The sequence below is a fragment of the Melitaea cinxia genome, chromosome 13 (genome assembly GCF_905220565.1).
Source record: "Melitaea cinxia chromosome 13, ilMelCinx1.1, whole genome shotgun sequence".
Lineage (NCBI taxonomy): Eukaryota > Metazoa > Arthropoda > Insecta > Lepidoptera > Nymphalidae > Melitaea > Melitaea cinxia.
The window spans coordinates 5151473-5208487 of NC_059406.1; the positions used below are offsets into that span (position 1 = coordinate 5151473).

Here is a 57015-nt window from a genome sequence, read left to right on the forward strand (position 1 = left end):
GCGATTCATAAGACACCGCCGTCGTTGAGTGTTCTCGCAATGTCAAAGTAAAATGCGAATAGGTTGCTTTGCTTGGTAGTACGGTGGTGATATAATATTAAAATATATATTTTTAAGAAAAAGTTTATGCATCTAAATAATGTAAGATTAAGTTAGATATAAGTATAATATTATTAGGAAAATGTTTTATTCGTTAGATAATGGAAGATATCATTATATAAAATAACTTTAACAAAATAGAAAAAAAAATAAAAAAATATATAATAATAATAAAAAATAGGTAAATTTATACATCTAGAATAGATAATAGAATAGTTAAAAAAAAAAAACATTTGTATCATACGTTAGATTATGAACCGGTCGGTGGACTCACGTCTCTATTGGAGACATTTAGTCTAACTTAACCAATGATGATGTTGAGTAACGCTTACCTTGATTTAAAAAAAAATGCATGTTTTAGAAATAAAAAAGGACATGGGTACAAAAGCCCGTGGATGTACTTATATTACTTACATTAAAAAAATACAAATTTACCTAAACTACGAATGCCTTGTACCTACAAGAGCCGGTTCTTTTTGAGTACCGCATTATTATTACGAAGAGATATATAATTTATTCTACTTGAGTCACGGATAGTCACAAAATAGTTTAACGCACCTTAGATGTAAAACTATCTGATAATAACTTTAACATAATACCTCCTTATTTACATAATTACAGTTTCACAACGATAACGCAACATCGACGACCGATATTTTATACTTTTACCCCAGTCTGCGTCAAAACAAGATTTTATTAAATAACGCGTTAGTTCAAACAGATACGCCCACAGCAAACTATAACGTCTCCTACGATGGTTTAAATAAACAGTGTAATTGTAAGGTAAGTTTTAGGATAGAAAAGGAAACAAATGGTAGACGTGTATGTCAAGAAAGCGCCAGTGCGATGTCCGTTGACAGCGTGAAAAACATATCAAGTGACCAGAGTATTGATAAAAAACATCGACGATCAAAACACAAATACCATAGTCGTAGACATAAAAGTAAAAATCACGCTTGTGAATGTAAGGTGAGCATAAAATCTACATCGGATAAACTCGTAACAACTTACAATGACCGTGCGTGCGGTCATGATTCACGCGAGGGGCGCGATACACAAACCAAGCAGAAATCGAAACGAAGCGACGTCAAAACAGAGATATGGATCCCTGTTAAAGAAAAGGCCACAAAATCGAAATCCATAGATTCGCTAAAGAAACGCACGTGTTGCAGCAACTCCGTTTGTACGTGGTCCAGTACATCGAACACTGACAGTCAATGAAATAAAACAACGTCATTTGTATTCATAATTTCTTATAATACATTTATTTATTCCTTATTGTTACACGTATTTACATTTTGATAATAGTACAATAATAAACAAAAACAAAACGAGACTTTCATTTTTTACCTCCAAAATATTACAAGGCGTGTTAATTTAGATGTGCTCTTATCTGTCGTAATTTACCAAACTTTAGACTAGTGTTCGGTAATACTAAAGATCAAAATTATGTACCAGAAAACGTGTCTGACTGAGACTGCAAATAATGAAGATGTTTTGCTACTTGAAGATATTACTTTGGTAAAAAATGACTCTTGCGTAGAGACGTAAGGATCTATTAGCGATCGCAAAATATTTCTATAGGTACAAATATATATGAGTAGATATTTTATGTAAGGTAAGAGTATATGATTTTAAAATTGTTTACCATAGTCATTTTTATAAGAAAAATACATTTATAGGTGGCTCGGATGTCACAACACTTCTACACAATTAAGTTACATCAAGGAACGAATGAATATCGTGCGTTTCCACAGATACCCATGAAATTTTACTATCTACATTTATTATAAGTTTAGATTAAAATAATAAGACGCAAATAATAGTTTTACCAAAATAGGTGCATTGCGACACGCTAATAGACCGTGTTCGGCTCGGATTACTAACCAATTTTTAAGAATTTTATATAAATAAATCATAAAAAAAAACAATGTAACACTTATAACTAGTATTGCATAAGAAAAATGAGTGGAATTTCCTATCGAGTAGCCGTCGAATGAACCGCTATTAAATATAATTGGGTACTGTATGCTTGTTATTGTAACGGTCAAATAATGTTGTCTTTAAATATTTACACATGAAAATTTAATTTTGCTTAGTTTAAAATAATTTAAGAATTACAACAACAAGCATAGAAGAGGACCACAAATATCAAATCGAAATACAAATCACACTTCCCTAATTGAGATTCCATTTGCTTCTTCATTTGTCATGACATATATTTTTTATATTTATTTTATACGTTACAACCTCATTTTATTTTAACAACAATATTGAATCATATAATATGATTTAAAATCAACGACGGTAATCGCTAAGTTTTAGCACACAACCAGGAAGTCGGTTAGACAACTTTACTCCTTATTTTATCTAATCTGAGGAGAGTAGAGAGAAGGAGAATATTAATATTATATATCAGTGTCCGTTGAAATGCATTAAATTAGGGTGGCGCCACATTAGCATCAAAGTATATCTTAAATTTCACATTCTCTGTAACTGCTCACTTCATATCATATCTTTTGGCGATATTAGAGCTATTTCGGTCGAATTTTGAACTATAATTGCTACATTGTCTACACCAGCGCGATTATGGAAAGTTTTTGATCTATTTATAGCATACAGCTTGACACTCAACTTTCGTCGCATATAACATTTATACTCCTCCCTTCTACACTCCATAATCTAAGCACACATGATTACTCTACAACACAGTGCAAATACCGTTTTCAATAAAAACTTTAAATGAAGATTAGCTTAAAATTCAGAGTTATCGTTACATCAGACTATAACCACTAATATCGTAAAGGAATGAATGACTAATGTAAGCGGTTTGTCGTATAACAATAAAAATATACTAGAATCGTTTATTATTTGAACGACATCGGTAAATATTAATACAAAATAGCATTCCGTTTTATGCAGACAAGAAATGCGTTTAAACTTACAGTACAGTCATAAATTACCGATATATTTCACTGTGCATTATAAACGTTCACGTTTACAGTGTGACCGATATATTTCACTATGTGCATTATAAACGTTCACGTTTACAGTGTGATCGAACGCCACATATGATTTAAATAGAGAAAACAATAATATGATACAAAGAAAACTACAAATGTTATTTGACTAGACAGTACCATAGTACATAGTACCGACGTTACGGTCACGTTCTTCATTGAGAAATTTTATATTATTTAGGCCTTACAAAATATAAGAAAGGGCTTTTAGTGCCGATTATCGATCAAAAACAAAACAAAAATAGTGTTCAAATATCAAAAAATCAGTAATTATTTTTATATTATTAAAAATATTCTGTGAGATACAATACCTGTTTTTTTTAAATTCTATTAATATAACCTATTTTTAACAATAATTTTCATTTGCGCAATTTTTATTAATTTTTAAAAATACCGAGGACTATCGGCAGTCGGTTATTAATTATTCACTAAATACTTGGAATATACGTACTAAAAATAATTTAATAAAAATGTTATCACAATGTTACATCAACTTTTCCTATTGTTTATAGGTTTACAGTTTCATGAAAATATATCCTAAATTATTGTTAATACGGAAATTATCAAAAGTTAAAATTTCATTTGTCAATTTATAAAAATTATCACCGCGGCCGAGAATATTGTGCTCTGTAGAGTTTGTGCATAATTTAAAATATATTTTGAGATAGAAAGCCAGACATCTATCCTAGTCCTTATAGATACAGTATATGTTACTGGAAGGCCACTAAAAGCCCCGCGAGAGCAAAAATACACAACTTCAGATAAAAGTCTCTTCTCTAACACATCCATTTTTACTATATTTGCGTTACGATTACTTCTTAAGCTTGAGAGAAGTCTTTATACTTTATCAAAATAATTTAGTACTCACACAAGAGAATAAAATCATCGTATAACAAAATAAGCTTGCCCTTTCACAGCGGCTAATTGTGTAATAATGTTCAATGTAAATTTTCACTGTTTTTACGACTGCATTCACTGAAACAAAAATGTGAAGTAACTTAATAATGAAAATAATACTATTTGAGTAGTACAGTTATCCTGAAAGTAAAATATTATTTTTATTTATTTATTGTAATGTAAGCTGGTCCCATAGCCTATGGAGGGTATATAACACCAAGAGCAGTGCAAGCGAGTTGCTGACTCAATGTGGGACATTCTCCGGAGCTCATGCTATCTTTCTCACCACAGGGACGTGGCACTACTCGAGGCTAGTATTATTTGCTAGTGAATTTATTTTTTTGTAAGGTATAGAAACATTTATTTTCGGTCTGGTGATCGGTCTTTGTGGATATCCTAGTAGTGCCTCGGTGAGCACGTCAAGCCGTCGGTCCCGATCGTAGCCACAGTCGTCTCGTAGGGGCAGTAGGGCGGTACCTGCGCGTGCTGGTGCGCCAGGTCGCGGATGGCGGCGAGGCGCAGGCGCGTGTGCGCGAAGCTGGGCCGCTGCGCCGGGTCGGCGTGCCAGGCGGCGCGCATGAGCTCGTAGGGCCCGGCCGGGCAGCCCTCGGGCGCCTCCATGCGGTAGCCGCGCTCCACGTGCCGCACCACCTCCGCCAGCGGCTGCGCACGACACACGTTACTGCGGTTCGCACACCACACACGCACACACATCGGACCATCGCACGTTACTTACGATTCTCGGATATGGCACTCTCCCGAACGAGTATATTTCCCACAGGAGTATTCCGAAGCTCCACATGTCAGACTTGTTTGAAAATTTCTGAAATAGGCAAATTTACTTAGTTATTACTCGAATTACGTTTAGGCCATAATTATAATATTCATTACCGCCGCACACGACTGTTCTGTACGCGTGTAGGCGTATAAAAACCGATGAATTTGATTCGCAATCTGCGAGGATTTTTGTTTGTATATTTGTTTCTGGTCAAATTTTCTATCCCCTCTCCCCTCCTTAGATCTCTTCAGCGTGCCTGGGAGAGTACGTAAAATAGTCAATTCCGATTGTTATCATAAACACCTAACAGCGATTGTTACGCATAGTAAGTAATATGTTCGCCAATTAGTAGTGGAGCACCCAAATGGATTAAGCAGTGCCGGCAGTGGCCCGTTGTGGACCGAAGGGCCCGCCGCACGGTAGGGCTCACGTCGCTCACGCTACTCACGTTGTACTTGAGCGCCTCGGGCGCGGTCCACTTGATGGGCAGCTTGGCCTGCACGCGCAGCGCGTCGGCCGGGTCGTCGGGCGCGGCGTCCTGGCGCGCCAGGCCGAAGTCCGCCACCTTGGCCGTGCCCTCCGCCGAGATGAGCACGTTGCGCGCCGCCAGGTCGCGGTGCACCACGCGCTGCCGCTCCAGGTACTCCATGCCGCAGCACGCGTCACTGGGCAGGCGGCCGGGTTAGATGACGCTGGCACGGGGGTACGTACCGGCACCTCGGTAGACAATGGTACTGACTAGGCGAAGTTGATCTGGTTGAGCTGCGTGACGTAGTGGCGGCCGCGCGAGCGCAGGTAGTCGAGCAGCGAGCCCTGCGCGCAGTGCTCCGTGATGATGCAGGTGCTGCCGTTGGAGCTGAACACCACGCAGCCCAGCAGGCGCACCAGGTTCTCGTGCTTCAGCGACCTACAAGTTTATAAACAAACATTCGCATCAGGCGACTACTCGCACTATTAACCAGAGCGACTGTTAACAAACAAACATACGACATTATGCTAAGCTTAAGAGAATAGTGATCTAAAATTAACTGAACTGAATAGTATCAAAATAGAAATAATAAGAAGAGTATCGTGTAAGGAAATTTGTTTGTATGTATACAATGAATCCTTTATAATTGGTGCTGTTTCAAGTGAGCTAGAATTTTTCATCACTTACAGAGACTATTTATTCATTAAGACGACATTTGTCTTATTTAGAGAGTCTCATATCCCATAAGGTATTTAAATCAGTACTAATCCGAACTTGGACCCTAAAGGTTGTCTCATTAATTAATTACAATAATTGTCCAATTAATATCTATTTTCCACATATCTGTATTTCATTTATTAAGTGTCACTGCATAAATGAAATGTGAAATATTTATTAACTTACGCCATAACGCTCGCCTCTGCGCGGAATTTGCTAGCGGCCTCTTTGTCCTTCAGAATCTTCACAGCTACCTTTTGCGTGCCATTTAGAATACCCAGCATTACATCACCGAATTCGCCTTTGCCTATGTTTTCTCGAATTTCTAAATCTCGTTCAGCTATTAACCAACCTAAAATAAAATAAGAAAACCTTAATTGTAAATGTAAATTAATGAATATTCATTAAACGTAATTATAATTGTGCTATTATTATATAATTATTTATTACATAGTTAGGTCTTTTTTTTCTTTTGATACGACGTGGTCAGACACTTCACGAATTAACTGCCAGTGTGAACGGGAGGGACGGCAATGCGCTTGCGATACTTCTGGTGTCGCAGACGTCTATAAGCTACGGTAATTGCTCATCTGCTTGTTTACCGACCTAGTTATATATATAAAAATGGCAGCTATAGAGACTGCCAATAAAAGTGAAAACTTAGAACTTTTAGTATTAAAATTTTAAACATAATGTTCGAATTATAATTATGTGCATATAATATTGCACAATACGATAGCTGTATAGCTACAGATATACTGCTGTAAGCATGTCGGTGACGCGAACGCACGGTATTCACCCATCCTAAGCGCTTCTAACGCGCACAGCGCACGGCCGCTGCGGGTGAACCATGAGCATGTCGGTGACGCGAACGCACGGTACTTCACCCATCCTAAGCGCTTCTAAAACGCACAGCGCACGGCCGCTGCGGGTGAACCATGAGCATGTCGGTGACGCGAACCCATAAGATATTTCCCTACCAAAAAGAGCCCAACGCGGCTAAAGAAGTTTTCACTACAAATAATGTACTAGAGTGGAAAGACTCACGCGCGTCGACGAATTTCTGCGCGCCGTCGGTCTGGTCGGCGGGGAGGTTCGGGAAGGGGTGCGAGAAGGGCGCGCCCGCGGAGCCCGGCACGCTGGCCACGCTCGTCACACTCGGCGTGGGCGGGTAGGGCGGCGGCTGCTGTGGAACACTCATTGTTTACCTAGCAGCTACATTGTGATAAACATCACCAATAGGCGTGACCAAAGATTTTGAAAATCTCTTCCGTAACGTGGACACAACTATTTAACATTTAGTATTTAGGAAAAACACCTTTATTTTAGTAATAAGCTTAAGTTAATTAGCGAAATAAAGATTTTAAAAGTATACTTAATAGTGCAGCATAACACAAATTTTGGATTTTTCACTATAGCAATAAAGATCTCTACATGAAATTTTACATACTCTTAATCACACACAAATGTTCATTAAAACAAATTGTTTAGAGTGCTCTAAATTTAAAAATACAACTAATACCTATTGGTATAAAACAGTACCTGTGGTAGAGGCGAAAAAGGTGGTTGAAGCACATTGTTATTATTGGCACCATTTGGAGAGGATTTTGGCAGCCATCTTTCTAATTTTGTACAAAGTCCATCGGCATCTTTTAAGTAGTGCTGCAAAATAAAAATAAAAAAATACATGAATATATTTGTCATCTAATATATAAAATTCTCATGTCGCGGTGTTTGTAGTTAAACTCCTCCGAAACGGCCTGACCGATTCTCATGAAATTTCGTTTGCATATTAGGTAGGTCTGAGAATCGAACAACATCTATTTTACATCCCCCCAAATATTAACCCCTAATTTTTTTTAATTTTTAGATAAAATATTTATTTTTTATGATACAACATAAAAATACATATAACCCTAAATTTTCACCTTCTACCACCAACCCCTATTTTTAAATAGCGTTTAGCGACAAGACAACGTTTGCCGAATGAGCTAGTTTTATACTATATTAATCTTTTCCTTTATAATGCTACGCTAAACCTTACCTGAATTAGATCTGGCATGTTGTCAAAGAACTCTTCGTCATCTATAGTCAGACGTTGATTTTGACTGTCAGGTGCTGTCGCCCATTTTACTCTTTAAATATTTAAAAATAAACATTGTAAAATTAGATTAATATAAACTTAAAAAAAAAACAAAGTTAAGCCTTTTACAATCGAGTCCCAACACACTTGCGTATTATTAAAAAATAAATATTTAATGTTTTTGACGTGACAACAACAATAGTGGGTAATAGTGGGTAGTAGTGGCAGTAGTCACCGGTAGTGCTCGACGCGGCCGCGGAAGCGCACGCACAGCGTGTGGTCGCCGGGGAAGTTGGTGCTCTCGCGCACCAGGAACACTCCGTCCGGCGAGCCCGACAGCAGTGCCTCCGCGCGCTCCCTGGATATCGCACCGTGGTGCCAGCTGAGGGGATTACATACGTTGTATTTATAATATTCAGATTCAAATAGATTATTGTATATAAATAATGACAAAACACTTTATATACTTAAAAACTATCTTAAAGCAAAATTATTATAAGTTGATTTACATCTGAGGGTAGTTTGTGATTAACAATCTTTGTTCACTATCACACAAGACGGCGATCAGCACTCCGTAAATAGCGCTCCATAAAATAAAACTTAAATTTGTATGTCATAGTGACTCTCAGACAAATATCGTGAACAAAAAAGAGGTTCTTAATTCGATTGAAAGTGGTGCGTGTAATGTAGGGACCATTTAAATTTAATTGAGATCTGACAAGTACTTATAATACAATAATTATATTTATAGAGACTAGATTGAAAAATTGAGGATTACAAAAATTTAAAAAAAAATTCCTCAATTAATTTTGTTACAGAATTTAAATCACTATAATCTAATATGTATATAAAATGCTCGTGTCGCGGTGTTTGTAGTTAAACTCCTCCGAAACGGCTTGACCGATTCTCACGAAATTTTGTGTGCGTGTTGGGTAGGTCTGAGAATCGAACATTTATTTTTCATCCCCTTAAATGTTAAGGGTAGTCCACCACTATTTTTTTTTTTTCATTTTTAGATAAATTATTTATTCTTTATTTTATTATGATTTGGCGTTGAAAAATACATACAACCCTAAATTTTCACCCTTCTAAAACCAACCCTATTTTTAAATAGCGTTTAGCGACAAGACAACGTTTGCCGAGTCAGCTAGTAATACATATAAAAAATACGTTATCAAAATCTCTTATTTACTCAAGAATTAAATAAAAACTTATCGTTTTATCTATTGTAACTATAACACAATAGACAAGGACAATAACGATAAAAGTTTATATGCCGTAAATAACAATGGTCAGTTAAGAAACATTATATGTAATTAGGTATTGCTCGGCGCCATCAACAAGGCAATAACAATGTTTATGTGAAAAAAATACAACGCAAATGTGTGTCAAGGTCGACTGAGTTTGCAAACCGGGATTAAATGTATCCAAGTTTTGAATATATTACATTGGACACATATCAATTGATTGGAAGTAATTCAATTTTTCAATTTTCATCTAAATCATGACAAATTATTTTTTTAATTTTAACTTTTAACAAATATAAAAATATTGCACGAAATATCATATCGAAGACATTCGTTACAACTTACATGATACACGATATGATCTTATCTTTTTTAAATATTTAGGATTTTTCTAGAAAGTTTATTTTATTTTAGAATACAGTTCTACTTATACGGGACAGACGCCCGTGATCGTGGCATCTAACATGTCGAGAGTTTCAAAGTAACTAATGGTAAGTCCCGTATTAATAAAGCATTGATAGTGACCGTGAAACTTAATGTGTATAAAAATAAAGTAATTACTCAAAATCATCGTAAACGATCAACGGTACACGAAGTTTGTCCTCATACTTCTCTCGCTCACTACCAGACTCCATTACTTATTGTTAGTGAACTCGAACTACACTAAGGAGACACCTGAGATAAACCATATCTTATAAAAAGTAACACATTTGACGTTCACATCTTCGCGACGAGTTATTAAACTGATTAAAAAAAATAAATTTGTTTATCACAATTCGATAACGTTTTTTTTTTTTTTTTTTATCTGATAATTAATTATTATTTTTTGTGTAATAGTACAGTTTTAGGAACGATCAATCTTATTGAAATACATTGTAAAGCATTTTTTGTACGAATTGAAATTAAATAAAATGCAATATTTTGCTATTAATCATACTATTATATAGGTTTAAGCTAAGAGGAAGAAGTCGTACTGTTTATTTACGATGTCTAAGATATATATATTATAAATTATTCTAGTCTTGCTTTATTTTTACATATTAATTAAGGCATATGGGTATTTTACTGAATACAATAAGTTGTGCGCCTTTGTATTCTATTATTTACTAATACTACTCGTAAGATTAGTTTGTAATACTAGCATCATATTATATGAAGTTATGAAATAAGTCTATTCAAATAAAATGTTGTTTACAAATGTAATTAAAATAAATTTCTAGTGAAATCTTTTTTGGCATTCTTAACATGGGTAGGACTGTATAGATAGGACTGTATTATGTAAATTCAGGTAAACTAATGTTTATAACTAAATCGATAAGAAATGTACTCACGGCCACTGTGTCATGTTAACGAGTCTGTTAGCTGCCGGTGGGTTCTGAGCCGAGGAGTTCACGAGAACGTCACTCGTGCCTTTAGGTACTGCGGATGTAAAACGGAATACTATTAAAATAATTTACATTAATCAAGACATACATAAATATTAATAATTAATAGGTACCTCTATCCTATTAGAATACGTACACAATCATAGTTGATACATATAAATGATTACATTAATACAATATACATTTATTATAAAAAGATGTATCTATTTCAGCTGGTTGTGAACTACATCACAGGCATTAACTTGCCTATTTTAAAACCTGCATATGTATAATTGTTAGTAAATAATAGTTGTATATGTTCAACATATTTATTCTTACTGTTTAATACGCCAAATATTGCACTAAAAAGAAATTAAACTATTAATTTAGAAATTATACAATATATTTTTATCAACTAGTGCAATAAAAAGTCCATATCATTAAAGGTCAGAATACTGTCCTACTGCTCCGCACAGTAGGACAGTACTCAGAATAGCGATAAGAAATTTTATGACGCTAATGAGCAGCCAATTAAGGTCACTTATAAATGTGTTGTAAACATTTAAAAGACCTCCATATTTATAGGAAATCAAGTAAGACGAATAATGAGTATTGCGCAACTTGTTAAGACACAAGGATACAAATAAAAAAGGACTCATGGACGTTATATGAATGTTTTTAACATTAAAATAAATTTATAATAAATAAATAAACATCTTGAATAGACAGACACACACGGTCGTCTGTTCCTAAGATAAGTAACTTAATGCCTGTGTTATACGTAACAACACACTGATATAGCTACATATTTTTTTTATTAGATAAATCTAATATATAAAATTCTCGTGTCATGGTGTTAAAAATTGAACTCTTCCGAAACGGCTCGACCGATTTTAATAAAATTTTGTGGGCATATCGGGTAGGTCTGAGAATCGGCCAACATCTATTTTTCATACCCCTAAGGTATACGGGGGGGGGGGGGATTAAGCGGGTTAATAACATATATGGCAAAGAAAAGTTTGCGGGGTCAGCTAGTATCCATATATAAATATAACACTAAGACCCGGGGTGGCAATCAAAACCACAAGCCCGGAGCAGAAAACAGGGTCATTGCAAATTGCGCCAAAGGTTAGTCAAATAAATATGTATTTCTAAAATTTTAACAGGTAAACAGCTTGGAAACGTCTGTAGCGATAGTAACGTGACGTCACGTCACGGTAATTAGCTCGGTGACTCTTTCGTGCACTTCTATGTACACTTTGAAGGTTTTTTTTTCAAAATTAGTCATCATCAAGTTTTTTAAACAACAATTTTTATTGCTTCAAAAATGCTTTAAAAAATTGCACATTCCCTTCCCTTTTCAATTGTGGAAAAATTGACTTGATTAGTTTTAACAATTATGTTTGCTCGTAATAGAAAAAAAATCGATTTCTATTACATCGACAAATAATACAATGTAGGTAGACAAAAAAATAGTCAAAAAAAGTCAAACCACAAGACAAACGCCACCTTTAGATTAAATAAAAAGGATCATCGAAATCGGTTCACCCAGTAAAAGCTCTAAGGTTACATACATTAAAAAAATAAAGGCGAATTGAGAACCTCCTCCTTTTTTTAAGGTCTTTTAACAATGAACTGATTTTATTTACATTCAGCTACAAATAACTACAATGTATATTAAGAATAATATAACAATTTGAGATGTTACCATTATACAACAACTAATGTCAACTACTGCATAAATTATTTTAATCTTAATTATTGAGCTATCAAAGTAACATAAAAGTATGTATAATTTTTTGTACACCTATATCAACCCAAGGCCATTTCACCTTGCTCCAAGATGCCTGGAAATATCGTTTTTTAACAATATGGCCGCTCTTTGAACGTATGTTATTTTGTTATATTCGTCTTTTTTATGTAAGTATTTATGTTTTTGGTGTACATTAAAAGGTATATTTTAAAGTATGTCACACAATTTCCGCCACCAGATCATGTCTCATACAACAGTTAGTAAAATGACTTGAGCGTTGAATTAGTCACTTGTTAAGTCATCTTTTATACATTTTATCTGCTCTACGAACAAAGCTATGTACACACTACATATGACCATGATGACACTGTTATTGATTTAAGATCAACTCTTACGTGTTTATTTAAATTTATAAACGTAATGATAAAGTGTAGACATGTTTTTTTTTTTTTTTTTTTTAAATAAAGTAATTAATATTTAATTATTATGGATACTAATCTCCTTTTAGACCAGTCCAATATATTTAAGAGTAATTATTAAACTTTGGGATCGTGCATGATTTGGTGGGATCGTGCGTGGTTAATGAATCACGTAAGACTCGATAGATATCACAGCCAGAGGGGGGGGAGGGTATATATATAGGGGCGATAACGATATCTCAATATCGATCGTTTCGTTGGACGCGCGAAACCCAAACCTTTTTTGGCTTAAAAAGCTGTTTAAAACTTTACGTGAGTAATGAACGACCCCTTTTTATATATATATACAGTCTGTCCGTTTTGTTTTCGTGGATGAATGGACTTGTTGTTTTTCAAGTTTTATTTTCCACGTCATACTCTAGTAAACATTTATTCTAATTAATATATATAAGCGTTTCATACTCAACAGCCCTCACAAGCACAAACGTCTAGACTACGACAAACATTTGTATGTCATATTTGTATGAGTCACGAGCGATCGCGTGCAGCAGTTCGTCGCTTAGACATTCCGCTAATCTGTTTTCCAAATATAGATTATCTTCCTTATGTACGGAGAATCAGAGATCTCTCCTAAATCTAAGCTGGAGTGAAGCATAGTTTGATTGCCCAGTTCCTATATTTAAAAAACAATTAATTTTGCTTACGAATGGTTTAATTTCGAAAATGTCGCAAATTTATCGTTTTCGATAACTAACTGTTTGTCAGTAAAACGAATCGTTTTCTAAATGTAGGAATCGTGATTTAGATTATTACGATTCGTTTTAATCACACAGTAAAATTTAACAAACACGACATTTAATATCAAAATTCAACCATCCGTTAGCAAAATGAATCGTTTTCTTAATATAGAAATTATGATTCAAACTCCGTTCGCATATACGAGAACGATTCGTTTTGTTTCCACTTCGAATACGACATATTCGAAGTTTAACCGCCCATTATCAACACGAATCGTTTTCCGAATATAGGAACCGTGTTAAAAATGTGCCTTCTCCTATACGGAGAAAGTGGCCTGTGGCCAGCAGAGGCATGTTTTTTTTTTTTTTTTTTCTTTTATGTCACTAGGTCGGCAAACAAGCGTACGGCTCACCTGATGGTAAGCGATTGCCGTAGCTTATAGACGCCTGCAACACCAGAAGCATCGCAAGCGCGTTGCCGACCCAATCCCCAATCCCCACAGGAACACAATACTGCTTGAAAACAGTATTATTTAGCTGTGATCTTCTGTAAGGTCGAGGTACTACCCCAGTCGGGCTGCTCCATATTTTGAGCAGAAAATTCCTGCCGTGCCCTACCTCATGTTACAGGCGCAATCGTTACAAAGTACGAGTGGCCGACGTATACGCACCGCAGGTCTGCGACGCGTGCATGGCGGCGGGCGCGGGCGCGCGCGCCGACGACGACATCACGTTCTGTGGACAACGCGCACCGTCACCCTCACAGCTCACACACGCAATATCAACTACCGCTTACGACACCGTATGATTATAATATTTTTTTTTTTTACCAATTTGAATTTAAATTCTGTTATTTTTCGTAATAATTATAATTATTATTTATTTAATAATTTATATTTAGCACATTACAAATTACATATGGGAAATTAATAACATTGTAACTTAAAAAAAGTGCAAATGATACAATAATAGTTTGCAATAAAATTCAATATTGTTTACTTTTATAAGAAAGATATATTAACTTATATGTGTATTAATCGCAATGAGTTAGCCTACAATTGGGATCAACTATTTTTTTAAGAAAGAAAAATTGTACTTTTATTTATAATTTGTACTGGCTGCGTGTAAAATAAATAGTCAAAAATAGTACTGTAAGCGTACGTAAACAGTAGGAAGGTATACCTAGTAGTAGATTATAAAAATTTGTAACAAATAACTTTCTGTCGCGAAACTTCAACATGTGACACGAAACAATGATGAAAGAATAAAAACTTACATTATGTGGTGAAACGGAGTTTTGTAAAGCTGTTGGCGAGAGCGGCGCATGAGGACCATTGCTTCCGCTGACTCCTGCGCCGGACTTGAATGTTACAGGAAAATAATTTCAATTACTACCGTAAGTATAATTATTATATAACTTAATACTAGTAAAGTGTAATAGATATATAATAAAAATATAAGACAAGCGGACAATATGACATGAACATCAAGAATTTTGTTGTGTAATGTATGTATATATATATATATATATATATATATATATATATATATATATATATATATATATATATATATATATATATATGTTGCTAAGCGCATAAACTCGACAGCGGCTCGACCAATTCGGCAATTTTTTTTGTATGTTCCTTAAGGCCTACGTAAGGTTTTAATAATAAAAAAATCTGAAAAAATTTAATTTTTGCTATTAACTTTTGACAGAACGAAGTCTATTCGGGCAGCTCAGCTCTATATATATATATACAAACTAGATTTTCTAGAACTAGTAACCACGTGCTCGTTGCCGGACGTTCTTCAACACAATTCTATGTAATTAGATTATAATGTGCAAGACAAGTTTACATGACGTTTACGGTAATAATAAAAAATATGATTTTCATTCAACATTAACTCGCAAACCACAAGTCATGATAAAAATTCATGTAAGTAAGACAATAAAATAACCAAGTGCACAATACAATTCAATATATAAGAAACACCAAGACCGCACCGACAGGTCATTTGAAAGACATCTTACGAGATATACCTATCATGTTTTGACAATAAGTTTACATTTGCGCAAACATTTTAATGTTCGAAATATTTATTCAAGATATTAGACATTCAACACTTCGCGCGAATATTTCTGTGATTACAAGATTTACAAGGAGATAACTTAATGACAAAGTGATCTGTACCTATATAGCCCGAATTACCATCAAGATCGATTTATATATTAAAACGATCGGTTGGAGGTTGAACAGTCGGGTCCCATTTAAAATTGAGAGAGATCCGACGAGTAGTTTTTGAGTTATCCCCAACAATTCGTATTGTAGGTACTTTACATGTCGATGTATATATTGAAGTGGTTTTTTATTGATGAACAAACACAATTATTATTCAATATAGGAACCTGGCTTCAATCAGTACATTTCTTAAGCCAAATTAGCTTATGATACAAAATATAATGTTAATAATAATATAATACAAAATATAATGTTACCGGTAGTTGGTGCGGGGGCTGCGCTCGCTTGAGGCGCGCGGGCGCGGTGGGTGCCGGAGTCGCGGACGCCGAATACCAACCGCAAGGACCGTGCTGGAACACGCACGTCACTACATTGTAGGATTTTTAGGCGATCATCATTGGACCTACTTGTTTACTTTATTTTTTTAAACAAGCGTACGGTCATCCCTTTACTGTGGCCTATAGACGCCTGCAACACCAGAAGCGTCGCACGCGCGTTGCCGTAACCTTACCCAGAAGCTCTGGCCACCTTACTAACCACAGTAACGCAACACTGCTTGAGAGAAGTATTTATTAAGTTGTGATCTTTTGTAAGGTTAAGGTACTTCCCGGACGGGCTTTTGATTTGTGCGGGATATATTCTGCTGTACCTTACCTTATAAACATTGACATTCAATAAATATGGAATTATTTGAAGTTAATGGACAAATTCCATCAGCAATGTGATACAAGTATTTTACTAGCAAGCTTGTGGAAGTCAGCAGTGTATCGACTAACTCACAGGTACTCCCTGAAAATATTATTAGTATATATGCTGATCTGGGCACACTTCGACGATGAAGTCGAAGCCTTGTACGAGGATATCACAGGTGCCAAACATGATACTACTCCGGCCTCCTACAAAGTTGTTATTGGAGACTTAAATATGTAGTATTGTAGTCCCAGACCGCGACGAATCGAAAATCGGACCACATGGGTTGGGGCGAAGGAATCACAGGGGGCAGATGCCTTGCCACTTCCTCGCGTCGGAGGGGCTCTTTTTAATGAATTCTTTTTTCGAAAAGTAGCTCCAAGGGTGATGGAAATGACATAATCCCGATACCGTGATGAGGAACAAGATAGATTTTATCATGTCAAATAAAAGACGCATATTCAGAGATGTCACAGTGGCTGATAGATTTAACACCAGCAGCGATTACCGGCTGCTACGAGGCACTCTGAATATCTGGACCCGAAAGGAGCGAGTCCGTTTGATGAAAGGCTAGGCTGCTTATATGAGTTCTCCCGACGAATCGGTCTCAGTATGAATTTGGACAAAAGTTATTTTTAACAACCACATCATACCGAGACAACTTCGAGAAGGATGCCGATAGGAGGATTCGGTTGGGCTGGGTGGCGTTTGGCACGCTTCGTCGAGTCTGGGAGACCGCTTGTTGTCAAAGGCAGTGTGGGACGTCCTTCGGCCCGACCCTGGACCGACAATCTACTTAAGATTGCCGGTGCCGGTGAGAATTACGTAGGCCGGGATGTTTGGCTTGAAGTTGGAGAGGCCTATGCCTAGCAGTGGACTGCGATAGGCTGAAGTAGTGGATTTGAAATAGGAACTGCGTAAGTAGTTTTTAAATTGTATATAAATTGAGAAAAAAACAATGAAACATTCATATTTTAATAAATAAAAATAGAATACCTATTTAACAATAGCAAGATATCAACGTCATAAAAATGCACGTTTATTCAGCTTAGTCATTGCCGGGTAAGAATCAGTTGCAGTACGCTATTACTTTATATCATTGTTAAGTTTGCAGGTACAAAGACAGACAAAAAGCAATATTTATTATAAGTTTTTATTAATGCTTGGTTAATACATTCGAAAAATTACTTGTTTTGCTTACGAGTTTTGTTATTACCGGATTCAAGACACGGTATAAATTGCAATGAAAATATATAACCCAAAATAAATTTAAGGATGAGATATTTTTAAAACTTTAAAACTAATTAAGTTTATTTTTATAACCTACAGACAAATATTCTAATAAAATGCGAATATTATAATTGCTACTCTATATTGACAAATAATTTATTTTTATTGTAGGATGTAGACCATGATAAGTCAAAATTAACGATCCATTGAAATCTGAACTTGGCTCGACGCCAGCTTAATGCGTCGCAGGTACTCTACAGTCAAAGCGATCGCTGGCGATTTAATCTACAGACAATTTCTCATTATTTAAATTCACACAGATCTTATTCAGTTCCTTTGTTACAAATATAATTCGAATTTACATCAATTTCGTCTGAAGGTTGAATTGTGACTGAGAAAATCATTTGTTTGCGTATATATTTACATCATCTATGGAATTTTAATATTTGATAACCTTTGTTAAATGTAACAAGCGAGCAAACGTAAAAAGGAGAAACATTATAAAGTAGATTCTATAAGTAATTATTAGTAATACACTATGTTACCTCACTGCTGGATACCAGAGGAATGCGACACAATCATTCTCTTGTTTGCCACATGGCTATGACTTAATATAAACTAAGATAACGTAACACGTTTAGCTAGGGGTATAAGTACAGTTCTAAAGATCATATGATATAACATGCATAATATCTAGCAAGTACTTTGTCAAGTAACTAGGTATATTTAGAGTTATATAATAATCCTAATAATCCTGTAATGACTTTGTTCAAGTAGTTTCAAGAGCACTTTCGATCGTCTTTTTATTAATTTATTTACTAAGGACCACCAACAGGAGATAAAATATAAATATTTTAATATTGTGTGTTTGGTAAGCAATGATTATAATTGTACTTCTTTTTATAGGCAATCTCTGCATGTTGCTGCTCGGTGTAAATTAAAATTAGGTAATCAGTAAAATATATAAAGTACATTTATAAGAAAAATAAAAAATAATAAAGACACTAAAAATATTAAACTCCGCAACTAGTTTAGCCACAACAATATGCATAAAAAGATATAAATTTTGATTTTAAAAATTAAAAAAAAATCCAAATTTTTGTGCATAATAAATTATCTTTTAATTTTATTAACTGTAATTACCGTTTAGCTGTCGGTAATTAAAAAAGTAAATAGATTTTGCTGAGAAGAATCGGATAGAATTTCAAGTTACCAATTTTTTAAAAAAACTGCGTGTATAAGATCCAATCACTAAATATTCAGTCATACATATGTATATCCTGCATGAAACGCAGCGGTAATACGCCTATAAGTATAATCTGTACGCGTATATATCTGGTACCTGTGCCAGCGGCGGATGCGCCTGATGACGGTGCACGTCCGAATTCATAACTGGAGAAGGTTGGCACCTCCCTTCACGGGCACCACATTATCTGCCAACAGAAATAGTTAACTTTAATATATAGGTACACACATTTGTATGATAAAAGTATCAAATAAAGACAATGACAAAAATAATACTTTGAATCTCTTATTGTGATACAAAATTTTGCACAAACTAAAAAAAATATTTCATCATTCTCTTCATCTGAACATCATCTACTGTATGCGAGCTAAATAAATAAGTTAAACCACGAAGAAAATAATTTTAGTTGAAGGTTTTAAATAAACTTACAAACTTATGAGCAGCGACTCATAATAATGGCGAGTGATTTATCTCTAAATTAAAGTTTTAATACATTTAAAATTGTGAGAACCACAATGATTAAATAAATATATGTATACGTCTGTTGAAGTATGAGTGGTATGATTGTGCTGAGATTGTAATTTAATATTTCTATGTACCTACTAGTTACAAATATATTGTAACGAGGCAGTATCGCGTTACTTTTACAAACTCGAGCGTCTGAGTAAGTAATAATAATTTAATAGTAACGGATTAGAAAAAAGACTGCACTTCTCGTTCCCGGTAGGTGATAGCATGATAATATGTAGCCTATATGTTGACCCGACTTCTTAATAATATTCGTGCCAAATTTGAAGTAAATCTATGCGGTACTTTTTGAGTTTATCCCGGACATACATACAGACAAACAGACAAAAATGCTAAAACTATATTTTAGGCTTCGGTATCGATTGTAGATCACACCCCAAGTATTCTTTTAAAAAAATATTCAATGTACAGTTCTGACTTTCCTACCACTTTATTATATGTATAGATAACACCATCATTCACTCTCATGGGTAAACTGGTAGAGATTCCATTGTAGTACGAGGAAGCGTTTTTATGTTCGCGGACTGAAGGGTAAGGGGTTGAAATAAAAAAACCAAATTATTTACCTTTTCAATATATTCACCTGCAAGGCGGACACATTTTTCAGATCTTTCAATTAATTTATTTATACCTTCATAAAAAAATGTTTTGTTTTTGTCCTCAAAATACGCTGAAACTGCCTCCTTAACTTCATCATCGGTGGTAAAATTTTTACCCCGCAGCTCTTTTTTCATTTTAGGAAAGAGGTAATAATCACTCGGAGCCAGGTCTAGACTGGGTGGGTAGGGTAGGTGGGTGGTAGGGTGGGGACTAGGGTGGGTGGTTCAAAATATCGAAGTCCACTTTAAGCAGGGTAGCCAACGCAACGCGGTTCTTGTGGACGGGCGCATTGTCGTGCAAAAGCAGCACACCTTTCGGCAATTTTCCCCGTCTTTTCTGTTTAATAGCTTCTTTTAATCGCTCTAATATTGAAGTAGTATTCTCCGGTTATAGAAACACCTTTCTCTTTATAATCGATCAATAATATTCCTTCTCAGTCCCAAAAGACCGTTGCAATGAGTTTCCCAGCTGACTGTGACACCTTAAACTTCTTGGGGGGTGCTGTGCCCTTTTTATGCCAATACATAGAGTCTTGTTTCGACTCAGGTTCATAATGATGAACCTAAGTTTCGTCTCCAGTAACAATTCGACTCAATACACCATCCTTGTCTTCATTGCAGAGGTCCAAAAATGCACGTGAACACTCTACGCGTTGTTGTTTTTGTGGCGGCGTGAGCATTCTCGGTACCCATCTTGCGCTGACCTTAGTCATGCCAAGATGATCGTGCAGGATTTTAAAAATGGTTGTATCGAATACACCAACCATTTCTGCGAGTTGTTTCTTCTTTAGTCGAGCATCGTTGAGTACAAGTTTTTCGACTTTTTGGATAAGTTCTGGCGTGGTCACCTCGATGCTCCCGCCCGGCCTCGGGTCGTCTTCAAGGGATTCCCTTCCTTTTTTAAACAAACTGTGCCACTTGTACACCATGGTTTTTCCAGGACAAGAGTCACCGTAATCCGATGACATCTCATCCATTATGGTCGCAACTGATTTTCCTTGCTTGGTAAGGAACTTTATAACGGCACGATATTCAATTTTTTCCATATTTCACTTTTCACTCCTGATTATGTTGCTTGGTTGGCGATAGCTCAAAGACTAATAGTGTAATAACAATGAAATCTCGTATTTATACTAATTATGAGTCACTAAACACGTTACGATCCCTAATGAGCCTAATCACCCCCCTCCAACCCTCGCATTCCGCGAACTTAAAAACGCACCCTCGTAGTAGGTATTTTTGTATCTCTTTTAAGTGAATAAAGATTATACTTTTATATATTTTTTTTTAAATATCCGTAACATTGGGTAGGTTAGGTTGGGTTACAAAGGTGACTTTGTTGAAAACATGTTACTAGATCAATATAATAAAGCAAATCTAATGGTTTGTAATTGTGTTTGCTCGCAAACGAAAAAAACCGACTTTCGGGGGTTTCCCTCGATTTCTCTGGGATTCCATTATCAAATCCTGATTTCCTTATCATGGTACCACACTTGGGATATCACCTTTCCAACAAAAAAATAATTATCAAAATCGGTTCATAAGAAGAAGTTATCCCCGAACATACATAATACATATATACGGTCGAATTGAGTAACCACGTCCTTTTTTGAAGTCGGTTAAAAATAAAGTTATTATTTTATGATTCATTGATTATTACAGAAGACAATCTATATATACATACGGTAAAGGTATAATGTATATATACATACGATAAAGGTGTAAATACATGTAAGTATACAAAGAAAAAAATATGACGGCAGCAAATAATAAAGTTTATTATAGAAGTTAAATGTCTTTTAATGACATTTACGTGTATTTAAATGAGGAAATACATCACCATAATCTAAGACAAATGAAATAACTCGAATATTACTTATGCGGACAATGTAGGAGTGGCCCGCTGAATCACTCTCATTCTCCCAATAATATAGAACATTTCGCATGTTGTACGGGTACACATAGCCGGCCGAGCGTGTCGGCTATCGTGACTCTGCTTCTATTACGCTGATGTGAAGTAATTTATACTAACGTTAACAACAACAGGAAAATCGTTTTTATTACTTATGTAAACAAACAACATGAGTGGAGGAAAGATTCGTGTTTCATTTACTTAAAATAGGTGACTAACGATCAATGGTCCAACATTTATGTTATAATAAAAACATAAAAATAAAATTTAAAAAGTGTGTTATTAGCGTGGTGTACAAGAAAGGAACGGTTTATCGGATAATACGGTCGTATTTGTAACGCAATATTGCTTACACCGGTGCAGCGTGTCGAGTGGACGGGAACGCATATTAGTTTACTGCCAACTTCCCACACCACACCGCAATGCGCAAATAACAAGTGATTATTTAAAACAAACGTCTACGTTGGCTTAGAACAGAAACGTGTCATTATCTGTAAATATCAGTAGTGTGATCTAATTATGATATCTATATAATAAAAAATGAATCGCCTGAATGTATGTACGCGCTTAACATCCGAACGACTGCACCAAGAGAATTATCCAAATAATTCTCTTTTTTGTTCGCGAAATTCAGGATAAAAGGACTTGGTATGAACAAAAATTAAAAAATATACATATTTATGAAAAAAAAGAGAATAATTACGGCGGTAGTTTGCCGGATCAACTAGTTATTAATGTTTATACAGATGTTTCGGTTAACAATATCGTTTATATGCCAAATTAAAATCTTATTAAATGGATACCTACACGAGATCGAGTGACCAGAGATTAGATTGTAACAAAGATTTTGAGTAAAAATAATTATCCTTAATTTTAATATGTATAAAAAAGAAAGCTTTCCTAAACGGTATTTATAATCATTAAAAAATAAGATAAATTTGATATATTTTTTGTATATAATTAGAATAGTTGTAACTAACCATTAGAAATACTTGAAAGTTTTCAAGTGTGTAGACCTAAGCGAAGTGGCAGATTAAATATATCACGTGGTTTTTGAATCTATTATATACTAGCAACCCGTCCCGGCTTCGCACGGGTGCAATGCTGATACTAAATATACTACAGAATGTCTTTATTTATAGCGTGAAGCTAGCTTATAGCATGGTTATTAACATAATAACAACAACATTCAAATATGCGTCGTTAGATTACACGTTGTTACAGAATGCGTTGAAGAAATAAAGGTTCACTGCTCGTTCCCCGTAGGTGATAGCGTGATAATTTGTAGCCTATATGTTGACCCGACTTCCTAATAATATTCGTGCCAAATTTGAAGTAAATCCATGCGGTACTTTTTGAGTTTATTCCGGACATACATACAGACAAACAGACATAAATTCTAAAAACCATATCTTTGGCTTCGGTATCGACTGTAGATCACACCCAAGTATTCTTTTAAAAAAATATTCAATATACAGTTTTGATTTTCCTACCATTTTATTATCTTAATATATATAAATCTCGTGTCACAATGTTTGTCCTCAATGGACTCCTAAACTACTTAACCGATTTTAGTCAAATTTGCACACCGTGTGCAGTTTGATCCAACTTAAAAGATAGGCTATATTTTATTTTGATATATTATGTTATTATTATATTTCAGAAAAAAATAAGGTGATACGAAGTTTGCCAGGTCAGCTAGTATGTATATAGATGTTCCTGTTAGATATGACTATCTTGTGTGTTTAGTTATTTAAATATGTAAATTTATAACAACAATGGAGCGGATATGGTAATTTATAACATTTCACATGAGCCAGCCTGAATCCGAGCGTTTAAAGACGTTGCGCAATCCGGCGAACCTACGATTAGCCACAGTTTTTGCCGCATGCGTAGTTGCCAGCGCCTGCGCCGCTTGCACGCCAGCACTACGTTTTCTACATACCAAAACGATAACTTGTTTTTATCACGCCATTAAACGACACCTCACGGTCAAATACAGATATTAGTCGATAAAAAGATCTTTATATGAGTACCTACGTTAGATTAACGGTACTTATGGCAAAATAAAATTTTTTACAATTATTGTCTGTCTGTCTGTCTATCTGTTTGTTCCGGCTAATCTCTGAAACGGCTAGACTGATTTTGACGGGACTTTCACTAGCTTACATAGTAAGGAGTAACTTAGGCTACTTTTATTTTAGATATTTATTTATTTCATAACTCTGCGAACTGAACAATAACTTTTTTGTTAAATTCCAGGGGGACAAAGTCGCTGGCACAGCTAGTTTATATATAAAAACCAATAATTCAGATACATAATAGCATATGCAACAGTTTTTGTACTAAATAAGTAAAGAAGTAAATTACTTAACAACCAATATTTTATTGCCTTATATTATAAGATTCTAAATTACTAATTAATTTGAAAATTATCGCCACCCAATAAATAATTTCTTCCTTGTACATCCCTAGTAGGCCGACAAGCTGCATTGAAATTATAACAACGAGTAAAGAAACCGCGCAGGGATGCAGGCGCGTGCCGAGTTGAACGACCACTCCATCGCGCACGTTTCACTTTCATTCCATCTTTTATACGTACTATGAACGCCTCCTCTAGTGTGCCGAGTGCCAATTTTACTAATGTTTGTTTATGATGTACACTTGAATAATATTTAACGACGGTTTCACTTGCCAGATGGACTTTTACCGTCCAGCAGCATCAATGGCTCGTATATATCATAATAAGCTACTCGTAGAAAGATCACTAGTGATTACGTGATCGATGGACACTTCTCGCGATTTCTTTAATTCGTATTAGCATTTACCCACGCATGCGGAACTGTTTTGGTAACAATTTTGCAAATTAGGTAAATGTAAATCACCTTGAAAGGCGTTAAATTGTGAAACATTAAGAAAAAAAGAAAAGTTAATAATGAAACTTTCGACTGTTATTTTTAACGCTTTATATACTGGAAAAAAAGTGTTGCACTGCAATCACATGCCCAGATACGAAACGGAAGCTGTCAGTAAATCAAAACACGTTTGTATGTAATGAAGCAGTTTTGTATATTCGTTCCCTTTACTTCCTTCTCTTCCACTGCCTTTTAAAAGTCATAAATGTTTTTTTTTTAATATGACAATACATTATAAGTTTACGGTAAAGACAAATTAATAAAAACAACGATATTAATATTACATTTTACATATTGCTCATGTTGTTGTTCTTTATGTTTTTACAGTGTTCATTTTGTCTTGCGATGAAAGTTACCTGTAACTGAACTATAAAAGGTATGCTTATTGCAGCTTAGAGAGGCAAGTTTTAAAATCATGATTCTTAAAATTTAAAATTATATTAAAGTTGGTTCAAAAATAAATAGGCAAAGGTTGTTATTTTTTTTTATTCGACAACCAAATTAATTCACGTAGCTACGTCTAAGTTATTTAAGATATTTTTTTAAATCAATTCAACGTCGACTGTCACTTTAAAATGTTATACATCTATTGATTTATTTTTATTACAACCCCACACATCATCATCACTTCAGCCTACCGCAGTCCACTGCTGTACATAGGCCTTCACAAGTTCACGTCAAAAATGGTGTGTGCTCATGTGTGTTGCCCATAGTAACCACGCTGGGCAGGCGAATTGGTGACCGCAGGGCTGGCTTTGTCGCACCGTAGACGCTGCTGCCCGTCTTCGGCCTGTGTATCTATCTCAAAGGCAGCAGTTGGATGGTTCTCCCAAGGCCAAGGTAGTAGTGGAACTGTGTTATCCCTTAGTCGCCTCTTACGACACTCACGGGAAGATAGAGGGGGTGGCTATATTCTTTACTCCCGTAGCCACACAGCAACATTATTACATAATTATTTAAACTTCAATTGATCTGAGTGTTTGTGCAGTCCTTGTGGGTCCCCACCGTGCCTGGGAGAGCACATTTAACCGACGGTCCCGGTTGTTATCATGTATCTACTAGTGTGTAGAAAGGAATATATCCGCCAACCCGCATTTGGAGCAGCGTGGAGGATTAAGCTCAGATCCTTCTCCTACATGGGGAAAGAGGCCTATGCCCAGTAGTGGGACATTACAGGCTGAAGCGTTAAAGTTCAATTAACATACAATATTGTACTGAATATATTTATCGAAATAAAGTACTGCGAATTCAATATTAGCGCGGTTTTTTTAAAGTTAAACTAAAAAATCTATAATAATTACAAATATTTCTATATAATTTATCCGCACATACACATAATACCAATTGATTAATTAAATATGAACTATATATTAAAAATAAAGTTCAGAAGTCAATTTAAAACAATAAATAAAAAGGTTTAGTAAGTATATTGATTATAGTGGAATCAAACAATTTGTAAATCATTAAGTTTCCGCTGAATATGATTTTATAAAAACGTTAAATTGTGTAGTAAATTAAGCCGACCTTAATACAGCACAAACAGCTTCCTTCCATCCACGGTCAAATTTATAAAAGGAAAATACGACTCTCGATACTTCCTAAGTAGGTTAAGCATGGTATAACTCTGTATTGTTACTTTTAAGTCAACAGATACATTGTTTTAAACATCTATAATATATACCAAAAAAGTATTGATAGCTATGAATAATTTAAATGTAGATAAATATAGGTATTTAAGAACAGACTTACAGTTATACTTCATACCGAGTCTATAGCGATTAGCTTAAGTGCATTGATACCCATCTGATCGTTTCGTACTCCAATTTGAGATGGTAATGGGATGAGTCATAAAGCCTACGTACATCAGTATTTACAAGCAAGGCGGTCATGTCCTGGCCTTGTACGAATGCGTATGACATATACAACCGAGATCGTCGTACTTCCACATTATACGAGTACCTATACTACAGCCTCACCTAGTATTATGTTTAATTTATATCAAACAATAAATTACCATTTACTAATCATAGACAGGCGTAGTAACGCAAAACAGAAATTCTTAAATCGGTTTCTTATCATATTCTTAGATTATCGCATTTGAGCTAAATATTTAATAATCTGTTGCGCTTTATAAGATTTATTTTTATTTTTCAATTTAAACAAATAATATTTACAATATAAATTTAGCGATAATTCAATATTGAATCGAAATAGCATTTTTGTATAACATTTCAAATTATTACATTTTTCCATTTATATTATAAAATTATAAAAATCTACGTAATTTCTGTGTTTGGGCTAATTAAAAACTTTCTATGCGTAACTTTAAATTACTTTTATACTTATAAAATTATTTTATGAATTTTTAAATAATGACTGACTTTATTTAAAACGAATTTATTTCAACAGGCAGACATTATGGTTTATTTTAGGCAGCGACGCATACAACATTTTGACTTTAAAAGGATAGTATTGATTATTTCCAGGAATAGAAATTTTGCACAGCTACTAAGCTTTTAAGAAGTTATTGTATACTAGCTGTGCACGCGACTTTGTCCGCGTGGAATAGTGACTACATTTTCAACGTGATTCTTTAAATTTGCATAACTTTTTTACTTATGAACTGATTGACATGAAAGAAATACTAATGGTTAAGGTAAGCTTGCCACAATATATTAGTAAAAACCACATCTAAATCGGATAAGCCGTTTGAGATTAGCGTACACAAACGTACAGACAAACAGACAAAAATTATGACAATCATTGTTTTGAGTGCTATTTTTATTGATAAAGGTCCCAATAATATTTTTTCTCGTATCTCTTAAATGTAAAGACAGCGAGCGATCCATTACATTTTTATTATATGTATGTAGTATAGTATATTGATAATGAGCATGAGACATTTATAGTTAAATTGCATACCATACTCATACCATACTTTAGGACAATCCATTTATTTTGTAATTCCTCAGCATTTTCTCAAAGTCACAAACACAAGAAACGGACCCAATTGAACAAACACACAACGCGACTCTGTTATTAAAATATTATAATAGAAAATTTAATAAAAATAAATAAATATATTAAACTGTTTTGCTTACACTTATGGCGATCTTATGAAATTAAGCAACCACGCGCGGGTGGCTCCTTTGTTTATTTATAAAAACAACATGGAGATAAATATGTAAAATACTTATTCTCGACATTTTTTGGTTTGACAATCAAATTACAAACAATTCGTTAAGGCAACATGGTTCGACATTGCAACGTGCGGACGAGGTGATCGTCAATCACAAACTGTCGGAGGGGACCGCCACGGGCCACCGCTCTGCTGTGGGTTAGACGGCGAGCGATCAACTTGTAATTGGTCAACGTATTACAGAAACTGCATTTTCTTTGGTAATTATATTTATCATCAATAGGAAATATCGGGTTAATCATTTTAAAATTCAAGTATTAGCTGATCTCAAGCTTTATCTTTTCACATTACATACATATACATATTATGTATGTTGAAAAGTTTATTTTATTTTAGAAATATACCATATTTTCATAGGTAGGAAAAACTTTTATTTATTAAACCAAATGTTTATTTAACATACTTATATATATTTTTTATCTCAAAGTTTGTTATTTAATCCAACATACTCAATTATTGGTCATTGTTTCATTACTCAACAGCATAATTATCAATATTAATGGAATGGTAATCTCTCATGTCCTTCAACGTCTATAAAAAAGTTATTTCAATTATTAAACTAAATACTTTTAATTTTGTAAAAAAAAACAAGCATTAGTCACTATATATGAAAATATAGTCAAAAACTGGGGATTATCGAAAAAAACAGCGCCTTTTGTCTTAATTCGTACTGATTCACATAAATACCTAACACCCAAAAGTGCATTCGTGTTAACATGACAATAAGTACATCCGTGCCGATGTTAAAACGCAATACAATTAGTGGTATTTGTGACAACTGGAGCGTGTGAGGAATCCGGTGAACAGTCTGTAGTGTTCCAGTCACAATGCCCCGTGACCGAGTCAACGAAGCTCGCTGACAGAACGCCCTCCATCTATAATCTATCTATCTATCTATAATCTATAATATATATAATATCTATAATATATATAAACGCGAAAGGTCATTCATCACGAAATCTCCAAAACTATAACACCTACAAACTTGAAATTTGGCAGGTAAGCTTCTTATACGACGTAGGCATCCGCTAAGAACGGATTTTACGAAACTCGACCCCTAAGGGGGTAAAACGGGGGTTGAAAGTTTGTAATAAAGTCCTATGATTTTGAAGTAAGAGACTTGAAATTTAAAATGTACGCTCTATACACGGTGAAAAGGTGTCCAAATAATGTATCTTTAGAAATCAACTCCTTTTTGGGGTTAAAACGGGGGATGGTAGGTTGACTCACTCATCACGATATCTTCGAAACTATAAGAGCTACAAATTTGTCATTTGGCAGGTAGGCTCCTTATAGGTGGTAGACATCCGCTAAGAACGGATTTTACGAAACTCGACCCCTAAGGGGGCAAAACGGGGGTTGGAAGTTTTTATGAAAGACCTATGTTTTTGAAGTAAGAGACTTGAAATTTAAAATATATGCTCTATAAATGGTGCGAAAGTGTTCAAATAATGTATCTTTAGAAATCACCTTCCTTTTGGGGTTGAAACGGGGCATGGTAGGTTGACTCACTCATCACGAAATCTCCGAAACTATAACACCTAAATACTTGAAATTTGGTAAGTAGGTTTTGTATAGGACGTAAACATCCGCTAAGAACGAATTTTACGAAACTCGACACCTAAGAGGATAAAACGGGGGTCGGAAGTTTGTATGAAAGGCCTCTGTTTTTGAAGTCAGAGACTTGAAATTTAAAATTTGTGCTCTAAAGATAGTGAGGAGGTGTTCAAATAACGTATCTTTAGAAATCAACTCCCTTTTGGGGTTAAAACGGGGTATGGTAGGTTGACTCACTCATCACGAAATCTCCGAAACTATAATAGCCACAAACTTGAAATTTGGCAGGTAGGCTCCTTATAAGACGTAAACATCCGTTATGAACGGATTTTACGAAACTCGACCCCTAAAGGGGTAAAACGGGGGTTGGAAGTTTATATGAAAGTCCTATGTTTTTGAGTAAGAGACTTGAAATTTAAAATGTATGCTCTATAGATGGTGAGGAGGTGTCCAAATAATGTATCGTAATCTATATATATATAATTGTGTTTGCTCGCAAACGAAAAAAAAACCGACTTCAATTACATCGACAAGTAATACAACGTAGATCGACGAAAAAATAGTCAAGCAACTACGCGTTATCAAAGATTACTCAAAAAGTAGTTATCAGATCTCGATAAAATTTATATATGACCACATGATAAACATCAGCTTTCGATTAAATTAAAAATTATCAAAATCGGTACACCCAATAAAAAGTTATTACGGATTTTCGAGAGTTTCCCTCGATTTCTCTAGGATCCCATCATCAGATCCTGCTTTCCTTATCGCGGTACCAAACTAAGGATATGCCCTTTTCAACAAAAAAAGAATTATCAAAATCGGTACATCCAGTAGAAAGTTATGCGGTATAATACAACGTAGGTCGACGAAAAAAGCGTCAAGTAAAAACGCGTTATTAGATATAACTCGAAAAGTAGTTGTTAGATCTCAAATAAATTTAAATGGGACCAACTGGCACACACCACCTTTCGATTAAAATAAAATTTGTCGAAATCGGTCTACCCGGTCAAAAGTTCTGATGTAACATACATTAAAAAAAAAAAAATACAGTCGAATTGAGAACCTCCTCCTTTTTTGGAAGTCGGTTAAAAAGAGAAAGGTCACTGACTCACTCATCACTAGAACTCAAAAACCGCTGGGACCATCCAGTGGTTTTTAATCCATCCAGGATGGACAAAGATGAAATTTGGTAGGTAGGTAGATTATAGTAAGTAGACGTCCGCTAAGAACGGATTTTGCGATATTCAACCGCTAAGGGGGTTTAATTGGGGATTATAGTTTGTAGGAAACATAAACAGCAGCTATAAGTTCGCCTGAGAGGTTATTTATACTGCAGCCTGAAAATAAAACTAAAAATGTGGTGTATAGAGAGGTTTTATAAAAATAACTATTAAATGATACTAAATTGTGCCTTTTAAAAAGTTACTCAGTGTGATAAGCATTTCAAGTGACTGAAATAAAAAAAAGTTTGCGTTAAACATCTTAATATTCATGCGTATCTTCATAACCACGCGAACGTAGTCGCGGGCAACAGTTAGTGTATTATAAAACAAAGTCCCCAAAAGCGTATGTGGTCGATTCCCTCAAAATCTACTGAACGGATTTTCATGCGGTTTCACCAATGGAGAGAGTGCTTCAAGAGGAAGGTTTACGGAATGACTAAGCCGATTTTGATGAAAGTTTCACTGGAAGTTTGCTGGTAAAACTTTGTGAAACACTGATTTCAACGCGGGCGAAGCCGCGGGCACAGCTAGTTTAGATATAAAATCAAGTAAATCAATCGGTTTACGAGAATATCTTTTTTTTTTGTTTCAAGACGACCGCTTTACCCGCGTAGTGTATCGATTTTTGTTCGATTCGTTGACACTATTGCTCCTTATGAATGGTTAGTGACATACATGACATAGCGTAATATGTCATACGACCTTCCACGTCAAAGATATATTTTTAACCAGCTAGTACATACATAAGGAGTCCACAATATAACGTGTATATTTCCCGTGTTGAGTCAGTACAGAAAAAGTTCTTGAGGTATCTACAATACAAGTGCGAGCAATCGGATCGCGGTTATGAGACGAGATGCAACATATACCACTTCTTACCCTTGGAAAAGAGACGGCAACTTTTTTAATATTACGTATCTCTTAAAAATTGTCAATGGCATCATCGATTGCCCAGGGCAGCAGGGCGATTTGCTGGAAAAAGTTAGCATCTGGGTTCCTCGCAGATTACCAACTAGACGTACCCAACCGCTAGCAATTCCTAAAGTTAATACTAATTACCGCCGCAATTCATTCATTATTCGAGCGAGTGAACTTTTTAACAAACTGTCAATAAATTGTGACGAATTAGAATTATTCTGTACTAAGCCTCAGAATGTGAGTAGATTGTTTGCTTTGGAGTTCTTTGGCACCCGCGTCGAGGGTGCAACAAATTCTTAAATACTGAAGCATTCCTCATCTTCAGGGATTTTTGTTTTGTTTGTAGATTTATTGTCATTGTTTGATGGTCTCATCATTTAAATAACCATATGCGAATACCTGTAAATGGCTTAGTCGAAATGTACAATTTGTACTCATTTATGTCTTATGTGCTGTTGGTGTTCCAAATAAAATAAAATAAAAATAACAAATACCTATAAAGTGTTTATGAGTCTATAAGTAAAATTAATGTAACCATATATTTTTGCAGAATACCAGCAAGTTAAAAAATGGAATACCAATTTTACAGTGGTATTTCAATGGAAAAAAAAATATCTACACATTTTATGAAAAATTAATAGTTTCCGTTGAATAAACATTAATTGGAATTTTTGACTGCGTTTGTGCTGCTCATCAAATAATGAACGCTATCAGTCCCAGCGTTTAAGGTGATGATGTCATCGGACGCGCCAGTCGTCGTTCTGTCCAACATCCGTCAACACGTTTGGGCAGAGACTTCATTCTGTAGCTACTATTTTGTATGAGCATTTCCTATGTCCAAAAGTGAAGTAAAACACTTCGTTACTTGTACTACTAATGTAACTAGTGGTCGCCCAGCGGTCGAAATGCGACCATAATTAATTTAAATTATAAGTTTGAACATTATCATGGTTCTGTTGTCAAAGATTATATACATATACTTCTATAATGATAAACATGAGAAGAAGAGTATATATGCGTGTCAAATACATGGTAGTGTGTGTAATGTTTTTTTTTAATTAAATAATGTAATTTTTTATGCATAATTTAAAAATGAATATTAGCATTCTGCAAGCTTCTAAATAATTTCATACCCCACCGTCAAGTCTTCGCTTCACATGTTAACATGTAGGTAGAAGATTATACATTAATATTACTCCTCTACTACAACTACTTTTTATTTTATAACAAAACAAGAATGAAAATATATAATAATACCGTTCCGCCCACACTAATAATTATAGATCAAATCAATAGTCAGTATTGATGTCCTTACGTGGGATAAAAGAATTTAGTAGTACCATAGTATTGGTATTTTTGTGGTATGAGGAGTATTGTGGGGTTACCGAAGCCGCAAAACTACATCAAAAGAGAGGTTGACTTAATTATTAGACAAGCCACGAACGAATATTTATTTCTATTTCGATTCTTTATCAGCGGCTTATAGTAAGACGTAATGGTACTAATTGTAAAGTAGCTTTAAATAAATACCTGCGAGTACAGGCGAATCGACTTATAATGTTTTAAGAGTTTGAAAAGACGAGGATATTGGGTAGAAAAAAGATTTGTAGCTCACAAAGCATAGCTGTCTTTACGAACAATCACCAATCATAATGTTTTCGTCTTCATATAAACTTATCGAATTCGATTACTCTAATAAGTCATCATTCATCATTACAGCCTATACAGTCCACTGCTGGACATAGGCCTCCGCAAGTTCACGCCAAAAATAACGTGAACTCATGTGTTTTGCCCATAGTCACCACGCTGGGCAGGCGGGTTGGTGACCGCAGGGCTGGCTTTGTCGCACCGAAGACGCTGGTGCCCGTCTTCGGCCTGTGTATTACAAAGCCAGCAGTTGGATGGTTATCCCGCCACCGGTCGGCTTTTTAAGTTCCAAGGTGGTAGCGGAATTGTGTTATCCTTTAGTCGCCTTTTACGACACCCACGGGAAGAGAGGGGGTGGCTATATCCTTTAGTACCGTAGTCACACAATACACTCTAATAAATAGTATTTATAAATAAAGCTAACCAGATTATTCAACAATCTAAGTAGGACTTTTTTTTTAATTTGTAGACAATACAAAACAAAGTCTTCGACACTATTGAGTTAAGTCTTCTGAAATCTACAATAGTGCCAAAAGATTAACGATATATCTGAATAAGCACAGTTAAAACACTACACAGTAATTCATTGTGGATAAAATTATCTTCCAAACCAACTGCAGAACCTCTTAAATTGCTGAGTACATGTCTATGTAGGATGAAATTTACAATTGAAAGAAAAAAATTGTGGAGGTAGCGCGTAGAAGAATACAAGTCGTCTGAACAGCGTATAAAGCATTTAGTGTAAATATTGTCGTTACAGGTTTCGGAGGACGTTTACCGTCAGCGCCACTGGTTCATCAATTTAAGGACCCTCCGCAAATTTTAGATAGGGCTATTCTCGAAATCTTTGCGAAAGATGTGCACTCAAACGCTGAGATCAGATGGGAAACAAAAGTTATCGATATAACCCAAAGTAAATTGAATTAGTAGTGGCGTGACAAATGTAATAGATATCAGATTTTCGATACCTTGGCACTAAATATATTCTTAAAAATTCGACCGTATATATATTGAGATATATATTTTAAATTGTCGTGTCACAATGTTAGTTAAAATAAGCCTCCGAAACGGCTAGACCGATTTTTATGAAATGTTATTAACCGATTTTGATAATTCTTTTTTTGTTAGAAAGGAGCTATCCCAAGTGTGGTACCATGATAAGGAAACCAGAATCGGATGATGGAATCCCAGTGCGTTTTTTAATTTTCTACTTACGTTGTATTACTTGTCGATGTAATTGAAGTCGGTTTTTTTCGTTTCTGTCGATTCCGGTTGTTATCATGTACACCTAATAGCGATTGTGACTCATAGTACAGAATATATCCGCCAACCCGCATTGGAGCAGCGTGGTGGGTTAAGCTCTAATCCTTCTCCTACATGGGGAAAGAGGCTTGTGCCCAGCAGTGGGCTATTACAGGCTGAAGCGTTAAAAAAAAATATAGTAGCTAAGACAATATAGAAATCATAACACATTACAATGTGAAAGTTCTATGTTAATTAGATCAGTAATTTAATGTGAATGCAGATAATAAAAATAAGACTTTCATTTTTTAAATATTATAATTACTTTTATTATACTATGAATTATATAACTATAATCATCATATCATAAATAATTAAGTAAATGATATGATATAGTGATCATTAAATAATTAAGTAAAAGTTAAGTTCATTTAAATCTATAATTGTTTGGACAAATAGTAATGCAGGATTAAAATTATTAAAACAAACACTTCAGGCTGCTAATAAGATACTCCTGTGTTGGGGATCAAAAAAGGTATACACAATCATCAATCACAGACCGCAAGCAAGCAAGCATCCGTATGTTCTAAACATATTTGATTTTGAGTTACCTTTAATTATTCAGCATACGGTTTATCATTAAAATTTTGTATACCACTTCAGCCTAATATAGTCGACTACTGGAGATAGGCCTCCAAAAGTTCGCGCCCATAGTCACCACACTGGGCAGGCGGGTTGGTGACCGCAGGGCTGGTTTTGTCGCACCGAAGACGCTGCTGCCCGCATTCGGTTGGCTTTTTAAGTTCCAAGGTGGTAGCGGAACTGTGTTATCCCTTAGTCGCCTCTTATGACACCCACGGGAAGGGAGTATGAAGTAAAAAAAATGAGTAATAATAGGGGATCCGATATGGTACTTAGATAAATATATACACTGTTTTACGATTATTTATCAAATAAAAATTTAATATAATTCATTTAAATATTTTTAAATGAAGAAATAAAATGTTGACATTGACAATATTTTTAATCTGTACTGAAATACCAATGTGACGTCATTTGTAGGATCAAGCATTGGCTGCGTTCCATTAAGCGTCCGCAACGCCCGCATCATGTTTTCACCATGCCGCCATATTGCGAACACACAGCTGACGCCTGACACTTAACAGCGCCCAAATATGCGTTCCACATAAAATTCGCCCACAACGCCCGCGGCGTTTTTTTACGTTAGTGGAACGGCAATTTTAGCGGTCGTGATCGATGACATTGTGGGCCTTAGGTGGAACGCGCCCATTGTTATTACTCCAAATGACGTCACGACGTCCAATGACGCTCTCAGATGACATAACGTGGCGTTTTGGCGGGATTTTTAAACAAACAATATTACAACATGATTTTGGAGTACCTAAAAGACTATAAATAAATAAAATTTTAGTTTTTATGGAAATAAGTATCCATAAAGATTAATATGTACGATTTTATTTTTGTGTTCCCCCACACATTAGGAATTCTAAACATTTTTGAATATCATATCAAAAATTGACCGCTCCAGCGGGGATCGAACCCGCGTCTCCGACTGACCGTGTCAGCGCTCTAGCCAATTAAGCTATGGAACGATGTACCCGCTGGAGCGAAATTTTTGATATGATGACATACATTAGGAATTCTAAACATTTCGTCGTTCAGTTTAGAATTCCTAATGTATGGGTAACACAAAAATAAAATCGTACGTATTAAAAATAGCATGGTGTCGTCTCCTGTCAAAGATTTTCATTGTAATATGAAACTTTGAATAGTTACGGGTCTCTGTAAAGAACTTACTATAGACGGCGCCACGGTTCGCTTAAACCGAAAATAAAAATCATCATATCAAAAAATTCGATACATATTACCTGGGTAATCGATCTTAGCTCGGTATTTTTAGTAAATCGTGTTTTTTGGAAATTATATTTAAATACGAATTACACATTGATAAAATATGAATAATATTTTCTGATTTTACCTTCATAATAATAAAAAATATGGACTGGTAATTAAAATAAAAAATAATGAGTGCAATTAGAAAAAAAGGAAAAAACAATCAATCTGGAGATATGTGGATTTGAACCGTGGTCTTCTCGGTCGATCCAACCAGCCGATTTCCCCCACCTGAGCTTTTAACAACTTAATTGAAAATTGTGAAATTTACCTTCATTTTCTAACAATATTGTAGTCATTTTTTCATTGCCATTGCACAAAAACAGGGAAACATTTCTAAAAATGAATATTAGCTATATCTACTTATCGCCCCCGAAATCCCCTGCATACTCATACATACAATAATATAACAATTTTAAGAAACCAAATCTTGCTAAGGGCAGAATGGGAAAGTTTAATTTAGATAATTTTGTCACTTCTGCACATTTTTCAATTATAAAAATTGGCTTTATAATGCAACATTTCAATATTGTTAGATTTTGGGAGTGTAATGGGATAAAAATTGTATGGCGAAATTTTCATAGAATTTATTATGTTAGATTTTGATTATTTTTGTTTTAAAAGGGTTCGGAGGCAAACAAATATTATCATTAGATAAATAAAGTATCATTACCTACCCTGTACTGCTAAGCTTCCATGGGTAAAACAATGAGACATAAGCTACTGTTTACTAATTAGTCATATTTGATGTTTGTGTTTGAATTTCAGTATACCTATAAAGCTTCTGCTTATAATAAGTGCCTCTTCCTAATGACCCGAGACAGCTAGCAAAAATGAATGCTTCTGAGATAACTGGACTAATAAGCTATTTTACAATAGTCAATTTATAATATTTGTATTTATTATATTTATGTAGTAATAATTTTTTTCGATCTCTGGTTCCACCAGTGTCTTATTAGATTCAAATACTGACAGTCTACATAGTGAGTAAAACTAAAAACATAGCGATACACGATATAATAAGCTTCTTTTAGAAGCTGGATAAAAGGAAAAATGTACAGTACCACTGACATACATGTAATTTTAAATGTGCCAATCAAAGTAAAAAAATATATAACATTTATTTTAAGCATTAAATTGTAAAGCTGGTATGGAAAAAATTAAAATATTTTACTAGGGAAAAAAATCTTGTTATACAATTACTATTACACAGAACACTTCAAAATAAGTTGTGAAGATCTCTGTTACTGCTTGTTAAAAAGTATTCTGTATGCGTTTATTTTTGTCTATTTTTCCATATGCTTCATTATAGTGTTGATAAGTGATGTAAATAGTAAAAACATTCTTTTTCATTTTTTCAATATACGTATAATTTTAATTTAATAGAAGAAAAATAGGCAAATGTAGGATGAACGTCAACAAACGATAATACTCAGGAATAAGTAATATAATTCACGGTATTTTGTAAGTCAAAAATATCAATCGCATAATTATGAAGTCGTCCGCCTACAGTTTCCTACATTGCTTCACCAACATGTCAACCACTAAGAAATCGACATTTAACTATAGAACGAATAAGGAAACTTACCAAAAATCCTTGTTAATAGCTCACGATATAACAATTTCTCTTAAGTCTTAATTCATTACTAGTCACAACACTTGAAAATTATTGATAATCATAAACAACTTATACGTCACTCGCAGATATCCGCCATTTTATAAATTTAGTTTTACGTCAATCTGCAATTTTCGTCCAAATCAACAGACTAAAAAATTAAATGGTTGCAACCTAAAAATTGCAATCAATTTATAAATATATTATTTATAATTAAATAAAAACGTGTTTCATTTATAATTAAAATATTTTAAATTAATAAATTAAAATAACCATATTCTCTTTCCATTTTAGGAAATTTCTAACATGACAAAAAACTGTAGTTAATCTTAAACTACAAAATAATTATTTTAATAGTAGAAATATTAATATTTGAATATTTATGATCTACCTGATTTGCGCTTGTAGACTTAAAACAATTTAATTGGAAACCATTGAGATAGTACAGAGTTTGAATTATCTTGCTTAAAATCTGTAGCAATAATTGTAACTAAATATAAATAAGTTACCATACTTCTCCGAAACGGCTTTACAGATTTTTATGTTGTGTGCATATCAGATAGGTCTAAGAATCGACCAACATCTATTTTTCATACCACTAAGTTATAAGGGGGGCGAGGATTAAAGGCGTTAATAATATATATTAAATGGCAAAATAACGTTTATGGAGTCAGCTATACACAAATTGATTTTTCAAAAAAAAAAGTCGTCAATAGTGGTCAAACAAATGATAATTAATTAATCTGAGCGACAAAAATAAAGATATCTAGTAAGGGGGGCAAAGGCTTAAGGGTGAAAATTTATTTAATTAAATATAAATAAATAAAACATGAACAAAGAATTTATAAATTTGGACAATAACGAACAAACGACGAACAAATAATTTAAAAAAAATTCAAAAATCGAAAAAAGGGGGATGAAAGCATGATGGCTCCTACCACATGATCTTCACTTTCTGAGAAATATAGATAAGGACTTCGCGTTTACTGGAAAATCAGCGGTAGACACTTCTCAGGGTATTCTCCGTGGATGACCGTACGGTGGGGTGGCATTATTGTGGAGGAAGTCTGCGTTCTCGCGTGTGTCGGTAGTTGAGTGTCATAGTGTGCGTTTAGCGGCTGTTAAAATACACCTCGACAGTGGTAAGTCGATGCTAGTGATTACTGTGTATATGCCTACGGACTCGGCGGTGAACCTTATTTGGAACGAAGTTCCTTACGACAAGCTTGACATTAGGCTGGGTGACCGAACTGAAAAAAATGTGATACTAAAACCGTAAGAAAAATATATAACGGAACTGACGTAATACAGTCATACGACTGTTTAATGTGACGTTTGTAAAACTAAAATATAGAAAACTTTTTTAAAATTATTTATGTAATTTTATACTGTCGACAAAAATAAATAAAGACGTTTTTTTTTTTATTTCACTTAATAGTTTGAATTATTATTATTATTTTGTTTGATTTATGTTATTTATGTACTTAATTAAAAACCAATCAACAAAATTAAAAAAAAAATCAAGAACTAGAAAATATATATAAAATTCAACTTTTTTTAAATTATGTTGCTTCTGTACTATCCGAAGGAACTTCGTTCCTACTTGGTGTCCCATGACACTACATAATTTTTGATTTCACGGATTGTATGGGTAAAATAAGTGCTTTAGTGGAGACAAACAGCATCGAATCTGTTTTTATACTTGGGGACTTCAACGAACACGCCGGTGAGCAGTTTTCACTAGAACTCGTGAGTAGATATGGAACTATTACCTAATCTCAGCATCGAGCATCTGAAGTACGTGGGGGTACACTTGCCTCGAGTACTTACCATGTTATATAATTTATGTTTAAGCCATTCTTACTTACCGAAAGAATTAATGTTTACTGTTGTTGTGCCTATTATAAAAAATAGAACTGAGGATGCCTCCGACTTGTCCAATTATAGGCCTATATCGTTGGCTACGGTTATAGCCAAGGTACTAGACGGTTTGCTTGACAGAAAACTGTCCGAAAACATTAACATCCATGACTTACAGTTCGGTTTTAAACCAGGTCTCTCCACAGAGAGTGCCATTTTCTGTCCCAAGCGGACCGTGCAGTACTACACGGCTAGAAAAACTTCAGTGTATGCTTGTTTTTAGGACTTGTCGAAGGAATTCGATTTAGTATCATATAATTGTGGAATAAGCTACTATGTGAAACCTTCGGATGTCATATCAATATTTAAATATTGGTATGACAACCAGAGGAATTGCGGTAAATGGGCTGGCTCGAGGTCGGATGAGTACAGACTAGAATGTGGAGTGAGGCAAAGGGGGTTGATCTTATCAAAGCTTTTGAACTTGTATGTGAACAAACTGATCGAAGAGCTCAGCAGCACTTACGTGGGATGCTATGTAGGCAGGATGTGTATCAATAACATGAGCTACGCAGATGATATGGTGTTACTGAGCCCGTCGATCGGTGCCCTGACTAAGTTGCTTAAATTATGTAAGGAATACGCAGTGGCTCATGGACTCAAATATAACGCGCTTAAAAGTGAGTTCATGGTTTTTCGGGCTAAGGATACGAGGAGTCGGAGAGTTACTTGTGTTACACTAGGGGGATCTCAGCAGAAAAGAGTTGACCAATTCAAATATCTGGCTCGCTGGGTTACTGAGAACTTATCAAACACGGTTAACATTGAAAGAGAGCGTAGGGCGCTGTCTGTTCGTTGTAACATGTTGATTCACAAATTTGCGCGCTGTAGTAAACAAGCCAAACTGACGCTTTTCAAAGCTTACTGTAAATTTTTCTAAACTTGCAGTCTGTGGGTTGACTTCACGCAGCGGGCATACAGCGCACTGCGTGTCCAATACAATAACGCGTTCAGGATGTTGTTTGTTCTGCCACGCTTCTGTAGCGCGTCGTCTACGTTCGCCGAGGCCCGTACTAATTGCTTCTACGCGGTCATTAGAAAGCGGTGCCCCTCACTGTGGGATCGAGTGCGCGACACATCGAACACCGTGCTAAGTGTGTTGGCTGACCAATGGGACTCCACATTGATTTATCGCTGACTACAGTTCCATGCTCTCGCTGCGAACTACTATTTTAGGCACGGGTGTCTCACCGGAAGCCACGAAGTTTAATTTTATTTAATTTATATAATGTAATTGTTACTAACTCTCTTTTTGTGTTTGTTCAGTTATAGTCAAAGCATTCGAATATTTACAAGAATTAGAAATAATAATTTAAGAAATCGATTTATTTGATCCAAGGAATCGATTCTTCGATTAGTCGATTAAAGATCGCCATAGCTACTTTGCCTTTCCATATTGGGGATAAATCGGTATACTTACTGTACTCTGTGGGATAAATTTTAAAATTAAAACAACAACTTGACAACAACAGTCAAAACATTACATAAACGTAAAAAGTATTACAAAAATGATAAATAAGTGAAGAAGCTTTTATATATTTAATTCATATAATACATTAAAAATATGTCCGTAGACCGTAAAAAAGGTTTCCCTGGCACAGAGGTCTTACGAAATATTTGGAGAAGAAATAGTCAAAAGAAATCACTCAAATATGGTTTACCGTTTATTATATTTATGATCGGAGGATCTTTTGGCTTAAGAGAATGGACGCAGATAAGGTAATTTACTTTAAGATAAAAATCTAGTAAGGTATTCGAAAAATACACAGTAAAAACTGGTTAAAAACATCGTGGGCAAAGAGAATTTACTGCACCAAATATAGACTTAATAACACAAATTACAAATAGAGTTTACATAGCTTACTAACAAACAAACTCAATACATACTTACACACAGACACATAACACTCTCCCACACGTAACACAAATTCACATATTTAAACAATTCATGAAATAATTCAGAAGTTAATGTACTTGCCATCTTACAAACTTAAGGCGAATATATATATAATATACTATACAATAATAGGTGCCAAGAATTATTAAATATAGAGAATAGAATTATTAAATATAGAATATATTAAATTTTAATATATATATATATATATATATATATATATATATATATATATATATATATATATATATATATATATATATATATATATATATATATATATATATATATACTAAATTTTAATGTATAAGATATATATTTCTTGGCACCTAATATTGTATAGTAAATGATTACTCGAAGGGAATGGTGCTGATAGCTGAAATGGCTATAGGCTATGCCTAGTTGGGTTACAGATGCTAATCTCATTACTTCTGATATTGTTGCCACATTATCATTGTAATATAGTTCTGAGTTTGTGAAATAAAAATATTATTATTATTATAAACATGTTCATATTATTAAGAAACTAGCTGTGTCCCGCGGTTTTACCCACATTGATTTGAGGAAAAAATAGCCTGAAATTGAACAAAAAATGTTACCAACCGTCAATTATGTTGTTTCAAAATTAAAGCCGTCATATAAGTATATAATTGTAATAATTAATTAATTTAAAAAAACAAAAGCAATAATACAATGACAGGCACAATTAACTGCCCAACCTGTATTTCTTCCTCTTTGCAGAAATCGTTAAGTTTGAACATTGAAAGTTATCATTAAGCAATAAAAACAAATAAAGATATTGAAAAATAAATGTTTTGTTATGAATAATCCCTCAAAAACCCCATTCCACAAAAAAAGATCGACTATAATTTTTAAATTTTACTCAAAGATGTCAATACTTCCTAAGAGTTAATTTTTAATAATGGGTTTTACCACCTCAAGCTCTAATGACTTCTTGAAGTCTGTTTGGAAGTCAGTCATAGATGCATGATGTCCTAAATGTCGGACTGGGGGATATTGTGCCACTCTTCTACCACAACTGTTTTAAGCTCTCCTAGGGTCTTAGGCACTGGTAATCTTGTTTGAAAACTTCTGTAAGATTGTCCCAAATGTATTCTATGGGATTAAGATAACTACGTGCCGGCCGTGGTAAAGTTTGAATTCCGGCCTCGTTAAGATACACAGTGACGGACCAGCAACATGGCACTATATGTGGCATGTGACTGTATTTTTTTTAGTTGTAGATGCTGGTAGAGCAATCAATTATCTATAAAATGATATATAATTTATGTGAAGTAATTGGGAGGTTCTTTCAGCATTGGGGTTCTACTCATTTCTTCGCTATGAATGAGAAAATGAAGCTATTTAGCCTATTATACTTTTATATAATGCTTTTTAGTTATGAAATCATTAAATAAATTATATTGTATTGTATGAATGTGTTTTTTTCTTTATTTAAGGAGTTTTAGTCCATAAGGACTACATCACTCCATAAGAACTCATGCTACATATAAGAAAACCTCAAATAATATTTTTTAGGTATGGCTTAGTGATAGTCTTTCTTGACTTATATTATCTGTAAGATATAGATCCTTAAAGTGTATTTTTCACAGCAGAATTCTTAAATAGCAGAGTCTTTGTTACAGATACCAATTTTCTAAGGTTAAAGGTGTGAGCAAAGATGAAGCAGAAAAGATGGGCCTTCACAAAGATAAAGAAGTAACATTAGAAACTGCTTATGAAGAAATAAAGAAACTAGATATTGATAATTGGGAAAATAAAAGAGGTCCAAGGCCTTGGGAACAAAATGAGAAGAAATGATTATATATTATATTATTATAATTGCTTGTGGAAACGGTAGCAATGTTAATGTGTTTGAAATTTAGAATTAAGATAAAAAAGGTTAAATAAATAGTACTATAAAATCAGTTTATATTATTTAAATAAACAAAATACTTACCCTTTTAATACTAATAATAATATTACCTTTAAAACAAATGATGTTTGTCAAAATTAAATATAAAAATATTGAATCTTCAAAAATATTTCAGGTTGATGATTATGAGCTATGGCAAAAAAATTGTTCTTAAAACTGGATTACAATGTTATTTAAAATAAAACCACTTTAGTGTAGTGGTGCGTATGCCGTATCGGCGGTGCCTTAACACCGACGGTCGTGGGTCCAATTCCCGCTCGGAGTGGATATTAATTTGTGTTTACAAATATTTACTTTCGGTCTGGTTAGTCCTTGTGGATCTCCTCACCATGCCTCGGAGAGCATGCATTGAAGCAATATGGTGGATTAAGCTTAAAGTTATTTAAAATACTAGCTGCCATGCCAGGGCGAACTTAGTACCTATCCTCGTATATTTTATATTGTTAGATTTTTTTGCCAATTTTTTTAAGTATTCTTTTAAACAAACCTTGTCTTGACAATATCAATCACAAAAATTGTGTTTGCTTGCAAACGAAAAAAAAACTGACTTCAATCACATCATCAAGTAATACAAAATAAGTACCTACCTAGAGAAAAAAATAGTCTAGTAAATCCGAGTTATCAAAAATTACTCGAAAAGTAGTCATTAGATCTCGATCAAATTTTGTTGAGATTGTAGGACAAGCATTAGCTTTTAGCTTTCGATTAAAATAAGAATCATCAAAATCGGCATACCCAGTGAAAAGTTATGCGGTAGGTTATAATACAACGTAGGTCGACGAAAAAGTAGTCAAGTAAATACGCATTAATAGATATAACTCGAAAAGCACTTCTTATTAATCTCAATTTAAATGAAACGGGACCACATGACACACAGTACCTTTCGATTAAAAAAAATCATCGAAATCGGCCCACCCAGTAAAATGTTCTGAGGTAATAAAATATGAGTAAAATTCATTTTAAAAAATAGAATCGAATTGAGATCCTCTTTTTTGGACAGTCGGTTAAAAAAAGAAGTCTTGACTCGCAGTGGAACGTTACCAATTAAACAGTCGCTTAGTTGCGATTTTTGGGATCTATAGATTCAACCCATCTATGATTCAACCATGGATGCAAATACTTTAAAATATGAAGACCAGAAATTGCGTTCGCACTTCTTAAGTGTACCTATTTTTAATTATTTACACCTATAAGATTCCCTGCTGTATTTTCTAATGTTTTTTTCCTGTGGAAAAAACTATATAAAATGTTAAGTTCCATTAGAGGTTCCTGATAGATCTATCTAGATCGAAAAACACCCAGATAAAAATTGTATTTTAACGTATCAAATTTGAATAAAGTATTTGAAATCCCTGTTTCAAACACAATAGTTTACAATAACTTCCCATCAATCATTGTTTTTTTTATTTTAATCTATCTGGAACTTTCAGCAGGGTTACGATTATTATTTATCTTATATTAGATTATGTTATATGTAAGGTGTATTAAGTATTGACGTATTGTCTAAAGATAACAAAGAAGTGTACAGTACGAAGCTATAATCTTATTAAGTTGTTAACTTGTTACCTTTATTTTTAACCGACTTCAAAAAAGGAGGAGGTTTCTCAATTCGACCTATATAATTTTCTTTTAATGTATGTTTGGGTATAATTTCGTCGCTTATGAACCGATTTTGATAATTATTGTTGGAAAGGAGATATCCAAAGGGTGGTGCCATGATAAGGAATTGATGATGGAATCCCAGAGAAATCCAGGGAAACTCTCGAAAATCATAGTGACGACTAGTGCATTTGTTAATTTTTTTCATCAACTTACGTTGTATTAATTGTCTATGTAATTGAAGTCGGTTTTTTTTTTTTCGTTTGCGAGCAAACAATTATAGAGTCACAAAAACAGTACCGTAAAACCTTACAAGATTGCCCAGCTTATCTGGGTTTGCCCAGCTTATCTGGGTTTGCCCAGCAAGGTACTTTTCACAAATATTTTAAAAATTGCCACGATTTGTTTGCTGTGCTTAATTTTTAAAGTATGAAAAAAAATTGAATATGGCTCCTTAAGTAACTGATTTTTCCTTACGTCACTTCAGTTGGCTATTAAACTGTGTTGAAGTTGGTGGTATATTTTGCGGGCCAAAATTCGTGTGAAATACTTTCTTTAAAACTCGAATTGTAATAATCCCAGGTGGGCAAGTTTTTGACCATTGTTAGCTTGTGATAAATATACAGGAAAAATCGAATATCCGATGCGAAATCTCTCTTAAATTCAAAAATATGATGGTGGGCAATGTCAAATTAGTTTTTCTAAAGTAGTTGTTACAACTTTGCCCACCAAAATATTATCGTTAAGGTTATCACCTCAATGTTAAAATTGAATTCGAGATATGTGGATACTTATTTTTTTTTACATTAATTTCGAAACTACCTAAGTATATACCTAAATAGTGATTTTATAATCCTTTGTTTTCATTAATTTTGTTATTCAATATTGTAATCAATACATGAGCTAAAAATGAAAATTTTGTTGAAAAAGTACATTGAATGTATTTGCAACATAATTAGGCTGCAACATGATTTTGGGTATTTGATAATTTCGGTGAAGTTATTTATTTTTAAATTTATCTTAGGATGCATAATACTAAGCCTCAAAACACAAGAAAGAAAAGAAAAATATTAGGATAGGCATACCGAAATTATTCAGAGGAAATGTTAGATTTAGCGGTTGACATGGTAGAAAATAACAGGATGTCAAATCGGAAGGCAGAAAAGAGGTTCGGGATCTCTCGATAAACGGTGTTAAATAAAGTTAAGAAAATTCACTTAAAATCACTTGAAGAACAAACCAAGCTCACTGACGAAGAGAAAGAAAATTGGCAAACGTGTTGTTAGCTCCAGTAGATTATGGCAGCCCCATGACTAAAATGGATGAAAAATTGTTAGTCTATAAATATGTTGCAAAATTCACGGACTGATTTGTTCGATGGAAAATTACCCAGTAATACGTGCATGTACTTTAGACAACTGCAAATTGTATGTTAATTCAAATATTTTTAGATTAATGTTTAAGAGCGAAATAAGTCATAGTAACATCAAGTACGTCACCGTACTGATTAGTAATAAAAAATGTGACAACCCTTGTTCATCGTTTTATTTATATGAAAAATCACAAAAAAAAAATTTTGACTTTGCCCACTCAAATTTGACAGGTAATATAAATAAACTTTTAGTCTTAAGATCCTATAATAGATTAAGCATTTTTCTAGAATTATCCCTAAATCTGGTGTTCTTATGGTAGAAAATACCGAAGTTAGAAAGTTTTCCGCAAAATGGGCTAACTTGTAAAAAGTACTATATATTTGGCCCGGTGTCCAAATAGAGGTTTTTGGCACACAAATATTCATTATCTTGATATTATCATAGAAACTCTGCAAAGAACACTACATTCACCAATTATGTAGCGCAATAACACATTAGAAATAGTATTATTTAAAAAAATATTTAAAGTTGAATTCAAATTCGCGAGAAATCTGGGCAAAGTCGTACGTAGTTAGTAATATTTTAGTTTTACAGTCGTTTTAGTAATATTTTAGTTTTACAAACGTCATATTATACAGTCGTGTGACTAATATTACGTCACTTCCGTGATATATTTTTCTTACGGTTTTAGTATCACATTTTTTTCAGTTCGCTCGCCCAGCCAAATGTCAAGAATGCCGTAGGGAACTTTTTCCAAAATACATTTTAGATATCAATAGCTAAGTAGGTATTTTCGGTCAATGACATTTTTGTTGTTTAAGTAGGTAAATAATAAACGCTTATCAAATTGTTGTCATAAAAAAACAATATAAAATTTAACAAAAGCACTTATGTTCCTTTAATTAACCACCCTGCTGAAAATTCCAGATAAAAAACGATGATAACATTGAACGGGATATTCTGATCCAAATTAAATTTATTTTATTGCTTTAGAATATTAAATAAAGCTTGGTGATCATAAATAGTCCATAGGCTGTTAATCGCCGCATGAAAAAGGAACGGTTAAAATAAAACGTGGATACTGCGGGTTCCTAATTTCATCAATTTAATGATTTAGCAGAAAATGAATGACTAATGACTTGTTTTGTACGCCTTACTTGTTTTGAAATACATATAAAATACGTCACAAAGAACTTTTTTCGCCCACGTTCCAGAACAATTTCCCTGTATTCGCTATTTCTACTTTGATAGAGAATTAGAAAGAGACAAAATGTGTGTCGTTAAACTTCGGAGTTCATCGTCAACTTATTGATCGTTGTCGTTGGCGTCAGATTCGTAGTATAAAAAGAATTGAAACGTTGATTGCGCATTTATTCTCAAAGAAGAACTCGTTTTAAAAAGTGAAGTGAAGGTGTTTTGATTTTTTTGGAAAAGAAATATTAAATAATTTGGTAAGTTTAATATTTTAAAATAATAATAAAATCATGTTTTAAGAAAATAGTATTTTAACACTAATAAATATCATAAAAGTATAATATGCTTCCAGCGCCATTTTGTTGAACATGCATATAACTACTTTATAAAGCTAAGACGCAATGATCTTAGTTAATTTACACATATTCTGCTAAAATTTTGTATGTGATAAGTATTAAAAACTATTTAATGTCAAATTTGTATCTAAAAAGTACGTAGATAATAACTTATGGTAATGACTAATATTAATTCAATATTTGATGTTGCGTAGAATTGCACAATATTATAACATTATGTACCTATAATACCTAATGCAGTTTTATTATTCCAATCAAAAGTATTTTGTCATTTATTTTTGTGAATTCTTTTTTTCTCCTATTTTTTTGTGTTAATCTACCTTAAATAGTCATGAAATAATTTGCATTTGTTAATTATAAAACAAAGTGGTACTGCAGATATTAGTATTTTCTATAATAATTTAAACATAATTATACTAGCTGACCTGGCGAACTTCGTATCGCCTTATTTGTTCTTAAATATAGTAATTACATGTCTATAAAATTCTTTCTAGTTAGGTCAAATTGTATATGTGTGCTAATTTGATTTAAAATCAGTTAAGTAGTTTAGGAGTCCAACGCGGACACACAAAGTGACGCGTAATTTATATACATTAAGAATATTACAATTATAGTGTCCATAATTTATTACAGATACCTTAATATAATTAGTCTCAATTTATTTATCTTTTAATTAATAATTTTATAGGAACTCTGTTAAACTTATATTACTATTGACCATTTCAAAATGTTTTTAGCTTACGACCTTTTTATATAATGCATACTGTTGTATATAGTATCTATGTAATGTTGAGGTTATAAAATAAAAATTTCTTACCTCGCTAAAAAGTCCTCTTAAAAGTATAGCTAAAAAGTTCTCTCTATAGTTTCCTTTGATGTAAAATTATAAAATGACTAGCTGACCTGGCAAACTTCGTATCGCCTTATTTTTTTTCTTAAATATAATAATTACATATATCAAAACAAAATATACCAAATCTTTCAAGTTGGATCAAACTGCACATGGTGTGCAAATTTGATCAAAATCGGTTAAGTAGTTTAAGAGTTCATCGTGGACAAACATTGTGACACGAGATTTATATATATTAAGATTATTATTAACAGATTGCTTTGTGTTCTGAATATTTTCTAAATACCTTCAACCTTGATAAATTGGAAGGTCTACTGGACATCAATGAACCTTAGCTATAATTGAGAAAGGTCTTAAATAATCATTTTAATTGTGATGTGTATCACAATTTATTTTCATACTTGTATTATTAAAAGAGAATCTTATTATTTTAGTTACTTTTTTTACAAGTAAAAACAATATATTTTTGAAATTGAACCTTTTGTTCTACCATAATTATATAATAGGTAGTATAATAATTCTATTCAATATCATAGATTATATATTTAATGTAGTCACTAGTTATTTAACGCCGAGTTGCACGAAACAAAATTAAAATGTAAGTAGAGATTAAACTAATTTAATCACAAGAATTTCATACAATTCTTGCGATTAAATTAGTTTAATCACTACTTAAATTTTAATTTCTTTGTGTGCAACTCGGCATAAGTAGAGTTATGTAACACAAATCTCTAGCATCAATTAGAATATTAAAACATTTGAAAATATCAAACGATAAAACTAAATTGAGTTTTGTTCATATTAATAATGGTACATCATATTCTTTGTTGCAGATCATCATGCAAATTTTTGTGAAGACTTTGACTGGCAAAACAATCACATTGGAAGTTGAGCCTTCCGACACAATTGAAAATGTGAAAGCTAAGATTCAGGATAAGGAAGGTATTCCCCCAGACCAACAGCGTCTGATCTTTGCCGGTAAACAATTAGAAGACGGACGCACACTCTCTGACTACAACATTCAAAAGGAATCTACTCTGCATTTAGTATTACGGCTGCGAGGTGGTATGCAGATCTTCGTCAAAACCTTGACAGGCAAAACGATCACATTGGAAGTAGAGCCTTCTGACACAATTGAAAATGTTAAAGCCAAAATTCAGGACAAAGAGGGAATTCCTCCAGACCAACAGCGTCTCATCTTTGCCGGCAAACAGTTAGAAGACGGGCGCACGCTCTCCGACTACAACATTCAAAAGGAATCTACTCTGCATTTAGTATTACGGCTGCGAGGTGGTATGCAGATCTTCGTCAAAACCTTGACAGGTAAAACGATCACATTGGAAGTAGAGCCTTCTGACACAATTGAAAATGTGAAAGCTAAGATTCAGGACAAGGAAGGTATACCCCCAGACCAACAGCGTCTCATCTTTGCCGGTAAACAGTTAGAAGACGGACGCACACTCTCCGACTACAACATTCAAAAAGAGTCAACACTTCATTTAGTATTACGTCTGCGAGGTGGTATGCAGATCTTCGTCAAAACTTTGACTGGCAAAACGATCACATTGGAAGTTGAGCCGTCTGACACAATTGAAAATGTTAAAGCCAAAATTCAAGACAAAGAAGGAATTCCTCCAGACCAACAGCGGCTCATCTTTGCTGGTAAACAGTTAGAAGACGGACGCACACTCTCCGACTACAACATTCAAAAAGAGTCAACACTTCATTTAGTATTACGTCTGCGAGGTGGTATGCAGATCTTCGTCAAAACCTTGACTGGCAAAACAATCACGTTGGAAGTTGAGCCTTCTGACACAATTGAAAATGTTAAAGCCAAAATTCAGGATAAAGAGGGAATTCCTCCAGACCAACAGCGTCTCATCTTTGCCGGCAAACAGTTAGAAGACGGGCGCACGCTCTCCGACTACAACATTCAAAAGGAATCTACTCTGCATTTAGTATTACGGCTGCGAGGTGGTATGCAGATTTTCGTCAAAACATTGACAGGTAAAACGATCACATTGGAAGTTGAGCCTTCTGACACAATTGAAAATGTGAAAGCTAAGATTCAGGACAAGGAAGGTATACCCCCAGACCAACAGCGTCTCATCTTTGCTGGTAAACAGTTAGAAGACGGACGCACACTCTCCGACTACAACATTCAAAAAGAGTCAACACTTCATTTAGTATTACGGCTGCGAGGTGGTATGCAGATCTTCGTCAAAACTTTGACTGGCAAAACGATCACATTGGAAGTTGAGCCGTCTGACACAATTGAAAATGTTAAAGCCAAAATTCAAGACAAAGAAGGAATTCCTCCAGATCAACAGCGTCTCATCTTTGCCGGCAAACAGTTGGAAGACGGGCGCACACTCTCCGACTACAACATTCAAAAGGAATCTACTCTGCATTTAGTATTACGGCTGCGAGGTGGTATGCAGATCTTCGTCAAAACCTTGACAGGTAAAACGATCACATTGGAAGTAGAGCCTTCTGACACAATCGAAAATGTGAAAGCCAAAATTCAGGACAAAGAGGGAATTCCTCCAGACCAACAGCGGCTCATCTTTGCCGGTAAACAGTTAGAAGACGGACGCACACTCTCTGACTACAACATTCAGAAAGAATCTACTTTGCACTTAGTATTGCGTCTGCGAGGTGGTATGCAGATCTTCGTCAAAACCTTGACAGGTAAAACAATCACATTGGAAGTTGAGCCTTCTGACACAATTGAAAATGTGAAAGCTAAGATTCAGGACAAGGAAGGTATTCCCCCAGACCAACAGCGTCTCATCTTTGCTGGTAAACAATTAGAAGACGGACGCACACTCTCCGACTACAACATTCAAAAAGAGTCAACACTTCATTTAGTATTACGTCTGCGAGGTGGTATGCAGATTTTCGTCAAAACCTTGACAGGTAAAACGATCACATTGGAAGTTGAGCCTTCTGACACAATTGAAAATGTGAAAGCTAAGATTCAGGACAAGGAAGGTATTCCTCCAGACCAACAGCGTCTCATCTTTGCCGGTAAACAGTTAGAAGACGGACGCACACTCTCCGACTACAACATTCAAAAAGAGTCAACACTTCATTTAGTATTACGGCTGCGAGGTGGTATGCAGATCTTCGTCAAAACTTTGACTGGCAAAACGATCACATTGGAAGTTGAGCCGTCTGACACAATTGAAAATGTTAAAGCCAAAATTCAAGACAAAGAAGGAATTCCTCCAGATCAACAGCGTCTCATCTTTGCCGGCAAACAGTTGGAAGACGGGCGCACACTCTCCGACTACAACATTCAAAAGGAATCTACTCTGCATTTAGTATTACGGCTGCGAGGTGGTATGCAGATCTTCGTCAAAACCTTGACAGGTAAAACGATCACATTGGAAGTAGAGCCTTCTGACACAATCGAAAATGTGAAAGCCAAAATTCAGGACAAAGAGGGAATTCCTCCAGACCAACAGCGGCTCATCTTTGCCGGTAAACAGTTAGAAGACGGACGCACACTCTCTGACTACAACATTCAGAAAGAATCTACTTTGCACTTAGTATTGCGTCTGCGAGGTGGTATGCAGATCTTCGTCAAAACCTTGACAGGTAAAACAATCACATTGGAAGTTGAGCCTTCTGACACAATTGAAAATGTGAAAGCTAAGATTCAGGACAAGGAAGGTATTCCCCCAGACCAACAGCGTCTCATCTTTGCTGGTAAACAATTAGAAGACGGACGCACACTCTCCGACTACAACATTCAAAAAGAGTCAACACTTCATTTAGTATTACGTCTGCGAGGTGGTATGCAGATCTTCGTCAAAACTTTGACTGGCAAAACGATCACGTTGGAAGTTGAGCCTTCTGACACAATTGAAAATGTTAAAGCCAAAATTCAGGACAAAGAGGGAATTCCTCCAGACCAACAGCGTCTCATCTTTGCCGGCAAACAGCTAGAAGACGGGCGCACACTCTCCGACTACAACATTCAAAAGGAATCTACTCTGCATTTAGTATTACGGCTGCGAGGTGGTATGCAGATCTTCGTCAAAACCTTGACAGGTAAAACAATCACATTGGAAGTTGAGCCTTCTGACACAATTGAAAATGTGAAAGCTAAGATTCAGGACAAGGAAGGTATTCCTCCAGACCAACAGCGTCTCATCTTTGCCGGTAAACAGTTAGAAGACGGACGCACACTCTCCGACTACAACATTCAAAAAGAGTCAACACTTCATTTAGTATTACGTCTGCGAGGTGGTATGCAGATCTTCGTCAAAACTTTGACTGGCAAAACGATCACATTGGAAGTTGAGCCGTCTGACACAATTGAAAATGTTAAAGCCAAAATTCAAGACAAAGAAGGAATTCCTCCAGATCAACAGCGTCTCATCTTTGCCGGCAAGCAGTTAGAAGATGGGCGCACTCTTTCGGATTATAACATTCAAAAAGAGTCCACTCTTCACCTCGTTCTCAGGCTACGCGGTGGTGGCATTTAAAAATATTGAAATAAAGTAACATTTTCGGAATTAATTTTGTATTTTTATTTCCTCAAAATTTGCCTTAATGTAATTATTAAAATTTTATTTGTTACAATTTTATTTGATTCCAGCACTTACTCGCGACTTCGCTCGTATAGACATTGATTAACAGTTACAGACGTGGAGTGATTATCCATTTAACAAAATGATTTTCTAAAAATAATTTTGCTTGTATATTACATTTGTTATTTTGAATAATTTCAAATTACTTCTATAAAGACATAGTATTAAGTAGTCTATTTTTAACCGACTTCAAGAAATTATGTGGTGTCATGGGACACCAGGTAGGAACGAAGTTCCTTCGGATAGAATAGAAGCAACACAATTTTAAAAAAATATTGAATTTTATATGTATTTTTTAGTTGTTAATTTTTTTTTTAATTTTGTTGATTAGTTTTTAATTAAGTACATAAAAGTATTTAGGAAATTTTGTAATTTAGAAAATAACAAATACCGTAAAATAAAATAAACAATAATAATTCAAACTATTAAGTGAAATAAAAAAACGTCTATTTATTTTTGTCGACAGTATAAAATTACATAAATAATTTAAAAAAAAAGTTTACTAGTAATATTTTACAAACGTCATATTATACAGTCGTGTGACTGATGTTACGTCTCTTCCGGAGCTCTTCCGTTATATATTTTTCTTACGGTTTTAGTATCACATTTTTCTCAGTTCGGTCGCTCACCCAAATGTCAAGCCTACCGTAAGGAACTTCGTTCCAAAAAGGAGGAGGTTACTCAATTCGGCCGTATATATTATACTAGCGACCCGCTCCGGCTTCGCACGGGTATAAAATGTAGTATGTCATTCACTGAAAAAATGATTAAAATCGATCCAGTAGTTTTGATTTATTCATTACTACCCGTGGTCCGCACGCGATAACTTTAGAGTAAAATCCGGCCGGAACCGCCGCAAACGCTACGTACCGCAATTTATAAATCTGTAATATCTTCGAAAATATTCATATAAATCATATGCTGTAATGCGGGCCATATAAATCTATATTAAATCAACAATGTATTTAATTAGATAAGGATTAATGCTGTATTGGTTAAAATCGCTTTAAAAATTAGCCATTATTTGTCAAAAGTAAATGACAAAAATGTTATTGTGGGATATCCATAAGAGATAGACATATACAATAGCAGAGTTTTCTGTAGACCTTTTCAATGTGTACAATACTTAGTACATTATTTTGATAAATCTCGTAGGGTTCAGGCTGTGTTTGCAATGTAAGCGGAAAAAATGTAATTATTTACGACATTTAATGGATGTTGTTATACATATAAGCCTTCCTCTTCAATCACTCTATATATTAAAAAAAAAAACCACATCAAAATCCGTTGCGTAGTTTTAAAGATTTAAGCATACATAGGGACAAAGAAAGCGAGTTTGTTTTATACTATGTAGTCATAATAGATTCTTTTTTTGTTGGAAAGAAGATATCCCCAGTGTGGTACCATGATAAGGAAACCAGGGTCTGATGGTGGGATCCCAGAGAAATCGAGGAAAACCCTCGAAAATCCGCAATAACTTTTTACTGGGTGTACCGATTTTAATAATTTTTAATTTAATCGAAAGCCAATGTTTATCATGTCTTCACATTTAAATTTCATCAAGATCTGATTACAACTTTTGGATTAATCTTTGATAATGCGTATTTACTTGAAATTTTTCGTCTACCTACGTTGTATTACTTGTCGAGATAATTGAAGTCGGTTTTTCTTTGTTTGCCAGTTCATCTGGCTAAGATTAGGGTGCGTGATCATTCCCTCTGTGAATGTGGTCTATACGAAGGAACAGCATCCCATATCCTTTTCAACTGTCCAAAACTCGTTTCTCCCATCTATGATGTCCTTCCTTGCAAAATCCCCCGTCCTGTAAATATTGAATGTCTGCTAATACTCGTGTTTAGTCCTTTTTGTCCTTTCTTATGTAAGTATATTAAACGAAATAAAATTAAACTGTAAATATGTGTTGATGGTTCTAACATTACTTAACTGTACATAGATTACTAACAATGTTTGGATGTGTTTGTTGTACTCTGTATGTTTGTGTCGTTTTAGGTTTCGGACTAACTAATAAATACCTACTATTACTACGACCTTCAATAGTCTATTGATGCCGTATTCTCAACCGCACCGATTAATCTCCTTCGTGTCTTCTCCATTCTACGTGACATTGGCGAAATTATCTGTGCTAGTTTGGCACTGTTGGAAGCCATAAAGCTGAATGAATGATTAATCTTCGTTTGCCTGCAGTCTCAGTATAGTGTCTTAATTGGAACTGTATACAAACAATTATTATACTAAAAAGGGTTTTGGTAGTGAAATTATCGATTAATATTTTCGATAATTGTAGAATAAAACATTGTATAAATTCATTCAAAGCAACCATGATCTTGACGACCTGTCGGTGGCGTCTAAACACCGACGGTCGCAGGTTCGATTCCCGCTCGGAGTAGATATTTGTGTTTATACAAATATTTGTTTCCGCTCTGGTTGTTAGTCCTTGTGGATCTCCTCACCGTGCCTCAGATAGCTGCCGGTCCCGGTTGTTATCATCTAATACCGAAGACTCATATATTTTACAAATTCATTTTAAGAATTACATCAAGACTAAAGAAATAGGTTATTTTGATTATTTATTTAATGTTAATCTTTACCTAACCGAAACTAAAATAAAGGGTAAAATCTCAGATTAATAAACCTTTTGTTTATTAATCTGAGGGTAAAATAATAATGTATGCAAAAATAAGATGGTCTTATACGAAACGTCGATGATTTTGATGTGAATGATTTTGCCTTAATTTTTAAATGCTGATCAAACGTTTATGAAAATACTTAGTTTAAAGCTTCTAACTCCAGAAATAACGGATTTCCATACAAATTTCATCCCCTATTTCGCCCATTTAAGGTTAGAATCTATACATATAATAAAATGCTAGGAAAGTCAAAACTGTACATTGAATTTTTTTTTAAAGAAAAAATATGGTTTTTAGAAGAAATTTTTGTCTGTTTGTCTGTAGGGTAAGGTAGAGTACAGTGTTACAAAAAAAATAAACTAAAATATAGTGTCAAA

The 57015-nt window shown here is 34.4% G+C and overlaps 4 protein-coding genes across 4 annotated transcripts; 2 read left to right on the forward strand and 2 right to left on the reverse strand.

Moving 5' to 3' along the window:
- Nucleotides 1-3563: 3563 nt before the first annotated feature.
- LOC123659024 (tyrosine-protein kinase CSK) lies at nt 3564-38385 on the reverse strand. Its single transcript, XM_045594305.1, has 16 exons — nt 38238-38385; nt 19089-19179; nt 16084-16176; nt 14860-14943; nt 14255-14318; nt 10642-10750; nt 8299-8445; nt 8025-8115; nt 7523-7642; nt 7028-7166; nt 6167-6332; nt 5534-5701; nt 5243-5459; nt 4753-4839; nt 4494-4679; nt 3564-4094 (listed from the first exon to the last, which is right to left on the reverse strand). The coding sequence occupies exons 2-16, from the start codon at nt 19134-19136 to the stop codon at nt 4092-4094; spliced, it is 1722 nt and encodes a 573-aa protein (XP_045450261.1). The 5' UTR covers nt 19137-19179; nt 38238-38385; the 3' UTR covers nt 3564-4091.
- Nucleotides 20683-21165, reverse strand: LOC123659271 (protein GVQW3-like). Its single transcript, XM_045594520.1, has one exon. It carries the CDS (start codon nt 21163-21165, stop codon nt 20683-20685), a length of 483 nt encoding a protein of 160 aa, XP_045450476.1.
- Nucleotides 38386-41568: 3183 nt separating the features above from the next.
- On the forward strand, nt 41569-44006 carry LOC123659306 (cytochrome c oxidase assembly protein COX16 homolog, mitochondrial). The gene is made up of 2 exons (XM_045594552.1): nt 41569-41903; nt 43728-44006. Exons 1-2 carry the CDS (start codon nt 41749-41751, stop codon nt 43900-43902), a joined length of 330 nt encoding a protein of 109 aa, XP_045450508.1. The 5' UTR covers nt 41569-41748; the 3' UTR covers nt 43903-44006.
- A 4328-nt stretch (nt 44007-48334) lies between these two features.
- LOC123658808 (polyubiquitin-C-like) lies at nt 48335-53919 on the forward strand. Its single transcript, XM_045594108.1, has 2 exons — nt 48335-48440; nt 50223-53919. Exon 2 carries the CDS (start codon nt 50229-50231, stop codon nt 53883-53885), a length of 3657 nt encoding a protein of 1218 aa, XP_045450064.1. The 5' UTR covers nt 48335-48440; nt 50223-50228; the 3' UTR covers nt 53886-53919.
- Nucleotides 53920-57015: the final 3096 nt, after the last annotated feature.

Coding starts and splice junctions, on each gene's coding strand:
- LOC123659271 (XM_045594520.1), bottom strand. CDS start 21,165: ATGGAAAAAATTGAATATCGTGCCGTTATAAAGTTCCTTACCAAGCAA.
- LOC123659024 (XM_045594305.1), bottom strand. CDS start 19,136: ATGAATTCGGACGTGCACCGTCATCAGGCGCATCCGCCGCTGGCACAG. Junction 14,319..14,859: donor ACTCCGTTTCACCACATAAT/GTAAGTTTTTAT, acceptor CGTTGTCCACAG/AACGTGATGTCGTCGTCGGC. Junction 5,460..5,533: donor AACCAGATCAACTTCGCCTA/GTCAGTACCATT, acceptor CCGCCTGCCCAG/TGACGCGTGCTGCGGCATGG.
- LOC123658808 (XM_045594108.1), top strand. CDS start 50,229: ATGCAAATTTTTGTGAAGACTTTGACTGGCAAAACAATCACATTGGAA.
- LOC123659306 (XM_045594552.1), top strand. CDS start 41,749: ATGTCCGTAGACCGTAAAAAAGGTTTCCCTGGCACAGAGGTCTTACGA. Junction 41,904..43,727: donor AGAGAATGGACGCAGATAAG/GTAATTTACTTT, acceptor TCTTTGTTACAG/ATACCAATTTTCTAAGGTTA.